The following is a 72089-nucleotide window of genomic DNA, read 5'->3' on the forward strand; positions in this document are numbered from 1 at the left end:
TTGCCACCAGAAATTGCATTGTTCCAACCAACATCTAGAGATTATTATAGACTTTAACCCGAAATCTATTTTTTGGTTTATTTCATTGTCCTTGGTCATGTACATGTATGTTACCTGAAATCGGTCATCGAGCAAATGCCCCTTGCAGTGACAGCATGAGCTAGGGAGGGGAAGAGGGCAGCTCCCCCTCTGTAGTAATCTTGTATAAAAATGTGAAAATTACCATCGAACAGTAATTTTTTTTTGCACGTTCAACCCCCCCCATGCACCCCCACCATCACCAACACTTTTTAAAACGGTTCCGGCGGGTCCTGTCTTGTCCCTATACCACACACACACACACACGCACTCACACACCCACATACACCCCACACACGTTTGTAACATGGCGTTGGCAAATGGAGCGTCATTTCGATTCACCAACTTGTTCTGACGTGTAATCGCAAAATGGGCGTCGCTTTCACATTTTGATGATTGGGGGGGGGGGGGCTAGATTTTATCGACAACCGTCAAGATGTTGCCGAACAAAATTAATGTCTAATCTCTTTATCTTTGTTCGACATGCAATAGTCGTCATAGTGCGATGGGGGGGGGGGGCAGGCGCGGATACAGTGCGAGCCTTCTATAACGACGACCCCGTACCCAACATCCGTCAACAAGTTCGGCAGACACACACAAAAAAAAACGTCGTTTGCTATCGACCTTGCTTAATAATTGTGGAATCATTAACTTAGTCACCTGGCGACCCCTGGCAAATAAAGGCCACTGTTCAGCAAATCATTTAGAATATGGCGAGCATACTAGGCCCACGCTTTTTGCCATTTCTTTTCTATGTTCTGGCATTTTCTATGTGGTTATTTCTCTCGTTTGCAGAAGATGCTTTGACCGTGTTTCATCAAAAACCTCTCATCTTTTCACCAATAAGGGCAGTTTTGAAAGGTGGGTCAAGTGATAATCTAGCTTCTTTGTTCAATCATTCTAGAATAATTGTGTTTTCAATCAGTATTAATATAGAAACCGCACAACAGCTGTTGTATTCGATATGTGTTGGTACTAGGCGTCGGATCGCCTCCCAAACGAAAAAAAGGGGGTGATTTAAAAATTTCCCTTTGCTTACGTATATTTTTTAAACAACTTGGAAAATAAATGTATTATGCAATTGTATTCCCTAAAAAAGAATTGGGAGCATTATTAAACCATTAAATGTCGCAGAAAAATTCGATTAAACATTCAACATTGTCATTTATCGATTTGGCGCGAAGATTTTTTTTTTTTTTTTTTGTAATTTCTGATTTTTCATTTTTTCTACTTTTGCCCGTTCCCTCATCCAGAACATGGATCGACGCCGCTAGGAATATGCTAAAGGCAGTGTATATGGTCCCTTAATTGCAACCCATAAAATTATAAAATACGCTTTCAAAATAATAATAAAAACTATTTTCCACGCAAATATTATACTCTCCATACTGATACTCCGATTATATTATTTTGTTGAACGGAAATAAATGAATCTAAATTGTGCACTATACATATAGGCCTTAGTAAATGTTGATTGTGATGACGATAGAAGAATATATACAGTGCGTATAAAAAAACGAGACAGATTTGATAAGTCTTTTTTTTCAAATTATGATCGCTATGTTTTGGTGTCAATAGGTGATTTGAAGTCTTATCCTTCAAATGCCATTAAAATTATTTTCATTCATGCTTGAGCGAACACGGAATGTTTTTGTGTAGGGTTAAAAAGGAGGCTTGCGCCTAAGTGGCATAAAATGAAAAATATAATGGTCGGACTTCTTGCTAATGAGCAGACTTCCTCTTAACCATTTCATTATCTTTGCCATAATTTTCGAATTATCCGGTCAAAATTCATTTACAAATCTACTTATTTGCTTGAATATTTCTGCTGTTGTTCCATTTTATTATGTTCTCTTTTAGCTTTGAATATTTCTTCATTAGGCAAGAATTTTTTTTTAAACCGAAGTTTCGGGAAGCGTGTTTTTTTTTTTTACAAATCCTTCCATTGTGTGCTACAAAGGTTATGGTGCCTTTGAACAGTGGCATACTGATGGGTGGGGGCTAGGGGTGCTTCCCCCCCCACCAAATAAAACAAATCATGACCAAGAAAAAAAGTGGAGAGAATAAAACAGAAAACATGAAATATGATATCCTTTACTGAATATTATGTCAAAATCACAAAATATTGGATATTTTAATTTAAAAAGTGGGAAATTGTTGCTTGCTCGCTTCACAACTTTTTGATACATTTTACCCGATCTGCCATATCTTACTCCTTCAAAATTGACTGAATACACCATTGCCATAGAAAGACATAGATCCTTTTCTGTTTGTCCTGTCAAGAGCATAATTATACTTGGTGAAGGAGTCAATAACCCCTTGAAAATAGGATTCATGTCTTTTACAGGTACCACAACATAATTTGTTTCACATAATAAAAGGATTTGAATAATTACAAATTCTCCGAATTAATAATGCAAATCTTCTTACTTGGGTTGACATAAAGTCTTATCTTACTTATGAAGGAAAATTCCGAGGTAAAAGAAGTTTAAATGAAAAGCAAAATAATTCAGGTAAATAAATAAATTTGTAAATGAAATTTGACATAATTCGAAAATTATGACAAAGATAATGAAAAGATTAAGAGAAAGTCTGCTGATTAGCCAAAGTTCTAATCATCAAATTTCTCATTTCTGTCATTTTGGCGCAAGCCTCTTTGAACCCCCGACTAAAAAAAACCCGTGTTCGCTAGAGCATGAACAAAATTTATTTTTTTAAACGACATTTAGAGCACCTATTAACATCAAAATATAGATATCATAATTTGAAACAATTTATTTATAGACTTTTCAAAACGGCTCGGTGTAAAAATGGCAGAGGTAGAAATAGCAGAAGTGAAAATGGCAAAGGTAAAAATGGCAAAGGTAAAAATGGCAGAGGTAAAAATGGCAGAGGTAAAAATGGCAGAGGTAAAAATGGCAGAGGTAAAAATGGCAGAGGTAAAAATGGCAGAGGTAAAAATGGCAGAGGTAAAAATGGCAGAGGTAAAAATGGCAGAGGTAAAAATGGCAGAGGTAAAAATGGCAGAGGTAAAAATGGCAGAGGTAAAAATGGCAAGATTTAAAAAGCTACTAAAATTTTAGGTTGACGAGGACGTCATTTGCGAGCAGTTTTCTCCATATATGGTGTACTAAAAATATCAATGAAATGTCATTAAAAAAGTAATAAAATGGTTTTTATTGTACCTTAAGTTTATTGACATACAAATAATTTCACATCTGCTCCTGAAAGATTTTTTTATTAGCAATCATGAACCACTGATTAAAAAAAAAATGAAAAGTAGACATTATGGTGCATAAAATATGGGGTGGTTACTAGTAAATATGACGTCACAAATCAAAAACTCAAACTTCTAATAACTTTCTTAATCTTTGATGGGTTTTCCGAAAACCTTCATCAATATACTTTTTCTGCTATTTTAACAGTAAACCATTTATCAGGGTGAATTTCCCCCTTTTTCTGTTATCCAAGTTATGCAAGTGGTTCAAAGAAATCCCGAACTCGTCTATTTCAGTGTGTTGATGGTAGCCCACATTGGTATTTACATTACAATAATTCATTTGGTATGTATGTGACGAAGTGTTGTTCTACTATACGAACTGGCCAAGATAAATCCTTTCATCACTCATTAATTGAAATCATTTTGGCATGAACATGTTTGAGTTTAATCAATATCAACAATAAAGTATAGATCTAAAAATGATTTTTTTTTTAAAATCCAAATAATATCTTATCAGATAATAATACTAACTTTGTGGATAGGAGTCCATTCAAGGTCAATAATTGTCACCGATATTAACTGGAAAGGCTCTATATTTTCCTTTTAGATCTAGCATGTCATGATCATTACCTCTGTCATTTTTGCCTCTGCCATTATTACCTCTGCCATTTTTACCTCTACCATTTTTACCTCTGCCATTTTTACCTTTGCCATTATTACCTCTGCCGTTTTTACCCGGCACCTTCAAAACTGTCCCGTTTTTTAATACGCACTGTATATATTCTTCTATCGTCATCACAATCGGCGCAGACGTTTATGTCCCTTACTTTTACTAAGGCCTATTCTTCATAATTTTGTTGTGTTTTCTTTTTCTTTTCTTTTTAAAGAAGGAAGAATAACAAATAACATAGTTTGATTTTTAAAATCCATAAAAGGGCATACTAGTTAAGTATTTCCAAATCTTGTAATTTTTTACGTTACAGCTCCCCTTAAACGCAAATGTAGTTGGTATCCTCACGATATATTATATATGTACACGCATAAGTTATCATTTTCATTTTCCTTTATAGATCTTTTAGCTGAAATGACCGTTTCCTTTAATTTCTATTTATATAAGTTTTTCATTATGTTACAGAGTTGTATACTTTTGCTTGTCTTTCTATCACATGCCTCATTATTTTCGTTATTATATACCTATCATTTTTATTCTTTTGCTTCCCTAAAGCCATGGTGAAGACTAGCAAATAGGTCGAAAACTTGGAAATAAAAGGAGCTGGACCAATTGCTTTGTCCCGCATCCGCTTTCCTTTTTTTCTATCTGTCTCGCCTAATACCGATAATAATGATAATGACAATAGTAATTGTAATAATAATAATAATGATACTACTAATAATAACGGTGTATTTACCCAGGGTAGCCACTTCAGTTCCGAAAACTTTGCTCCCCTGCTATCATTATTTCCCCGATGAGTCACGTTATTACGGTTACTGACGTTAAAGGACAAGTTTACCCCCCACCAAAAAAATGATTTCAATAAAAAGAGAAAAATCAAACAAGCATGACAGAAAATTTAATCAAAATCGGATGTAAAATAAGTAGGATATGACATTTTAAATTTTGGCTTATTTTCACAGAACAGTCTATATGCACACCCCGGTCATGATCATGATCATAAAATGCTTCATTTAAAAATCTTACACTATCTACATGATCTGAAACATACGAAGAAGTCTTACACGAAATAGCGACAAGACATTATGAGATGTCTATTTCATGAAGATGTCATCAGAAATGTGTTTCTTAAGAAAAAAATTGAATGTCAAGCCTAAAATTTTTATTTGAATAAAAAGAGAAAAATCTAATAATCATAACAGAAAATTCAACATAATCAATCGAATGTAAAATAAGAAGGTTATGACATTTGTAAGTTTGGCTTAATTTTACAAAACAGTTATCCCGGTCGGTATGCAAATGAGGGGACTGATGACATCATTCACTCACTATTTCTCTTGTATTTTATTATCTGAAATATTATTTTTTTTTTCATCATCGTCTTGTGAAACAATGGTTTATTTTTCCCCTGAACATGACTTGTGGATTTACCATCGTTTAACATTTTACGGTTCAGTCAAGTTGGTCCTAGTTGTCAAATCTGTAAAAATTGAAATTTTGTTTACTTCAAACAATAAAAAAAAGAGAGTGAGGGACATCATAGACTCTGTAATTTGCATGCAGTTAAATTTTGCATATAACTATTTTGTGAAAGTAAGCGAAACTTTAAAATGTTATAATTTTCACATTTTACATTCGATTTTGATGGAATTTTCAGCATTATGCTAGTCTGATTTTTCTCTATTGATTCAAATCAACATACTGGGGTGGACTTGGTCTTTAAATTTTGTCTGAAGAGACACATTTTTTATGACATTTTCATGAAATAGACAATTCATATATTGTCGCTATTTCGTGTAAGAACGTGATTGATATAATAACACTTCCTCATACATTTTAAATCATGTAGATAGTGTTGGATTTATTATGTGAAACATTTTATGATCATCATAACTGATCGCTGCTGATACTGCTAGATGTGTGCATTACAGAAGAGAAATTCATGGTAGATATTTTGACCCGACGTCTCTTTATGAGCCATGGCCGCGGTCCGATTCATAAAAATGTAACATTATATGAGCTAGATAAAAGTCAATTTATCTAGCACGTGGTTCGTTTATTAACCTGACAGTTCATTTCGATTTATGGATTTTTTTTTATAGCAGTTTAAGATGGTTAATGATTAACATTATATATTTATGCACTAGTATAATTATGTGTACAGTGAGAATTTGCCTTGGTCTCTTACGTGTGAGGTGCAGCATCATAATATCATATGGTGTATGTGTGAAAAGTCCCGTCGCAATATAAATTTGTTCAGCTCCTTATATTTCGGGTCAAGCTTTCGACCAGGACCGTCGCTAAAGGGGGAGGGTGCGACCGGGGGTGCGACCCCCCCCCCCACTAATTTGGATGTCGTCGGAACCAAAAAGGGGGAGGGCGAGAAGAAAAAAAAGGAAGAAAGAGGAAAGAAAAAGTGGACGAAAATAAAAAGCAAAAGAAAGGGGGAAAAGAAAGAAAAAAAAATGAAGGATAGAAGAAAGAAAGAAAGGGACAGAGAGGAAGAGGAAAACAAAAGGAAATAGAAAATCAGAACGAGGAGAGAATGGGGAAGACAAGGTTTTGATTAAGTAAACCTTTGTGTAATTAAAGATGTGGAGTCTGAGATGTTGGAAAAAATATAAATTGTCTGTTACCATGGTTACGTAAGCGCAGGGCTGTTGGACTGACGCTTGTCGGGAAAATGACAAACTGTCGATCCACACAGGGCTGTTAACAGCATGGAGCAGTTAGAATTCTAACTGCTCCATGCACATGTACCTTTTCTTGCTTGGTCTTTGAGTTCGATTTTCTTTGTCGGTAAAAAAATGTCAAATTGCATATTAATCATTACCGGTAAATTGTGATTTTTTTTCGCAATGCGGTCGTGGGGAGCTATCTGTAGAATACCGACAATGATTAGAAAGTCCTAGTTTAATTAAGGTCTAAAGTTACTTATACATGTAGCATTTGTTATTACCATGATACCCAAGAATACACATCTAATTATTATCGATTATTATCATTTCCCTATATGACACTGCTTATTAGTATTAATATTGATACAATTCTTTAAATTTAGGCCTTTTCCTGTTTTAACGTAATTTCATGTCGATGTACAAACCTCTTTCATTTTCTTTTAAAGACATAGACATTCCAGTTCAACCACTAAGGATTTAGGAGTTGTTTTTGATAGTGAAATGAAAATGACTGAACATGTGACATACTTGTGTCGTACTATCAACTGGCAAATATACAATTCAAGGAAGTGATGTAGGTGTGCTGGAGATGCAGCAACAAAGCACTTTCTTTTACAAGAATTTAATTTCAATCTATTATCATCAAGCCACGATTGAATGTCAGACAAACATTTTGAAATCCAAAAATACGCGCAGGCTGCATCTCAAGGCTTGGTAGGAACAAACATGGTGAACATCTGATTGCCATCGGCATAAGCATGATACTGTGCCGACTGATGATGTTCCCAATATTACCGATGTGGTATGTAAACAACTGAGGCCCGATAATTGACCCTTGCGGTATACCATATTCTAATGGTTCTTACTTGAAAGTTACCCTTATTTATGTGTACTCGACTAGACCTGTTGCTAAGATACGATTTGTACCAGGAAAGAGCATTATTAGGCTAAGGCTAAGATGCCCTTTAGCACATTTTGTAACAAATTTCTTTTACCAAAATGTGTAATTTACCAAGATGTGCCTTAACACCCCAGCTACTACGCGCGCTGCGTTTCAAGGAATGAATCCCTACCAGGTAGGCATTCACCTCGCCTGGGTTGAGTGCAGCACAATGGGGGGTAAATTTCATGCTGAAGGGAAAAAACGCCATGGCTTGTGATCGAACCGTCACGTCCGTCCCTCATTGCAAACCGAGAGTCATAACCACTAGACCACGACGCCCGCTCTGCACATAAATGGCCAAAAGTGTGCGTTAAAGGAGGCCCAGAAAACATGATTTGTGCACAATAACTTTCTTAAATTTTTCTCTTAAAAAATAAATCAGGGCACGGGCGTAAATCCTAGCCAAGGGCGGAAATCTCTCCCCAAAGGTAGGGGGACCAGTGGCTGGAAAATTTGACAAGCAAAAAAAGAAAAAAGAAAGATTATCAGCCAAAAAGTAAGGTTATCTCGTCCAACATACATGTTTTATTTCGATTTTGAATGATAAATTTCTTTCCATCATAAACATGATAAAAGACCAAAAATAGAAGAGGGGATATTTGATATTGTGTTCCCCTACTATTTTGGGTAGGGGGGACGCGTCCCCCTGTCCCCTTGGGATTTCCCTGTTGGGGGTGATCTGTTGTGTCGTCCCTCTCCCAACCTGAATGATGTCACGGATTTTACGCCAATGCGTCATGGTGGACATCTTCTTCAAGTAAAGTCAATTTTAATTCAATGCAATATACTATTTCTTATTTCAGATACTGTAGGCATTAACACTACCCCGGCTGTAAATATTTCGCCTCCAAACTTCTATGTCAGGTAGGTGATAGGCCTATATACTTAACATCAATATCAGACAAATTTCCGTGTAGGCCCTAGTTGAAAGAAATTGATTGGGGAGCATGGGGTAGATCAGTGATATATTTATGTTCAAAATAATATTCGGGTTTATTTGAAGACTAAAAATATATTATCTTGTATAACAACCTCGTCGACTAGTGTTTTAAGACTAGGCCCATAGATGAGAAGCCGAAAGAAGGGGGGGGGGGGGGGCTGGGGTACCCTATATAGCAACTAAGGATAATTAAGTCCAAATCTATCATAAATTATAATCAATATTTCTTTTTTGAATAGGTCTTGTGTTAGGAATTCACTGTTTCTTTTTCTGTTTTGTTTCGCATGATAGAGAAATTTAATGTTAATAACTTTGGTGGCACGAATTTAGCTATTCACTTTGATAGAAGTGAATAATCCCCCCCAAATTAGAATATCTTTTGCAGTTTTCATGTACACCGCGAGCTCCCTTAGTTTTTTCTGAACTTTATTTTCCACCCCCAAAACCTTTTTGCATTCATCAACTAGTTTGGGGTGCTAAGTTGTAGACATACCCTACACTCTTAAAATAGTTGGGCAAAAAAAATGCCCAACTTTTAACCAACCCTGGGCACCATACTGTCCTCAAAACTATTGGTTAAAATCAGTCAAACTGAGTAATGAAAACTAATAATTATAGGAATAAATTTTGCTCAATTGGATAATAATTACCCAGAATATATATATTTACCAACATACATTACCCAACACAGTGGACAGTATGTGGCCCAACATTTTAAGTGTGTAAGTGTGCACCCGCCTTTTCGAACGCAAAAATGAATGTACCCTTACAGGTCGCAAACAGGTACAACATTTTTACCTCTGTATCACTAACGGCAGGGGCCTGGGAACTATTTTTACTGGGAGTGCAGAGTTTTCACTGAAAAAATGGAGGCCATTTTGGTAGCGAGGAATTTGAAAAGCAAAAAAAAAAGGTTTTTAGTACAAATGGACGTCATTTTTGGTAACATTTTTATTCATCTTTCAGAAGACATGGGGTTTCTGTCTGTGGAGAATAATACACGCGTCACCCCCAAAGAAATTTTTATAGGTGCTTTAGACCCCCGCTTCCCAGGTTCATGACCAAGGGTGCAAAATTGCACCCCAAAATGAATTGTGCGACAAGTTTCGCATTTACTGTATTTAGGGTGCAAAGTTAATTTATTCTTAATATGTTTATACGGCAATCCTTATCAAGGATTCAGCATTTACAGTCATAATTCCCTTTCTTCCATATTGCAGAGACAGAGTTTCAAAGCGATTAAAGAAATGGCAAATCATCCAAATCTACAAGACGGACGTGAAACCGGAAGACTTTGATTTCCAAGTCAATGAAACTTTGTTGCTTCGGGATGGTAAAACAGAATCGATTCCTGCGCAACAGACATGCGCAGTAGTTGGAAACTCTGGAATTCTTTCCAATAGTTCCTGTGGGAAGATGATTGATAGTCATGATTTTGTCTTTAGGATGAACCTGTCTCCATTTGGTTTTAAATATGGCAAGGACGTGGGATACAAAGCTAATATCACGACGTTAAATTATTCACAACTGAAGTCTGCGGCTAAGTGTGCAAAGAAACATTTTCCTAACATATCTGTTGGATGTCAGGATATGTTGACAAATTTGAAATTGTATAACAATTCTGTGGTATGGTACCCGAAAGGAGGTTCTCGTCAAGGAAACATGAATGTTTTATCACGAGGAATGATCGATAACTTCACTTTTAACGCCAGATGGGCTTATAGTCCCGCCAGCTTGTTTGGTGTTGTGCCCAGGTAAGTGTTAAAAGGGCGAGGTGATGATAATCACACCATCGATGTAGAAACGAAATGGATAGAGCAATGATGCTCTGTGTTTGAGGCCACCGGAAACGCTAAAAAGTACTCCAAATATTAAACTCCTAATAACTTTCTTAATTTTTGATAGATTTGCTTCAAATCTTAACCAATAGTTTTAATTTTTCCCTAACGTCGTCAGATATCCTTTTTGTGTGTGCAATCATCGGTAGAAATATAAAGTCATGCTTTTAGCTAAACAATAGCCAACTGAAGTCGGGTTTAACTTAGACCATGGTCTCACTCTGTGCTGAAATTATGGGAAGCCAAAAATGTCAATTTTTTATTAAGTTGTATGTTTCATATGTTTTCTGGGCTCTTTCCTGATTCATCGATGGTGAAGAAAATCATCTATTTAAACTTCCTAGACAATTATGAATGCTTTTAGAGCCAAATGAGCTGAAATATGATATCTCTACTGTTAGTGACTTCTGTAACAATTGGCTATTCATACTTAAACCACAACTTTTTCATTTATTCAACAGGATTTGGAGAAAGCGAACTCCGTCTACGGGTCTTCTCATTATGTCAGCAGCATCATTATTTTGTGAAAGGATTACGATGTTTGGATTTTATCCCTTCTCCGTCGATGCACACAACAGAACGTTAACGTACCACTACTACGACTCGTTTCCGATGAATTACTCCACAAATGCCCACAAAATGCCAGTAGAATTCAAAATCTATCGACAGTTAGAGAATCAAAGTGCCGTTGAGCTGCAGCTGGGGGAGTGCAATTCGTAATCAGGAGAGCATACGTCTTTCATGGAACATATAATATAGTCAACGGTTTTCACTGGCTAATTTTCCCCGAACCAATCCAATTTGGTTATTTCCGCAGCTTATAACAACCGTCAGTATAACTTGCTGACAATTGTTTGCATGAAATGCTACACGGAAACAAAGCAGAATAGTTGATTCATGTTTTTCACAAGTTGCCATAAATCTTGCAAGGAAACTCCCTTAGACTTAAAAAAAAATTCCTTCATCACTTTTCTAGACAGCTTTATTCCAAACTCAAATTGTTGACGCCCTCTACGTTTTATTTGGTGCCTCTATCATGTACGTTCACTTTATGGAACTTGTTGGTTTCGGATGACTGAAATATATTTATGCAAAATTACAATTATTATTTACAGAAATAAATGAGACGTGCCGACACTTACTCGCTAACCTTACCTGTTTGAATGAATACAGTGCGTTCACTATGCTAAAAGTTACCAGTGTGAAAACAATTTCACAATTTTCACAATTTTATAACTTTGGTGGCACGAATTTAGCTATTCACTTTGATAGAAGTGAATAATCCCCCCAAAAAAATTAGAATATCTTTTGCAGTTTTCATGTACACCGCGAGCTCCCTTAGTTTTTTCTGAACTTTATTTTCCACCCCCAAAACCTTTTTGCATTCATCAACTAGTTTGGGGTGCTAAGTTGTAGACATACCCTACACTCTTAAAATAGTTGGGCAAAAAAAATGCCCAACTTTTAACCAACCCTGGGCACCATACTGTCCTCAAAACTATTGGTTAAAATCAGTCAAACTGAGTAATGAAAACTAATAATTATAGGAATAAATTTTGCTCAATTGGATAATAATTACCCAGAATATATATATTTACCAACATACATTACCCAACACAGTGGACAGTATGTGGCCCAACATTTTAAGTGTGTAAGTGTGCACCCGCCTTTTCGAACGCAAAAATGAATGTACCCTTACAGGTCGCAAACAGGTACAACATTTTTACCTCTGTATCACTAACGGCAGGGGCCTGGGAACTATTTTTACTGGGAGTGCAGAGTTTTCACTGAAAAAATGGAGGCCATTTTGGTAGCGAGGAATTTGAAAAGCAAAAAAAAAGGTTTTTAGTACAAATGGACGTCATTTTTGGTAACATTTTTATTCATCTTTCAGAAGACATGGGGTTTCTGTCTGTGGAGAATAATACACGCGTCACCCCCAAAGAAATTTTTATAGGTGCTTTAGACCCCCGCTTCCCAGGTTCATGACCAAGGGTGCAAAATTGCACCCCCAAAATGAATTGTGCGACAAGTTTCGCATTTACTGTATTTAGGGTGCAAAGTTAATTTATTCTTAATATGTTTATACGGCAATCCTTATCAAGGATTCAGCATTTACAGTCATAATTCCCTTTCTTCCATATTGCAGAGACAGAGTTTCAAAGCGATTAAAGAAATGGCAAATCATCCAAATCTACAAGACGGACGTGAAACCGGAAGACTTTGATTTCCAAGTCAATGAAACTTTGTTGCTTCGGGATGGTAAAACAGAATCGATTCCTGCGCAACAGACATGCGCAGTAGTTGGAAACTCTGGAATTCTTTCCAATAGTTCCTGTGGGAGGATGATTGATAGTCATGATTTTGTCTTTAGGATGAACCTGTCTCCATTTGGTTTTAAATATGGCAAGGACGTGGGATACAAAGCTAATATCACGACGTTAAATTATTCACAACTGAAGTCTGCGGCTAAGTGTGCAAAGAAACATTTTCCTAACATATCTGTTGGATGCCAGGATATGTTGACAAATTTGAAATTGTATAACAATTCTGTGGTATGGTACCCGAAAGGAGGTTCTCGTCAAGGAAACATGAATGTTTTATCACGAGGAATGATCGATAACTTCACTTTTAACGCCAGATGGGCTTATAGTCCCGCCAGCTTGTTTGGTGTCGTGCCCAGGTTAGTGTTAAAAGGGCGAGGTGATGATAATCACACCATCGATGTAGAAACGAAATGGATAGAGCAATAATGCTCTGTTTTTGAGGCCACCGGAAACGCTAAAAAGTACTCCAAATATTAAACTCCTAATAACTTTCGTAATTTTTGATAGATTTACTTCAAATCTTAACCAATAGTTTTAATTTTTCCCTAACGTCGTCAGATATCCTTTTTGTGTGTGTAATCATCGGTAGAAATATAAAGTCATGCTTTTAGCTAAACACAATAGCCATCTGAAGTCGGATTTAACTTAGAACATGGTCTCACTCTGTGCTGAAATTATGGGAAGCCAAAAATGTCAATTTTTTTATTATTAAAGTTGTATGTTTCTTATGTTTTCTGGGCTCTTTCCTGATTCATCGATGGAGATGAAGAAAATCATCTCTTTAAACTTCCTAGACAATTATAAATGCTTTTAGAGCCAAATGAGCTGAAATATGATATCTCTACTGTGACTTATGTAACAATTGGCTATCCATACTTAAACCACAACTTGTTCATTTATTCAACAGGATTTGGAGAAAGCGAACTCCGTCTACGGGTCTTCTCATTATGTCAGCAGCATCATTATTTTGTGAAAGGATTACGATGTTCGGATTTTATCCCTTCTCCGTCGATGCACACAACAGAACGTTAACCTACCACTACTACGACTCGTTTCCGATGAATTACTCCACAAATGCCCACAAAATGCCAGTAGAATTCAAAATCTATCGACAGTTACAGAATCAAAGTGCCGTTGAGCTGCAGCTGGGGGAGTGCAATTCGTAATCAGGAGAGCATACGTCTTTCATGGAACATAATATAGTCAACGGTTTTCACTGGCTAATTTTCTCTGAACCAATCCAATTTGGTTATTTCCGCAGCTTATAACAACCGTCAGTATAACTTGCTGACAATTGTTTGCATGAAATGCTACACGGAAACGAAGCAGAATAGTTGAATTCATATTTTTCACAAGTTGCCATAAATCTTGCAAGGAAACTCCCTTAGACTTAAAAAAAAATTCTTTCATCACTTTTCTAGACAACTTTATTCCAAACTGAAATTGTTGACGCCCTCTACGTTCTTTTTGGTGCCTCGATCATGTACATTCACTTTATGGAACTTGTTGGTTTCGGATGACTGAAATATATTTATGCAAAATTACAATTTGATTCTCAGAAATAAATGAGACGTGCCGACACTTACTCGCTAACCTTACCTGTTTGAACGAATACAGTGCGTTCACTATGCTAAAAGTTAACAGTGTGAAAACAACTTCACACTTTGGACATGTGGACAGTGTGAGTGCTCATCTCAGTGTATTCACAACACGCGATATTAATTTTGAGATTGTGATACGCTTGGACTGTTAGATCAAATTAAACAAGACGAAGATAACCATAACTATGGATTTTTAGTGTGAGCTAGTGTCCACACTCCACATATGTCCGAATCTGGTAAACACTGCAGTGTTAAAATGTGTAATAGTGTGAGGAAAATTCACACTGTGGTAACATCGACAAATGTGTTCACAGTGTGTTCCCTGCATGTGAAAATTTCATACTTTAGAAATATTCATATTTCATATGTGATACGCACGGACTGTTAAAATGTTCAAATATATTAACTATGAAGGTAATTCAAAACTGCGTTCACCTCGATAGGATGGGTATCCACGGTGTGTTTTTAGATTCACACCATTAAATTACTCAAAAATTTAAATGGATGGTCCAGGTTGGAAATATTTAGATCCCAATAAAAAGAGTAAGATTCACAAAGCAAAATGCTGAAAATTTGATCAAAATCGGATAACAAAATTAAAGTTATTGAATTTTAACCCTAAATCTCCCGGGGTATTTTTATTCTTGTCATTCCGGGGGGGGGGGGGGGCATTATGGCCCCCTTAAGATCTCAGCCGCGGATTGCACGATCACAACGAAAATTTGCATGATGGTAGGGAATGACGTAATCTACGCAGGTGCATTGGTAAATTTCACTGAATTCATATATTTTTATTTTGTATGAATTAATTATGCTAATTTATTCATGAAATCATACTTTTTGCTCTGATTCACTAAATAAAGCTCTTAGAATGCTATTTTTGGTGAAAATATTCTTTATAGCATTCCTAACTATTGTGAATGAAAGAAATTTGGTACCAAGAACGATTTCTTATGTATTTTATTGTTTTTTTTTACTTTTTGTTTTTTTTATTGTTTGTTCGATGGAAATCGTTCCAGACTTAATTCTGATCATAAAGAAGGCAAAATTAATTAAGTTTAATCAGTAAAAGTTGAAATTATGATACATTTATGAATTTTGGCTAAATACACAATTTGCATTGGATTTGTACATGAAATCACGTTTATGAGCAATTTTGGGTCTGACATGCACTTACATAATGTTGCGTAATGTCGTAACCACGTACCCCGGCTGCGCGTTTCCGTTTTACACCCTGGCGAAGGCATTTTCCGCAAAAATAGCTAAAAAGCGACTAGTGAAGAGTCTACGTGTGTTTACATTATCAGCTGGGCGCGCGATGCAAAAGTCCGCACCGAAGAAAACAACAGAATCATAGAGCTCTATGTTGAATGTTTGCCTTGATCATTTGCCTTTGCCGTAATTTGCACCAAGGACCCATTAACGTAGTGGTATAGTTCAGTGGTAATTTGCCCCTCACTATCATGGAAGAAGATGATATTCACCGTTGTATGACACTGCATTCTATGAGTAGGATGTAAACTAGACCTATTAAAGTTTATTTTTTTGATGAAAGAATAACAATCATTATAGCCTATAGGGTATACGTAAAACAATGTTTGTTGATCACCGCATTATTAATGTAAGATTTTTTCTTATCATCATCACTATTATTATTATGTATTTATTTTATTATTATGTATTATTATTAGTATTATAATTATTGTTATCATCATTATTAGTAGTAGTAGTAGCAGCAGCATCAGTAGTAGTTGCAACAGTACATAGTATAGTACTCAGTAGTTAATAGTATCGGTGGTAACTAGTATATTTTAATTCATCGTAACTTAAAATCATTTTGAAACAATTATAAGTTGAAACAACTGGACTTCTTTCTACATGCTGTAGATTCTCTTTCGTTTGGTACTATATAGTATTGTTGCATTTGTTGCTATTCTTGTCTTATCATTATTCTGCTTACTAAATTAATTTTGGCTATTGCCCAAATTCTAAGTTTCTCACATCCCTGAGTCACTATGCAAGACAAACTAGACATGTTCTGTGTACATATGAAGTTATGTGGCCGTGTAGCCACTGAGATTGATTGCGGTTGTGTGTGGGGAAACTTGCCAGTGTCGGACTCTCAATAACCAGCGACGTGTATAGACTCTTCACTAGTCGCTTTTTAGCTATTTTTGCGGAGAATGCCTTCGCCAGGGTGTAAAACGGAAACGCGCACCCGGGCGTCACAAATTTGGTCTCAAAATTTGCGCGAGACTTGAAAGTAAAAAGTCAGTGAGCGGCGAGGTAAAAAAAAAAGATCTGCGCAGCAGATATATCGCGAAAATTGTCGAAGGAGGGGCATTATGCCCCGCCCGCGGGAGAATTATGGGTTAAAGATTTGCATTATCCGGTGAAACAGTTCTAGGCATGTCTTTATGAATATTCATTAGGTGGGCTGATGATGCCATATCCCCACTTGCTCTTTGTATTTTATTATATGAAATTAGATTTATTCAGAAAATTTCTACCAAGAACTAAAACAATTGGATTGAAAACTGATTAGGTGCATTATTTATTCATTGCCGAAACTTATTTCATCATAATGGAGATACATCATTTACACGTTCATGTAATAATATAAGAAAAAAGCAAGCGGGGATGTCACATCATCAGCCCACCTAATGAATATTCATGACGATGTGCGTATAATTGTTTTCACAAAATATTGATAAACTTTAAAATTCAATAATTTAATTATTTGTTATCCGATTTTGATGAAATTTTCAGCATTTTGCTCTGTGAATTTTACTCTATTGAGTTAGATATAAAATATTTTCAGCCCGGACCATCCCTTTAAGTGTGGAGATATTTTCACACCGGTCACCTCAAGTGTGAATTTTCAAGTGTGTTCACGTAGTGGAGCATATATGAAAATGTGATTCACATTGTTTAAATACTCACATTTGATACTGTGGCGGTGATTTTCATCGTGTACCACAATGTGAACACAATAAACACAATCTGGAACACAGTGTGTAAAAAAATGTATTCTTTCGGGGAGCTATTATCATGATGTGATTTATCTTCATTGTTTTTTTTTTCTTTCTTTAAAGAGAGATGTTTAAAGAGAGAGGCTTCCGTAACAAAGCTTCTCCCAGATCATTTATTGTCCCACTCGCATCAGAAAAGGTATTGTTCTCCTTTTACTCCGAGGCCAGAGAGCTATCATTGCGAATGTTTGCGAACACTCCAGTCATTTGGTATGGATTGAGGCGACTTTCTCGTCAAAATACAGTACATTAATTAATGGCGGCACCCAAGGCGTCGAGATTTTTACCCGTTCTTTTCTGCGTATTGGCGTTATGCATGTGGTTGTTTCTCTCGGTAGCTGAATATGTATTGTCAGAATTTCATCAAAAACCTTCATTAATACCGCCAAGAAAGATCACTTTAAAAGGTAAGTTATGTATATCGTTGTTCCGATCCTGAAGGCCAATTTATTATTTTTTGTGTGTGGACATAATAAATATCTTAACTGTTTAAAATCTAAGCAACGCTGTTAAAGCCCGTCACTCTATAGGCCTAAACTGTTTAAATTTTAAATTGTCTCCTTTACATTCAGTTGAAATTGTTTGACGGGCATGCCTTTTGCAAATTGAAATATATTAGTGTGAGACAATTATTTTTTTCCGTCGACAACACCAACAAATTGTTCCAAAAGGGAAGATAGCTCTGGGGTATTCAGATTTAAGATACGCCTTCCATTATTCTATTATCATCTCTTTCACAGTTGTTTCGTTGTAATAAATGTTTAATAATCCACGAAAGAGTACCATCTTATAATCTTTCAATATTTCAGGTCCAATAAAAGATATTTGGTCTATGGAAGCGATATCAGACCCATTTAAAGAAAATCGAGCTTTGAAATTGCCACCTCCGAATTTCTATATCATGTAAGCTTGACTCATTTATTTCGATTTAAAGGGTTAATATTCCTCTTGGGTAACTATGGCAACTGACTAAACAACGCAAAAATTGTACATTTAACACAGGGCTTTGTGACTATTCGGCCATTAACATTTTTCTTTTGCTGTATATGGGACCAAGTAAATATCCATGCTCCCAATTGAACGAAAATTCGGTTTACCTTAGTTATATTGTAGTTGATGCTGATGTCTATATGGGCCTTTATTTTAGATGAACTAATTCAATATATGAAGAGCTCACTTGCAAAAGGGGTAAGGTACATTTTTCATCAAATTGATTTTTTTTTCTCAATGTATAGATTTTTAGTACCTTTATGAGATGATACCAAAGAAAATGTTGAAATTCTCATTAAAAAGTGATCTTTAAAAAATGGCAATGAAAAATCACTTTTTTTTCAAAAGGGGTTAAGTTCATTGCAGTTTGGTCACAGAATTTTTTTGGAAAAGAATTTATTTAAAAGAGATGAAGGACAGGTAGATTTCTTTTATACCCAATTTCCTTTCTCATGGTAGAATATCGTGAAAATTCAGTTTCACATAAGTATGTTGCAATATGGGAGAATAAAAAGAATGGTTTTCTTGGAGTGGACCTAACCCCCTTTGTAAACAAACTCTTCTGAAGTGCTCATTTGTCAAAAGGGGTTAGGTCTATATTGTTCATAAATGTTGTTTTCTGTCTCAAAACCTCTAAATTTTTAGTCGCTCTGATGAAAATAAAGAAAATTTGACATTCACATGAAAACGTGAATAAAATTGGCAAAGAAAAATCACTCCATTTTACTTAAAATAGATTTATTTCAGTTTGCTTGCAAAAGGGATCAGGTCCACAAAGATAATTAAAAAAACATATAGAAAAAAATGAAGACAGGTAGATTTCTTTTATACCCAATTTATTCTATGTTCAAATGATAGGGTAGTGCATCATGTCAATTTAGTTTCTCAAAAGAATATTGTAATAAGTGAGAATAAAAAACATGGTTTTTCTCGGAATGGTCCAAAGTGAACCTAACCCCTTTTGCAACTAAACTCTTCATAATGAAATGAAGGAAAGTCTTTGGATTCCAAAACCACAAGCACTCGAAGTGATTGTCCTTATCAATTTGTCAAAAAGAAATTTATTTTTTGACGTGAAGTATTTTCATCTGTCTTGCTCATCGCGGGCTATAATGTTTTGAAGCACAACGCCAATGTTGAAGTGTCCTCTACACATTTCGAAGTATTATAACAGTTGCTCCAAAGATTTTAACTTGGGCATATACGATTAAACTATCAAAGTAATTGATATTTCCTTCCTTCTGAACTGTACTGTACTATTGGCAACATAGAAGTTTGTCAATATCCCGGGGGGAATTTACGACTGGATACCACGCGCTACCCCAAAAAACACGTAAAAAGGATGTCTTTTTCACGATAGGGCACGTTACGTACGTAACGTGATAAGGGTGTCTAAAACACAAAATCAATGAAAAAGGGTATCTATTTCGCTAGGAAAATTACGTGTTTAGGGTCGAATTTGCGGGGATGATAAAACAAAATTGAAATGTTTTATAAAGGATGTCCTTTTTGCCCCAACATTTCGTGTTTAGAGTCCGATTTGCGCGAGGTGTAGAAGGTGCAGTCGTACTAAACCAAATAAGGTAAAGCCGACGACCGAAGGACCTGTAACAATAAAACATTCCTGTACTTGTTTAGGGGTTCAATTCAGGGAATATTTCCAAGAGTATCGTTTTGTTTCCAATTTAGGGTTTCACACGCCAATAAGGGGTGCATTTTCAGAATATGGAAATTACGTGTTTAGGGTGCTTTTCGAGACCCCATGGTCGCGCATGGTATCCACTCGTGAATGGAAGTGGCCCCCGGGGACAATATGCCTTTGATGAAGGTCAATAGAAATAGTTTAGGTCTTCTAGTTTAGGATATGTATTAATTGGACTGAAAAATAGATCAAAACGAATTTTATAAAGAGAAGAAAAAACTTGTTATTGCATTTTTGCCTATTATTATATGTATGAAGATGAATGCCAGGCCTGGTAAATGCCACATTATGACGTTTATTAAGATACTATTATTTTTTTCCTCCATATTGCAGAACTAAAGTTTCGAATAAACTGAAAAAATGGCAGGCGATTCAGATTTACAAGAGAAACGTTAAACCAGAAAACTTTGATTTCAAAGTTAATGAAACCTTGTTGCTTCGGGATAATAAAACGGACTCGATTCCTGCTCAACAGACATGCGCAGTGGTTGGAAGCTTCGGCATATTATCGGGCAGCAGCTGTCGAAAAGCATTAGATGACCATGACTTTGTATTCAGGATGAACTTAGCGCCGTTTGGGCACGACTATGGAAAAGATGTAGGTTACAAGGCCAATACTACGACACTGAACTTCTCGAGTTGCGCTAAAAGACTCTTCAAGAAAATGTCTTCCTAATGAATATACATGAATCATGATATTACCCATTTACTGGTGACCTAGTAAACCAATGAAATGTCAAAGCTGTTTCGTCCGGAGTTCGGAATACTATAGTAGTCGGGGGGGGGGGGGGCACTTACATCCACGATAGGATACCATGCGCGACCAAAAAAAAAACACGTAAAAGGGATATGTCTTTGTTGCGCAACCATTCACTCATCAAGGGCGACAAGAGAAGAACAGATGAGAGCGAAGGGACAGGCAGATAATGCGTTGTGTAGTGTTTATTAATCATAAACAGAACAGAAATAACGGAACCCCCTAGTAAAATAAGATTCCAGGAATATATGTCTCCCGGTCAGCTGCGCCCATGGTCACGCAGAAGGAAAAACCAGTTCCACTGGACCGGTAGAATTTTAGCTGGTAAATCTGGAAATTGGAGCATCGGTTTACTTGTCTACCTGGTCATACTGGTCCAGTTAAAATTTTAATGGTCAAGTTGAAAATTAAACTGGTCTTGAATGACTGGAATTTTACACTGGTCTTGCTTGTTTCTGGTGGTTGTTACTAGTCCCACTGGTCTTCATACTGGTATCCAATTTAAGCTGGTCTTTACTGGTATGTTCTTATGGTGCTAGGTAAAAATGGCAGAGGTAAAAATGGCAGAGGTAATAATGGCAGTGGTAAAAATGGCAGAGGTAATAATGGCAGAGGTAATAATGGCAGAGGTAAAAATGGCAGAGGTAATAATGGCAGAGGTAATAATGGCAGAGGTAAAAATGGCAAAGGTAAACATGGCAGAGGTAAACATGGCAGAGGTAATAATGGCAGAGGTAATAATGGCAGAGGTAATAATGGCAGCTAGAGGTTAATAATGGCAGCTAGAGGTTAAAACTGGCAGATGGAGGTAAAGGTGGCAGAGGCAAATATGGCAGAGGTAAAGATCATGACATGCTAAAAAAATCTTTCAGGAGCGGATATGAAATTATTTGTATGTTGACATACTTAAAGTACAATAAAAGACATTTTCATTTTTCTTTATTAAACCATATATGGGGAAAAAAACTGCTCGCAAATGACATCACCATTAAGATACAAAATTTTAGTAGCTTTTGAAATCTTTGATGGATTCCCTAAAACTCTCATCAATATCATGTTAATAATTTTCTGCATTTTTTTACAATAAACTTTATTATGTCAGAGTGAATTTCCCCTTTAATTAATTAATTACAATACTTGGGATTCAAAGTGAGCTTCAAATTTGAGTATTAGAAGAGCGAAAAAATAAGAAATACCAACTCAAGTGTTATCAATTCGGTGTGATTTAGATATGTAATCCTTTCCATTAGTCCAACATTATAATTCTTATTTTCTTCTCCAAACCTTTCTTATTGAATATACTGTACATGGAGGGGCTTTGGGAATTTTTGGCATGGGAGTTTAAGACTCGACATTTATACCTCTGTCATTTTTACCTCAGCCATTTTTACTTCTGCCATTCTTACCTCTGCCATTTTTACCTTTGCCTTTTTTACCTCTGCCATTTTTACCCTTGCCATTTTTACCTCTGCTAGTTTTACCTCTGCCATTTTTACCTTGGCCATTTTTACCTCTGCCATTTTTACCTCTGCCATTTTTACCTCTGCCATTTTTACCTTTGCCATTTTTACCTCTGCCATTTTTTACCTCTGCCATTTCTACCTCTGCCATTTTTACACCGAGCCGTTCTTCTGGTCTGACTGGTCCGCAAACTGGTCCTTATACTGGTCTTTCTGGATCAATTTAATACATGCACTTGGTTTGTTATATACCGTGGTCAGCGATATGTGACGTAAAAGATGGTTAGTAAATTAATCTTTTTGCTGTTATTTGAAATGTGATATATGAAATTACACATTTTCATTGTGATATTTCATTCTAAATCCTGATTTTTCTTTTAAAGACAGGAAATATGCAAATGAGGTAAACCACGCGATCAGCATCATCAGAAGCAGGCGCGCCGGAACACTTTCATTTTTTTTTTTGGGGGGGGGGCAAAATCCCGAAGGGGGCACAATATTTTTGACAGCGTGAGTTACCGAAGCGATCGAGCGGGAGAGGGTGTGGGACCCCCCACTTTAAGGACTTTGTGTAAAAATGAAGGATAAGCGTTGCGTTTCTAAGAGCATTCAAAAATAAGTTCTTTGAGAATTCAACAATCTTGGAGTTCATTTTGCTCCTTCTGTTTCCTCACTTCTGACCCAGACTGGTGTATCTTCATGATCAGGGTCGCAGTTCCAGCAAATTACGAGCCTTATTGCAAACGAAATTGTTTCAAACCAATGTAATATAGGCCTTTTAAAGGCTTTAAGATGACAAACATGACCGTACACAGCCGGGGCCGCCGATCGAGATGGCAAAATTCACAAATTCACCAAAAGTGTGCTCGAAATCCTTCAATTTTATAGAAAATGCAAAATCTCCCCCATCACCATGGGCGGAAATCCCAGGGGGACAGGGGGACGCGTCCCTCCTACCATTTTGGAAAGGGGGACCTAATATTCCCTCTACTATTTGTGCTCTTTTATTATGGAAAAAATACATAATTCAAAATCGAAATTATACACATTTCGAAATATATATAAACAGATAGCTTTTTGTTAAGAACTTGGTTAGGAAAAGAAAAGGCATACCGGGATGTTCTCGAACTCGAATCTAGCCATATATGCCAGCCAAAGAGTGATGACATCGATGGCCATTGTCAATTTCACAACTAATAGAAATGACGAAAAAAGAAAATCGCCTCTGGATACTTTTATAAGTAAATTTAGTGCATAAATGGTTAGACTAGAATGTTCTATACCCAGTAAAATCATACCTTTAAGCCAATTCACTTTCCCTTTATTCCAAATTTACTTGGAATATAAGAATATTTTCATTGTTCGCGTACTCAGTACAAAGAATAGTTTTCATGAATTATGATTGATCTTTCACAGTGAAGTTTAACTATGTTTAATCCCCTAAAATTTGTTTTTAAACACTCTATTAACGAGACTTTTATATTCCATTTTTACACAAAATTCCTGCCGTGAGAGGGTTCATCATAGGCAGATCAAGGGGGTGAAGCGGCGGAAGGTGAGGAGAAAAATAAGAAGAAAGATAGGTCCGGGAAGAAAGTTGAATGATGGAAGGGAGGGGAAGAATTGGAAAAAGAGACAACTTTCAGGTCATAGTATAAAAATAAAAAAAATCGCTCGCGCTTTGCATAAATCCACAGTCATCTTTTTCAGAACGTACTTGATTTTTGTTTTCAATTTTTAGATCGAAATATATAAAATGAAATCATTTATCTAAGAACATATCCATCTTTTTTCATAATTTGTAGGTTTAGATATAAAAAAAAACTAGCTTGGCATTCGGTTTTAGTCTGAAATGTATTCATTATAAGGTTAAACGTTATCACACTGTAATAAGATGGAAAAGGGGCTTATCAAAGGTATGTTTCACAGAGGAACTGTTCGTCAAAAGACGCAAGGCTTACTATGATAATGTAATGTAATTTTTCCCCCCGTCATGGGCAAATTTTTTTCATTTTTGACAATGGAAATGACAATTTTTAGGCAGAAAAGTGCCTTCATTGTTTACTTTTGTCCTTAAATAATTTATAATATTTCTTCTTTGAGGGGGGCACATGGGGGGGGGGGCAAAACGAGATTTTGCCCCCCCCCCGATGTGCCCCCCCCCCGCTTCCGGCGCCCTTGATCAGAAGTACTGGTATTACTGATCTTGACCAGTTCAATTTCAAATAATTATTACTTTAGACCACTGAGTTGACTATATCTGAGGAACGTATCTCGCTGTGATCTTAATCCTAATTAAAGGAGATAATCATTTTAATGATAATGTTCATACTGGATAATTATGATGATATTAAAAATGATAAGTACAATATCAATAACAACTAGAACTGCATTCGTTTCATTACGATGTGCATGCATTGACGCCTGTGAATTTAGAAAGATATTACCATAAGCAACCAATTAAAATATGAGAACAAAATGGATGAAAACAAGGAAGTTATGGCAATTTAAAATTTTGAAAATTTTCAATTGAGGGCGCTTTTTCTAAAAGTAATGGCCACTGATGCGTAACAAAACGAATTGGTTAGAAAACATGTTACCTTTACCAAGCCCTGAAAATGTCAGACCGAAATGATTGAAAAAAGAAAGTTATGGCCATTTGACTATTTTCGATTTTTCAGTAGAGGGCGCTATTTCTTAAAGGTAATGGTCACTGATGTGTACAAAATATATGGATTATGTGGAATGATACAATAAGCCAGCCCTGAAAATATAATACCGAAATGAATGATAACAAAGTTATTGTCATTTTACTATTTGTTAACTTTGCAATAAAGGGCGTTATTTGTAAATTTAACAGTCACTGATGCGTAAAAATTTGTTGATCTGTGATGATAATTATAAGAATGATGATAACAATGATAAATGATAACGAAAATGACTTTCTCTTAATTGCAAGATTAATTTTCCACAATTCCGGCGTCAAATAAAGTCATTATTTATTGGACCAGTAACACCAGTATGATTTTAAACAATTTAACTGGTATTACTACTTTGCTTCAACTGGAATGCAATTGTTTGAGCTGGTCTCCAGTTGACTTTTACTGGTCCAGTTAAAAATCAACTGGTCCAGTAAACATATACTGGAAACCAGTAAAAATCTACTGGAAACCATTTATTGGAACAGTAACACCAGTTTGATGAAAAACAATTTAACTGGTATTACTACTTTGCTTCAACTGGAATGCAATTGTTGGAACTGGTCTCAAGATGATTTTTTTACTGGTCCAGTAAAATTCTACTGGAAACCAGTAAAAATTCTTAATGGTCTTACTGGTTTTTCCTTCTGGGCAGCAGCCATCATGAATAATCAACAGCCTCTATATCATCGGCTGGTAAATAACAACTGCAAACATACACTCAAAATCTAATGTGCAGCTTCCAAAAGAGTGAACAAGCCGCGACGACTTCGTTATGTGTTGTGAGCGGGATAATGTCACTGCCCAGCTACAGGACCTTGCCTAATATATCTCCGCATTTAAATATTCCTGACGTCACCTTTCAATGCATCAAAATATGGTATGCTAGTGAATATAAAGTCAAATCGACATTAATGTGTAATATATATACAGGTGTATGTATATTTATGCATACATGTCCACCAATTGTGTAGTATTATACGTTTAAAACTTGATAAAGGGGAGGACTATTTTTCCTCGGTGGGATGATGCTAGACCCACGTGACCCAAAAGTGTTTAGGTTTCGCGGTCTGTGACCAGATTTTACCTACCACACCCGAATTGGTCGTATGATGGTAAAAAATAGACAAATCAAACAGGAAAATAAGAAATTAATTTGGTCACTACAGCTTTTTCCAGATAGGGCACGTTACGTACGTTATAAGGGTGTCAAAAAACACTGTTAATGAAAAGAGTGCATCTTTTTTTAGCTAGGAAAGCTACGTGTTTAGGGTCAAATTTGCGAGGGTATAAGCAAATTGAGACTAAAATGTTATTTTATAAAAAAAAAAGGTGAATGGTATACCATTGAAATACCATACACCATTGAAATACCATTGATATACCATTGGAATACCATTGATATACCATTGGAATACCATTCACACAGCACCCACCATAAACCAATGGTATACCATTCAAGCCCCAATGGTATACCATTCAAACTAATTTAAATAATAGGGACGTTACTTTTACCATATTCATGAGCAACATTTACCATTCATATACCATTGATCAAACACCATTCATATACCATTGATCTACCATGGCCACTATAGACAGGTTTAGCATTGACCACCATTCACCATTCAGCCACCATTCACTGGCCTATCATTTACCATTCAGCCACCTTTAACTGGACACCATTGATCTACCATTTACCTTTCACCATACACCATTCGCCTACCATTCACCATACACCGTACACCATTGACCTACCATTTACCGTACACCATTCACGTACCATTCACCGTGCACCATTCGCCTACCATTCACCTACCATTCATCATACACCATTCACTATACACCATACACCATTGAGCTACCATTTACAGTACACCATTGGCCTACCATACACCACACACCATTGACCTACCATTCACCCTACACCATTGGATTACCATACACCGTTGACCTACCATTTACCATACACCATTGGCCTGCCGTTTACTTTACATCATTGTACACCATTGTCATACAATACACTCTAAACCATTGTTCAACCATTCAATTAACACCATTGGCCATACACTGTAGACCACAAGTGTATTGTGAATGGTAGACCAATGGTTTACACTGAATGATGGACAGTAGACCAAAGGTGTACAATGTATAGTAGGCCAATAAAGTACAGTGAATGGTAGACCAATGGTGAACAGCATATATAGCTCGGGTTAATGGTAGGCTTGAAAATGGATTAAGTATGCACAAGAAAAAAAATGATGAAAACAGTTATTTCAAGAACGTCAATAAAATGTTTTTACCATAAGAAGTTTAAGTACAGCATAAATGGTACACAGTATTCACAAGTATAGTCTTTATAATTAAAGCACATAAGTTATGAATATATATGACTTTGCTACTCGTTGACATCTATACTCTGTCAATCTTGGTATCTAAAAATAAACATGTATCAAGACAGAGTTTGATTGAAAAACACAACAAATGAATAACATTTCCAAGAATAAACATGTTCTCTCTGATTGCTTTTTACATGGATTGAGTACTTGGCAAAACCACTGTTCTGCAAAAACCTGATACTTGTAATACAATAACCTTGACTTTAAATCTGTAATAATGTAATTGCTTTCACACAAGTACAAAAGAGTGGAACCCAGTACTGACAAGTATGGCATAAAAGCACCATTATTATGAATACATGTGACTGCACGACTCTACAAGAGGTCAATGATTGCACTCCACATAGATATTATGTTAATCTTCCTATAAACAAATTTACATGTAAGACAGAGTTTGGACAACAAACTAATGAACACCACATTTCGAAGATTAAACTCAAAATGTGTGATAGCAGAGTACCAAGCCTAGAGGAAATAAATATCCCCAACGGGGGGGATAGTGCCCCCCCCCCCAAAAAAAAAAATAGAACCCCAAATCGTTCTCTATTTTCTTTTCACCTAAAAGATATATCAAACGGTGTGTTTCTACATAGAATCGTTAAAAAGGGGTCCGACCACTTGACCGAAGGCCCGCGAGACCGACTTTTTTATTAAATTGTATTTTCCTTCATCAGGTGCCGAGTGGTTTAAGGCGCCTCGTTGCAGCGGCGTATGCCTGTTATCAGAGGGGGAGGGGGCAGAACCAAATTTTTCCCGGTAACTCCGTCTAGAATTAGTGACATACGTAGGATTTCAGTTTAGGGGCGGTAGTGAGCAAGGGAAGCCCGCTCCCTAGGGGGGTGCAGGGAGGGGTCTCCCGCGTGAAGCGTTAAAGCTTGATCCGACGTTCCTGTGAACCCTGTCTACTCCCGCTCATCTTAATACGTCCTTTGCCTGTTTTCGGGGGGGGGGGGGGGGCCAAAGTATTTCCTGGTATATAAGTCCAGAAGGATTTCATTTTAGGGGGCGGAAGTGAGCACGCGAAGTGGCAAAACACTTAAAACTGAGCGTGCGAAAGGCGCTCCCTATAAGTGGGTGTTTTCCCCCTCCCGCGCAAAGCACAGAAGCTCCGACGTTTCCTTCGAATTGTTCCTTATCTGCTCCCCCTCCTCTTATATTCTCTGCCTGTTATCGGGGGGAGCCAAATAATTCCCGTTAACTAAATTTAGAATCAGTGGCGTTGCAAGAATTTCATTTTAGGGGGCGGAGGTGAGTACGCGAATCGTGCAAAACACTTACTGCGCGCCCGAAACGGCTCTATGGGGGGGAGGGTGCAAATTGATATTAAAAAAGAATTTATTAATGAATAGTTGAATGAATGGATGAATAAATAAATGAACAATTATGTTTCTTAATTGATTACACCCTCGTAGCAAAAAACAAACGCCACCCCCCCCCCCCAAAAAAAAGGGGAAACATGAGCGAGAAAAAAGGCATAGGAGAACCTAAGACGAACAAAAGCAGACAAGGAATAGTTCAAGGGATCGTCACAGCTTCTCCCTCCATGCACCCCCTCCCCCCTCGGAACGTGTTTTGCGTGCTCAGTAAGTGTTTCAAACACTTCGCGTGCTGACTACCGCCCCCTTGAATTAAATCCTAGCTTCGCCACTAATTACAGACTTAGTTTAAACGGGAATTTTTTTGGCCTGCCCCCCCCCCCCCGGAACGCGCTTCTTGTGCTCAATACTGCCGCCTAAACGGAAATCCTCGTTATGCCACTAATTCTAGAAGGAATTTCTGGGAAATATTTGGCTCTGCCCCTCCCCTTCCCCTTCTGATAACAGGCACCTGTTGCGCCGCTGCAACGAGGCTCCTAAAACCACTCGACTGCGGCACCCGATGAAGGGGGGGAAGTCGGTGTCGCGAACCTTCGGCCTCGTTGGCCTTCTATTTTGCGGGCCTTTGGTCTCGTAGGCCCTCGATCTCGCGGGCCCTCAGTCTAGCGGGCTGACGCCAGGTTCAAAATACCACTTCCTATATCGACATATCATAAAACCACATTTTATACAATCTGGGACATTTTTACATTATGACATTATCATATTTCAATATGATTTAATTGTAAAAAAAAATAAAAAATAAGACTTTTTTCAAAACTTTTGTGGAAAGTATCAGGAAGCAGAATTCTGTCCAATAGTGACCAAAATATAGCCCACATTTTGTGAGCTTGGTCAATAAAATATATTGAAACCAGCATAAAACTTTAGCCCGGAAAACCAATCAAACGTTTGCTCAGTAAAAAAGGAATAATAAGAAATACAAGTCGGACGTCTTATCCAATAGTTACCGTAGTAACAATGCTACTCAACCAGTCAGAACCAAGGAAATAATATGTCAGATCTGGCAACCTGTCGGATACAAATGTGAATTAAACGGTCCCTTGATCTTCCCTATTTCTGGCTATTCCATCTTGAACACGTTTGTAAATATTAACTTCCTACACAACTTGACGAGATTATGAGTAAACAATCCTACTACTAGGCCTATGATATGGAGGAAAAAAAAATAAATTATTCCAAATGATATATTTGTTGAATGATATATTTGTAAGCCTGGAGATTGTTCCACATTTCGTACAGATTTTTTAAGCAAATGGTGGAAAGTGGACATTTTTTCCCGCTTGCGTAGGCAACTTGAACTTTTAAAAGAGTAAGCGCAAAATGATAAATATATGCGCAGAACTTGTTAATGGATGCAATTGAGCATTAACCATCGAGAGCACATGGACGTTAGATAAAAATATTGATTTGAAGATTTCTTTTTCTTCCTTACTTGCTTCATTTCCCAAAACACCCCTGCAAGTTTCACTGCCCCCCCCCCCCTCCACAAACATGTCAATCATGACTATCTGCTTTACACGTAGCAGAGAATCGCATGAAATGGCTTAGGATCGATATTTTTCTGCAGTTAATCCTTGTCATGCCAGTATGAATGTAAACCCACATTAGGTTACAAATTTTATTAATTAAAACGCTGGAGATGTCTAAAATTAGCTTTGGTTTCCATTGATTTGTTTCATCCTATGTCCTCAGATCCACCTTGCACACATTCAACCTAAAATTTTTGTTTAGTTATATGGTTAAAATGCCCACAGTCGTTTTAAACAAAATGCACTGAATCTTGTCATTTTGATTGAATGAAAATATAAGAAATGTAGAGCACGTTTAGTACATTTTCGTATTTTCTTTCAACACAAGGAGAAAAATATTATTGTTGTACCATTATTTCTACATGACTTTCTCAAAGTGTAATCGTTTATTATCACAAGCAGTGCATTTACCCGTCATTCGTGATGTTATCTTTATATCATCTTGCTCCATCTCCCGCCAGACAATATTCCAAAGTCCAAGTTATTTGCCCTTTGCATTCAGCTTATCAGTACTACTATTCCTGATATAGGTTTAACATAGCAACGTCGCCGCCGCTGTACCTGCGATGAGCTATACAGATTTTTGAGAACTATCCCCTAAGAAAATTTTGGGAAGGAGAATAGACATTATTTTTCGCCTACAGAAAATCTAAGGTGTGAACAATAATTTTACACCGAAGATGAAGGATTCCAGAAAACAAAAGTGCATAGCGCCGATTGACATTCGATGCGTGGAGAAAAGGCTTAGTGTTTGGGAAAAGCGTTTCACCTGAATTACAACACAGGGCCAAGAAACGACATTGGTTTACTCATTGCTGCAGATGGGAAACAGGGAAGTATATCACACTGATTTTTAATAAGCCGTGAATTAAGACATGTTGCGTGTTGAGGAAATTGATATCAAATATCAGAGGTGACATCATACAATGTCAAATAGCAGGTAGTTATGTAAAACGAGTGTAAATAAACAAAAAAAATTGTAAGGGTGTTAATTTTAACCACACACATCCAACATAGAAGAAAGCTCTACATCATGGTGCAAATGTGGAAAAGAGAGGCCTTTGTGGTCAAACAATATCATTTAGATATTCCACAGGGAATTTCTGAATTATCCAAATCTATCGACAGTCTTAGAACAAAAATGGTTAAAGAAGACACAGAGGACTACTCTCCATTACAAATGGCAGTAAGAAATGACCACCTAGATGACATAAAAAGCCTAGTCAGTCAAGGGGCGGACGTGAATCAGGTTAATGCTGAAGGCTGGACACCGTTAGTAATTGCTGCAAAGACCGGTAGTGTTGAGGTACTGACGTTTCTTATCGATAAAGGGGCTGATATAAGAAAGCATGTTAAAGACATGACTGCTTTACACATGACTGCTTTCTATTGTCATCTTGATGCTATAAAATATCTGATAAGACAAGGGGCTGAGGTCAATCGGAAAAGTGATATTGGCGCCACTGCAATACACATTGCTGCTGTAGTTGGTAATATTGAGGTCACCAGATATCTGATCAGTCAAGGGGCTGTGGTGGACGAAGGAGATAACAATGGTTGGACTGCATTACACATTGCTTCTTTCAAAGGTCATCTTGATGTCGTAAAATATCTGATCAGTCAAGGGGCTGAGGTGAATAAAGGAGATAACTATGGTGAGACTGCATTACACTACGCAGCTTTGAATGGTCATCTTGATGTCGTCAAACATCTGATCAGTCAAGGGGCAGAGGTGAATAAAGGAGAAAACAATGATGTGACTGCATTATACGTTGCTGCCCAGAATGGTCATCTTGATGTCGTCAAACATCTGATCAGTCAAGGGGCAGAGGTGAATAAAGGAGAAAACAATGATGTGACTGCATTATACGTTGCTGTCCAGAATGGTCATCTTGATGTCGTCAAACATCTGATCAGTCAAGGGGCTGAGGTGAATAAAGGAAATAACAATGATGTGACTGCCTTATACATTGCTGCCGAGATTGGTCATCTTGATGTCGTCAAATATCTGATCAGTCAAGGGGCTGAGGTGAATAAAGGAAATAACAATGATGTGACTGCATTACACTTTGCTGCCCAGAATGGTCATCTTGATGTCGTCAAACATCTGATCAGTCAAGGGGCAGAGGTGAATAAAGGAAAAACAATGATGTGACTGCATTATACGTTGCTGCCCAGAATGGTCATCTTGATGTCGTCAAACATCTGATCAGTCAAGGGGCTGAGGTGAATAAAGGAAATAACAATGATGTGACTGCATTATACGTTGCTGCCCAGAATGGTCATCTTGATGTCGTCAAATATCTGATCAGTCAAGGGGCTGAGGTGAATAAAGGAAATAACAATGATGTGACTGCATTATACATTGCTGCCCAGAATGGTCATCTTGATGTCGTCAAATATCTGATCAGTCAAGGGGCTGAGGTGAATAAAGGAAATAACAATGATGTGACTGCATTACACATTGCTGCCCAGAATGGTCATCTTGATGTCGTCAAACATCTGATCAGTCAAGGGGCAGAGGTGAATAAAGGAGAAAACAATGATGTGACTGCATTATACGTTGCTGCCCAGAATGGTCATCTTGATGTCGTCAAACATCTGATCAGTCAAGGGGCTGAGGTGAATAAAGGAAATAACAATGATGTGACTGCCTTATACATTGCTGCCGAGATTGGTCATCTTGATGTCGTCAAATATCTGATCAGTCAAGGGGCTGAGGTGAATAAAGGAAATAACAATGATGTGACTGCATTATACATTGCTGCCCAGAATGGTCATCTTGATGTCGTCAAATATCTGATCAGTCAAGGGGCTGAGGTGAATAAAGGAAATAACAATGATGTGACTGCATTACACATTGCTTCTTTCAAAGGTCATCTTGATGTCGTAAAATATCTGATCAGTCAAGGGGCTGAGGTGAATAAAGGAAATAACAATGATGTGACTGCATTATACATTGCTGCCGAGATTGTCATCTTGATGTCGTCAAATATCTGATCAGTCAAGGGGCTGAGGTGAATAAAGGAAATAACAATGATGTGACTGCATTATACATTGCTGCCCAGAATGGTCATCTTGATGTCGTCAAATATCTGATCAGTCAAGGGGCTGAGGTGAATAAAGGAAATAACAATGATGTGACTGCATTACACATTGCTTCTTTCATAGGTCATCTTGATGTCGTAAAATATCTGATCAGTCAAGGGGCTGAGGTGAATAAAGGAAATAACAATGATTTGACTGCATTGCACATTGCTTCTTTCAATGGTCATCTTGATGTGGTCAAATATCTGATCAGTCAAGGGGCCGAGGTAAATAAAGGAGATAAAAGTGAATTGACCTCACTAAGTATGGCTTCTCAGAATGGTTATGTTGATGTCACCAAATTTCTGATTAGTTATGGCGCCGAGGTAGATAAGACCAACAATAATGGTGCGACTGCATTACACATTGCTGCTCAGAATGGTCATCTTGATGTCTTCAAATATCTGATCATGCAAGGAGCTGATGTGAATAAGGGAAACGACAGTGGTGCGACTGCATTGCACACTGCTGCTGAGAGTGGTCATCTTGATGTCGTCAAATATCTGATCAGTCAAGGGGCTGAGGTGAATAAAGGAGATAGTAATGGTAGGACTGCATTACACATTGCTTCCCAGTATGGTCACATTGATGTCGTCAAATATCTGATCAGTCAAGGGGCTGAGGTGAATAAAGGAGAAAACAATGATGTGACTGCATTACACATTGCTGCCCAGAATGGTCATCTTGATGTCGTCAAATATCTGATCAGTCAAGGGGCTGAGGTGAATAAAGGATATAACAATGATGTGACTGCATTACACATTGCTTCTTTCAAAGGTCATCTTGATGTCGTCAAATATCTGATCAGTCAAGGGGCTGAGGTGAATAAAGGAGATAAAAGTGGAATGACATCACTAAGTATGGCTTCTCAGAATGGTTATGTTGATGTCATCAAATATCTGATTAGTTATGGCGCCGAGGTAGATAAGACCAGCAATAGTGGTGCGACTGCATTACACATTGTTGCTCAGAATGGTCATCTTGATGTCGTCAAATATCTGATCAGTCAAGGGGCTGAGGTGAATAAAGGAGATAAAAGTGGAATGACATCACTAAGTATGGCTTCTCAGAATGGTTATGTTGATGTCATCAAATATCTGATTAGTTATGGCGCCGAGGTAGATAAGACCAGCAATAGTGGTGCGACTGCATTACACATTGTTGCTCAGTATGGTCATCTTGATGTCGTCAAATATCTTATCAGTCAAGGCGCTGATGTGAATAAAGGATACGACAGTGGTGCGACTGCATTGCACACTGCTGCTCAGAATGGTCATCTTGATGTCGTCAAATATCTGATCAGTCAAGCGGCAGAGGTGAATAAAGGAGAAAACAATGATGTGACTGCATTATACATTGCTGCCCAGAATGGTCATCTTGATGTCGTCAAACATCTGATCAGTCAAGGGGCTGAGGTGAATAAAGGAAATAACAATGATGTGACTGCATTACACATTGCTTCTTTCAATGGTCATCTTGATGTCGTCAAATATCTGATCAGTCAAGGGGCTGAATTGAATAAAGGAACTGCATATGTACACTGCTGCTGAATGTCGTCAATGTCTGATGGTCAAATATCTGATCAGTCAAGGGACTGAGGTGAATAAAGGAGAAAACAATGATGTGACTGCATTGCACATTGCTGCCCAGAATGGTCATCTTGATGTCGTCAAATATCTGATCAGTCAAGGGGCTGAGGTTAATAAAGGAAATAACAATGATGTGACTGCATTACACATTGCTTCTTTCAATGGTCATCTTGATGTCGTCAAATATCTGATCAGTCAAGGGGCTGAGGTGAATAAAGGAGATAACTATGGTGAGACTGCATTACACTACGCAGCTTTGAATGGTCATCTTAATGTCACCAAATACCTGATCAGCCGAGGGGCTATGGAAAATAGAGCATCTCATGATGTTCGAACCTCACAAAAAGCTGCTGCTAAGGATGAGGATTCAGATGTTACAAAATACATCACTCATGAAGGAACTGAGGTAAATAAAAAAGAAATAGTAGTTTGAGAGCAATCTCATAAAGTGAATTAGTTAATTTAGATCTCGCATTGCCCCTTCCTCCTATAAACTGTTTGTTGCGACGTGTCATGGCTAAGAAATTTAACTGCTTTCGAGAGAAAATATTGTAGTGATATTTTTATCCGTCTGATCTTTATGGAATATATATATATATATATATATATATATATAAATATATATATATATATAAATATATATATATATATATATAGGCGTATATATATGTATATGTATAGGCGTATATATATAATATATATAGGCGTAAATAATTCAAGCATTGGTGCAAGACGTAGCTTCCAAGTATCTCTTTTATTGGGCTAGCTTTCGGCCAGAAGGGCCTTCATCAGGCCGGTAAATACCTTTTCCTTCCACACACTTAAGTTTCCCAAATGTTTCAATTATATTCCACCATTTCGTTTAAGCCATTACCCCCTCTGTTGTTAGTTTTTGTTTTCTTATTGTAATCCTTTTGTTCTGTACTCAACGTATGGTACGTATGGTTTTGTGCTACTTTGTTTCAATGCATTAGAGGCCTGATGAAGGCCCTTCTGGCCTAAAGCTAGCCAAATAAAAGAGATACTTGGAAGCTACGTCTTGCATTAATGCTTGAATTATTAACGCCTGTATATAGAACATGATGCGCTGCAATACTCGATGTGCAAAGGGCCCTCTTCCTTATATATATGTATATGTATATGTATATATATATATAATATATATATATATATATATATATATATATATATATAATATAATATTATATATATATATATATATGACTCATGAGAAAGAGACATATATCTCACCCCCACCAACCAATTAATGCGAGCGCGATGCGCCAACTAAAAATTTTAGTATACTGACATGAAAACAGGAAAAGGTACCTGTTCAGGGACTGTTTGTAGTAGCTCATGAGGGGGATAGATACATGTATCTCAATACACTGATAATGTGAGTGCCGAGAGCGAGCTGAAATTTCTTTATATTCTGACCTGAAAGCTTGATATTCTAAGCATTTTTTGGTACCAATGTATAGGATGGGTATCTAGAAGAACAATAGACGCGAGCGCGAAGCGCGAGCTGAAAATTTTGATATTTCGATCTGAAAAAATGACAATTTAATGGACGATTTTTAATAAAGAACAAGATATATATCCAACAAAAGAATATTGCAAATCGAAGCGGGAGTTCTTTTGAGGTTTAGAACTGAAAACGGAACACTCTATTCACCTATTCAATCATGAAAAGTACGGGGTTTTGCTACAGAAATGATGCGAGCGCGAGCTGAAAATTCTTACATTCCAATCTGAAAAGCAGACATTTTGAGCAAAAAATAAAGAACTTAGATGGTATCTCGATCTCGCTTGATGATTTTCGTGTAACATTGCAATCTTATTTTATTTTTAGTTAGACAGGCGGAATTATGGGGGGCAAAATGATATGTTTGCCCCATCCCCAATATTTTCATTAGTGGGACGATCGCCCCCCCCCCCCCCCCAGGATCGACGCCTCTGCTCACAACTGTCATAAAGTTGGGGAAAATTCTTAGCCATGTTGTATTCATGGAATACAGACTCCGCAGTTTTAAGAAAAGTTGCTTAGGCATTCATTCTATATCTGTCTTAGTCGCGCATAACTCTTAGCCAAATTGTAAGAAAAAAAACTATTAGCCAACTCTTTATGGAATACCCGTTTTGGTTAAGAATTTTGTCTTAGACAGGAAATACGACAAAATGCTTAGATTTTTAACTTGAGCATGCTTATCTCTTTTTTGGAATATGGGCCCTGGTACACTCGTAAACGTTCAGACGAAATTCAGATAGTGTCGTTAGCTGTCTTACTCAATAAAAAAATATTGTTCTTTCACATCACCCCTTCTCTCTCCTGGATCTCAATGCACGATCTACTGACGGTCAGACATGCATGGGTGTCGATCGGTGTTCATGGTTGTGGGATGACCATGTTCGTAAAAAGAATATTTTCCGATGGGGGTAAGACACGACTTAGCAAAGCGATCGAGCTTGTCATTGGGGCGCTTTTTTATTCTCTAAAGTGAAATTGAAGGATCTTGTGCACAATTATGGTTAATTTCAAAATGATTTAAAGTAGGAATTTAATTTATCACCCCCCCCCCGTAGCGTACCTGCACATTTCGTCAGGGGGGGGTGGGGGGCAAGCGACATGGATCAGTGGGGTGGGGGTTGTAGGCATGGATGTATACGCACAATTTTTTCAAGGGGGTTGATAATCGTTGCCCAAGTATCAACTTCACAGTTTTCAATCATCGAGCGAGCTAAGCGAGCGAACATTTCTTTCAATTATTATTTAGCCTTTTTACAGCATGATGTGAGATGTGCAGAAATTATACATTCGGTCATAAAATTACCAATACACGAGGATGTTTGGCACTTCGCGGTCCTCGTTGCCCAGCCTGTATGAGGGGGGGGGGGCTGCATTTTGCAGCCCCCCATACACATTTGGATGTGTAGGTCTGGAAGTGGCAGTAAAGGTGGGAAAGGTTACCCAGGGGTGCCCAATAAAACATTGGGGATCTTGCTACTACTGATATTGGCTATCGGGTGATTGCACTTCATTGTCGAAATTAATTATTTTTTGGTGTATCATTCCTGAAATGAAATGTATTGGATCGTGATCGATATATTTATAATCAAGAGGATACTTCTTTTATTCCTCTTTGAAGGTGTTTGCATTATATTCTCTATTCTGCTCATTTGGGGACGTTATAAAAGAGGTATTCGACATTGAAATCAGTTGTATTCTTGCATTGATATGCATTTGTCTTATTTCCATATACACAGTTAAACAAACAAATGTATCCATTCACTCATTAAAAAATAAATAACGTGAAAATATATGCGACGGTAATACATTTGGGGAAAATCACTCACTCACTGGCAGGAATGTCAGAAGGTTGAGGGAATTGAAATTGGAGAAAGATAGATAGGCGGACGAAGGGATTAGGTACTTAGGATAGAAATGGGACGGTAATAACCAGAGGAATGTGTAAGCAGGGGTAGAGCTAGGCCCTTTCCATTGGGGGGGGGGGAGTCCTTGATTACCAACAGATATCAGTACCGATTACCGACGATCAGTGCTCATCTATATCCAACACAGGGGCAGATCCAGGATTTTTAAGGGGGACATTTTGGTTTTTAAAAAAAATCGGATACTCCCACCCCCCCCCCCGAAAAGTCTACACTTTCGCTGTCACGTGCCTTACAATTTGCACTGAAATAATGTAAAATGATGATTGGGAGCGCTTCGCGCGAGCTGACTTTTTCTGAAAATTAAGACCTAAAACAACACATTTTGTGTACTTAGTTTTGAGTAGGTTGGGTAATAATATTGGATTTCCCGTCCAATTTCATCAGAGTTGCATTAAATTAATGAAAAGACATTAAAATTCGAAATATTTCGTCCACCCTCTGCACACATGGTTCATTTTCATTTATTCAGTTCTATTCAACTCCGTTCTATATCATTCCTTTGAATTTTGTAGAAATTCAATTTAGAGAGAAAATCGTTAAATTAACGGCCCAAAAGTGTCATTTAATTTTGCGACGACGAACTGATCGTTTAATTTCGCCTATAATACCATTTTCAATTTCATTTATCGGTAAACATATGTGCACTTTCTGCGTTCATTTTTTTTTATTATGTTATGCATTTTTTTTCAAACTTTAGCCTATCTTTCTATTTTTCTGATGTTTTCAGTTAGAATCATTTTATTTCATTATGTTTGATAAAGACGTTTTTCATTTAACACTTATCTGCTTATAGGATATGGTTGTAAAAACAACCATATCGAAAACATTTTAATTGTGCCTCTCAAGGGGGTACAAGCCTGCTATGCCAACCCCCCTGGACCTGTCAATGAGTGGCTGAATGACCTATGCCAATGGTAGGTGTTTTTCTTAATCATCTAGTTTTTTTTTTATTTTACATAATTGCAGGGGCGTAGATAGCGGGGGGATGGGGGGGTGCATCTCCCCAGAATTTTAGGTGGGGGGGATGGTGTGTACAATCACCCCCCCCAGGTTTCTGTGGGGGAAGAAGCAAAACTATACAGTAATAAAGCAATGAATGCTAGTTAAAATCAATAATAATTGCAGTAATAATCATAACGTATACAGCAATGACAAACATGATAAAAATTGGACTTTTATTCAGAGTCAATCATCTTATATGCATTTACAACTTGCAAGTTTTAAGTAATAACAACTGTCTTGCGTCGTCATATACATTTAAGGATCGTTATTCAGAGTTTCACCAAGTACATTTCCTTATAATAATTATGTATTTGCAAAGGAGATAAGTTCAAAATATTTCATTACAGATTTAAGAAAGTGTCGCTTAATCACTCCCTTTCAGAGCAATCGCTTTCATAACACATTAACACTGTTCAAACGAATTAATAAGAAATTACCTATACACATACACTGACCCTTTTCCCTGCTGGCCATGTCCTCAACCCCTACTTTGCAAAGGAAAGGTGAAAATTTTCAGTCTCTAAGGAGCGAATTAGTAAATGAATGATTTTGGAATGAAAGTGCAAATTTTGGATGGCTTCAGTGATATCCGAGGTTTTTTTCCCTCAATATTTTTGGCGCAATGTATTTTGGAATTACTTATACCAGTGATTTCTGTGCGTGCGCAGTCTTCTAGGTTTGAAGGTTATAAACTGTTACATTTCCTTACCTATGTTGTTATCATAATGAGAAATGAATCGAAATTATAACAAGTTACTATCTATACAGTTTACTTCCGACAACTCGGTGAGGTTTATTTCATTTCCATACTTAATTCAATCAAGCCTTTGTAATCATGGTAATTTTAAACAGAGTGTGCTTATCATTTTAGTGTCCGCATATCTGCACGTGGATAAGAAATATAATGTTGAGCTTTTTTTATTTTACCCCTATTACTATAATTGTAATTGATATTTTTTTAATTATTTGGCTGTTTATTTGTTTATTACTTTAGTTGTTGATTCATTCGTTTGATCATTAACAATATCGCTACTTTTAAAAGAGTATACTACTATACTAGTAAATAAGGAATACTAGTTATTCTAGATCATGTTTAGCAGGACTGTCATGACCAAGATGATAACTAGACATCCGACAAATGACATTTCTCTTATGATCATCTTTACTCATTGTCATTAATCAAACAAAAGATTACTGCCATGAAAAATGTGCAAGGAAGTTTGTTTATTACTGGATGCCCTGTTTATTGCTGAAAGCAAAGTGATTAAAAGACACACGAGATAATCCATGAGGCAGATCGTGTTATTTTGTTATCTTTAACTCGTCTGCTTTGGCCCATGATATTTTGTTTTTATCGAGTACGTTATCTCCTTCATTCTTTATATTTATATATTAATTATTATATATATATATATATATATATATAGATAAACATCGGGCTAAGTATGACCCAGCTAGGGATCTTCCCCCCCCCCAGGTCTAAGGACCTGTCTACGCCACTGCATAATTGTAATTTATATCGTTTTGGGGAAGGGATAAGAAACATTGTATTGACCACTTATGAAAGTGGAACAAAAACGGGTTGTTGTTCCGATGATGGTTTGTCAGATGGATAATACATTTCAGTAAAATAGTTAACATCCAATTAAGAAGTCAAACCCATTTCCATTATTATTAAAAAAGTAAAAAACAACATCAACGAAAAATACTGTCCATAAGTGATTGCACATTAATGATTTGGAATTCCCAAACGTTCACAAGGAGGGTATACCGGTGTGAATTCGAAAACACTTCTTAAGCTATTTTAATTTGATCGTTCTTCGTGAAATCGCGTGCCAGTAGAATGAAATTGAATAAAGTATTTGCCTATTTAAATGTTGCTCTCATAGGTTATTCAAATTAGTTGCAAATTGAATTATAACATCATTAAATCGGTTGAAATTCTGACGAAATCGGACGGGAAAACATATAATAATAATAATAATGGCGGTATATTTACCCAGGGTAGCCACTTCAGTTCAGAAAACTGTTCTCCCAGCGGGCCCTGCTTTTTTTTACTCCGGCTCTAGCTGGGCTGCCTTAGGCGCTCAAGCATTCAAGTAATTAATTCTGCCGGGTAGCATTTCACCCCACCTGGGTCGAGTGCAGCACAGTGTGGATACATTTATTACTGAAGGAAAACAACCCACGACCCTCTGTTTGAAAGGCAAGAGTCAGAACCACTAGACCACACATGGGTATCTACCTTAATATATTATGCGAGCGCGAAGCTCGAGCTAAAAAATGTTGATACTCCTAACTGGACACTAGAGGTTCTAAGCAGTTTTACAGGATGGATATGTAAACAGTCGTGCGGGCGCGAAGAGCGAGCTAATACTTTTGAAATTCCGACTTAAGAACTGGATATTCTAAGCACTTTTTGTAACCATGAACAAATTGGTTTCTTATTGAATAATTAATTAATGCGAGCGCGGAGCACTAGCTGAAAATTTCTGAAATTCAACCTGAAAACTTTACATTCTCAGCGGTTCATTTAATCATGAACAGGATGGAATTCATGTGATTTCGAAACTCGAGCTGAAATGTTATATATTTATTCCAAGAACTTGATATTCCAAGCAATTTCTGTAACCGTGAACAAATTGATGACTAATGATATATTTTTGATATTTTTTATGTTTTTATAATCCGACCTGAAAACCGGACATTCTAAGCACTTCATTGAACTATGAACAGGGTGGATATATCTAAACAGTTATATTTGAGCAAGAAACGCGAGCTGATATTTTTGATATTCCAGCCTAAGGACTAGATATTATAGGCACTTTTTGTAACCGTGAAGTGTTTGGTTCTAAATAATTAATTGACGCGAGCGCAAAGTGCGAGCTGAAAATATTTGATATTTCAACCTGAAAACTAGACATTTTATTTAGGTATCCAACTAAACAATTGATGCGACCGAGTAGCGCGAGCGAAATTTTTATTGTTATAATTATATTACTTAAAAGTTGTTCTCTACATTTTTCCTGTCCCTGGTCAGTCCAGTCCGTCCTCACTATCAGTACAGAGAGCTCTGAAAGTCGGAATTTACCGATAAAACTGTACAGTTTAAGGACGTTTCAAGTTAAAATGAAGTCCATGTCATTTTCATCAAATTTTGCAGAGAGTTACTTTGGTATGTATGCATTATGAAAATGCAAAAAATAATTATATAGGTAGATGTACTTTTTTTTCTACGGGACTTCAAAGTCGCCGTATTTGAATGATATGAAATATTGCGCAATCAAGAGAATCATGCCTCTATTAGACCTCACGAATTCGCCAAATGAGTTTAAATCATCTTTATTCTGTCGACATGCCATCAAACTTTCAGGATATGTAACTTAATGGATACCAAAGTAGGAGATTATGTTTTAATTGGCAAAACCATATCTATTTGGAGTCAACTGCGGCTTCATTTGACAGGAATGGAGCATAAACTTCCAAAATACAAATCTTTAAAAGACGTGAATCTACTTTTAATTTAAGATTTAAAAAAGTATAAGCTCCACTTTATTCAAAATCCATGTCATTTTCATCAGATTCGGCAAACTTGTAGAGGAATGCATTGCGAAGGTATGGAGAAATTTAAAATATGGAGTCCATGTGCTCGTTTCGAAACTATCAGTTTCCAAAATGTTGCGAGTTGGCCAGAACGCGCCAAAAACGTGCAAAAGTCTATATACCGACTGAAAAGTAAAAAGCAAATGGTTCCTTAGTTCTGCCCCTAAACATTCAAAGTCCATGTCATTTTCATCATACTATCTAGATTTGTAGATGAATGTATTCTAAAGACGTTAAAATATTAAAAATATGGGGTTAATGTTTTTTTTTTAAAATATCAATGTCTGAAGTATTGCGAGTTGACTTGAAACAGCCCAAAATACGCCGAAAAACATGCAACAGTCTAATAATACCGTCCAAAATTTCTAAAATTCGAATGGTTACGTAGTTCTGCTCCCAAGTAATCAAAATCCATGTCATTTTCCTCATACTCTCCATATCTGTAGAGGAATACATTCTGAAGACGTTAAAACATTAAAAGTATGGGGTCCATGTGCTCGTTTTCAAATTATTAGTGTCCAAAATATTGCGAGTTGGCTTGAAACAGCCCAAAATACAAAGAGAACACGCAAAAGTCTTATTATACCGTCTAAAATGCGAATGGTTCAGTTAGCTTGCTCCCAAACATTGAAAATTCATGTCATTTTCATCATACTTTGCGCATAGATACTTAAGCACCTGTATATTCCCAATATGGCAAAATTAACATGGGTCCATGTGCTTGATCTTTTGCTTTAGAGCTTTAAAATTTACCCAAATTGATGTTCTTAAGAAATGAGCATTCAAAAGAATTTGACATTTTCAGACCTCACAAGATCACAGCAATGAGTTTAAAGCTCTATTACTCAATAAAACCTCATGAAAATTTCATCAAATTTTTGCAATATAATTAATAATTGTATCCTTAAGATGGATAATGTACTTAGTTTGCCATTGATTATTTGCTCTTTTAAGTCTAACAGCACTCTCATTTCTTAGAAATTGGGCGAAAGATAGCAAAATCTCAAGCTCAAAAATGTGAAATTTCAATAACTTGAGAAATACAAGAAATGATGCACTTTATCAAAAATCCATGTCATTTTCACCAAACTTTGCAAAGTTGTAGAGGAAAGTCTGCATAAGAGGCGCAAATATTAAAATATATTGGTTCCTTTGCTCGTTTTCAAACTATCAGCACTTTTATTAGAGCAAATGTGCTTTTTAAAACACCCAAAATAGCACAAAAAGCTTTGTATGTATGTGACGAAAAATTCCAAACCACTTTACCATTCATTCAAACTCGAGGTCATATTCGTCATACTTTGCTGCACTACAGAGTAAAGTATTTTGAAATTGTAGAGGAATTTGAGAAAAAAATTTGTCCACATGGAATAATTCCAGTTTATTAGCTTCATGAAATAACACATCGGATCTGCAGTTAGTGAAGGAGAAAAAAATCAGCTCATATTTACAGCTGATTAATCGCCTGTTCATCCATTTGTCCACATGAAATAATTCCAGTTTATTAGCTTCATGAAATAACACATCGGATCTGCAGTTAGTGAAGGAGAAAAAAATCAGCTCATATTTACAGCTGATTAATCACCTGTTCATCCATTGTGACGTCGCACGCAGAGTGTAAAAAATGTGCAGGGGCCCGTTGCAGAAAGAGTTGCGTTTAAACGCAAGTCAAAAAATAAATCGAAAGTCAAAAATGCGCGCTGTTAATTGGTTAAAAACTTGGTTGAAAATCAAGTTGCGCGTGATTTTTAGAGTTGCGTTTGATTGCAACTCTTTCTGCAACGGGCCCCAGACCACAATGCGCACAAACATAACTGTGGAACGTCCTTAATTAGGTGGGTCTTCATCAGCTCGAGCTTGAAGAATAGCGCGCTAATGTGGGATCAGAGAAATAAGCCCGAAGTCAGTGGGCGTGTGTGATCCCGTCTTCACCAGCTCGAGCTCGAGTTTAAGCCCGAAACTGGAGCATGCGCGCTTCAAAGGAACAAGCGCGCAGTTTTAAAATTTTACCGCGCCAACATTCAGACCGTCTGCGTACGTACACAGTACGTGTGCGTACACGTACACGTGTGTTTTGTTGTTGTAAGAGCGGAAATTGATTGTTGCAGTGCATGGTGGATCGATAAACCCGAAATTTGAGCTCGAGCTGGTGAAGACGCGAAAAGAATAGCGCGCTATTTTGCAAATTAGCTCGCTATTCTGAAAATAAGTCCAAGATTTTGGTGGTTTATTTTTCGATCAGAATAGCGCGCTATTTCCGTCTTCATTGCAAAATTAGCTCGCTATTCTCTGATCGGGCTAATTCACTGGATCAGGAATAGCGCGCTATTCTTCAAGCTCGAGCTGGTGAAGACGCACCTATTGACATTTACCGACATGGTGAACTAAAAAACCTAATTAGTTGGAACAGCCCCGTGTGCCCGACAGTAATTTAATCGTTTTTTTCCGACAATATCTGAAAGGAATGGTTTCACTCAAAAGTAAATTCAGAGAGAACAAAATGGTCATCATGCATGCAGTACGAGAATCAATGTTACCATTGATGACTCACGCCATTCCCCCAGCCCCGTGATCGATGGGAGTCGCTATATACCATCATGATGATAATCATATCTCTGTTTTTATGATAGTGATTATAAAAATAATAGTATAAATATTATTATTGTGATCATACTTGTCATATGATTCCTTGTATAAAAATATGTTCGACCTTGAATTATTTAGGGATGGCAATACAGGCCATCCCAGGTATACATACCACATTCCCCCAACCGCGTAGCCAGGATTAATTTTAGAGGGGCGGTAAGCATGGTAAGAGCACGAGAAGCGATCCAACACTTATACCGTGTTTACACTTAATCGGCTTTTGATTCAGAACTGCGAGCCGATGCGGAATCGGCTTTTGGTTTGCGTTTACACGTTGTTACAGCTCGCGGTTCTGGGGAGCGTTTCATGAAAGGACTTGTCGGACGTTTTATCCGACAAGTACCATTTTCTCCGGCAGTTACCATAGGAACAGTATCTCTCAACCAATCAAAATCATGGAAAGTTGTCAGATGTGACAACTTGTCGGACGAAAATATTGATGAACCGCGAGCCGATTCAAAAGCCGATTAAGTGTAAACACGGTATTAGGGGGAGGGTGCAGGAAGGGGGTTCCCTCCAGTGCGGAGCGCGAAGTTTTTAATATCTCATCAAACATGTCAAATTCAACTAAAAAGAAGACGGATCTTGAGTCGTTTTTACCCTTATCAACTCGAATTCAATTGAGTTGCTGTGATTAAAGAATAACTTTTATTTTTTAGAAACAAATTGTGAGCACCCCCGCGAAGCGCGGAAGCTAAAATTTTAAAATAAAAATTATGACAGAAACGGTATAAAATGCCTATAGTTTGGCCACATCAGATTTGATGGCAAACATTTTAGCCACATTGAATTTCTTTAACTCGCAAAACAGAGTAGAAGACGGGTACATGCAGGGAGGAAATGTTTATTCCCGCAAAGCGATAAAGAATAAGTTTAACCGCACATACCTTTGAATAAAGCACATCACGAATTTACGGCCTTCCCCTTTGAGCAGGTACAAAAAGTGATTACTGAATAGCGGAAGAAATACAATTTTTAGACTCGGGGCATGCGGGGAGTGACGGTATTATTTAACCGCTCCGAATAGAAGAGTCCAAAACTTGTGTTAATGCAATAAAAGTATAAATACTTTTCATAGTATTTTACACTCATGTATACTTTATAATTTGTGGCAAGAATATACTACTCCCATACCCGGGAAGGGGAAAACGGAGTAGAAAAAGGTGTGGAAAACAAAGCGAAAGCAAAATTTTGTATGAAGAGAGAAAAAACCCTTCTCGTTTAGGTTTTTATCATTTTGACAAAAAAATATATAAACCTATACTATTCTCCCTTCGCCTTTTTTCTTGTTCTCCTTTTTCCCTTCTCATTTTTCTTAGGGGAGGGGCGGTTTTTTTTTGAGGGGGAGGGGGTAGGGCGACCACCACACCACCCCCTGACTACGGGGCCTGCATTCATCCAGGGATCGACACCCATGCAGACAAGTCTCCACAAAGTCATTGATCTCTCCTACATGAGACTTGTAAGAGAAAAAGGGTGAGTCACACTGACATTATTAATCATCGAAATCTTCATCATCTTTCTTATGCAAAATTGATGATTGAAAAAGAAATGTATTTGTTTAGGTTTGTTTGTAGTCGTATCTACTGGTCAACTCTATCTTTATTTTCATTTTTCGTCTTGTTTAGATTTCCGATGAGTCTTTCAAGCGGGAAATATCACGCAAGAAGAGTCCCTTTGACATTGGATCTGAGATATCCGTGGAAGATAGGTCAGGCAAACTACTAATGTACTATGCCAAGGATGAGGTGGTCGAGCAGACGATCTTATCGAGGTGATTTTGTTTTTCACGTTTCATGAGTAAGCATATCAGCCTAAATTGACCCAATATGCACACTAATCCATAATTTTTTTGAAAGAATTTAAAGTGAATGAAAAAAGTTTTTATGTTTAACACTCAGTAATACGTTTATTGCAATTCATAGTTTATTTTGGTAAATACTCAGAGTAACGATCTAACAACAAGAAGGAAATATTTGTCTTAACAGATTAAATAATTCGTGAATGCTGATATTATAAGATGATCAGTTCGTTGATTTGTCCTTTGTTTTTTGCATTTTCTCATTTTTTAATACACAATTTTCCAATACAGAGTAAATGTCAATGGATCGTAAGCAGTCAATGTTATGTCTCCATACAATGTAACATTATTTGGCTATTATCAAATTAACTTTTGATTAATTTTCAGAATGAAATCTCCCGAAGAGGCCCATTATTATCAAGGTAAGATGCAGGCAAAACATCACAACCGGTAGTGATTCTGTGCATGGTCATGGTGGTAGTACGTGTACGCCGAGGCCACGTGTCCGATTCACGACTTAAAAATGAGACCTTCTGCCTTGTCAGGCGCTCGATGTTCTATAATAGGGAAGGGTAAATTGTACAGGGCCCGCTGGGAGAACAGTTTGCAAGAGCTGAAGAAATTGGTATACCCTTTGTAAATAAGAATCATCATCATTATTGTTATTATTATTATTACTACTATTACTATTATTATCATTATCATTACTATTATTATTATCATCATTTTTATTGTTATTGTTGTTTCTATCATTATTATCATCACCATCAATAATATTATTAAGGTTTTCTTTATAGAGTGACAAAATAGTATGTGTTTGTGTATGTGTAAGGGTAGGGGTTGGGCATCCAAGGTATATATGCAACACCGTTTGGAGCACGTGTCAGTTTGAGGTCATCGTCATGTGTCATTCTCTGAAGGCTCATTATGCATGATTGTTGTATTCAACTTTTCTTCAACAAATTCACAGAAAGCGTGAATACAGAACGTTCCTACGAATCTAAAGTCTCTGCTGAAGCAGTTTCGGAGGGCTTCACAACACCCCAGGGTGATCCAAACCTTGCAGATAAGAGGGAGCAGAGTGAGCAGAATGAAACTCAAACCCAAACTACAGAAAGCGAGGAGGATCATACTGATGATGAAGAATATGACTTGATCAGTCTAGAAAAGTATTGTATTACTGTCAGAATTTCGAAGCATGAAATTTACAGCGCAAAGGACATCACCGTGGAAGTGATTGAAGACGTCCCACCTGAGCTAAAGCTGAAGGAGACAGAAGCCATCATTTCGGTTGGATTGAAGATGTCGCCTTCCGATGCAATCTTTGACAGTCCTGTGATAGTAACAATGTCCCATTGTGGTGCTTTCACAAAGCCAAGGGGTTCAGAAGTCTACATCTATCATCGCAAGAACGGTAATATCTTTCCATTTTTTGGTCGTTTTCCTACCACTCAGTTATCCCCAGAATGCAGTAATTGCACCAAATCTAATCAGTGTCCATGATATTAACCAAAACAACTCTGCATCATTTCAAAGATATGACATGTGGGAAGAAGTTGAATCCAAAAACATACGACTGCATGTTTCATTCATTTTCACTGTTTCCCCTAAACTTTATTCATGCATATTTTACACCTCGATGTCAGGTTGAACTCTGTTACGTCATACATTGTGACCAGAGTAATGATTACATTCGTTTCAATTCCTATTTTTTTATTATTAAGAATTCAGCATTTAAAAACAATTTACACAGAAAAATGCATCATAAACATATCTGCAGATGATTTTGTGGTCAGCTTACGTGAAGGTTAGTAGTCGAATACTTTGCTAATGTAGTTGTATTCAGATTGTAAGATCTTTGAATGACATAGAAACTATCAAAACAAAGAGGGTAAAAACCCAATCAAATAAAGACCTGGAGGTCTCCGTCAGAATTAACCACTAGTAATAATAATAATAATGCCACACATCATTTTATCTTTAATGAAATATGCTAGAATACCTGGAAAATTTATATAAACAGCTTTTTATGTTACATCAAACGCATGTAATCACAACTTCATCCACGTCAGATGACATGATAGATTCCTGGCGGTAAGAAGAGCCAAACAAGAAAAAAGAAAAAAAAATGTTTGAGTATTCTTTATTCCATATAACCTTGACCCAATTAACTAATGATTTTGTTATTCCCATAGGCTTTGTTAAGTGACCAACAGGTTCCAGTAGTCAATGGGTTAAAAATATAGAAATCTTCAAAATAGATAAAAATAAATGAAACTTTACTTTCATTATGATATCTATTAGATTGATAACTTTCCACTTCAGTTTAATCTTTCACTTCCCGCTTCGAAGTAGATATTCAAAGTAGGTCCTAGAAAACAAATTAGGACTTTTGTACACTTTTCAACAGCACGTAATCTTTAGCAAGTGTTTTATTCTTTGCTACATGGTTTGGTGAAAAAGAGAAATTGCACACTTCCATGTAAACAAAAAGTCTATTCTAGATTCTGCACAGTTTACTGCGATTCGTTCTACCGGCACGAGTAGCCCAAGATGTGTTCTGAGAGACCGCGATCTAGATATGTACCTCAACCACTTCTCAGAGTTTTGGATTGTTGCTATACTAAGACGGACATTTATTGGCAAACGTGTTATTTGTACACCAATCATTCCTGTCCCAGCACCTAGAAATCGCATGCCCATTTTGTGGGTCAATGTCAGGGACCAAAACGTTGCAGAAGGACAGGTTAGTCTTGATATTAAAATGCTTACAACAAAAAATTCTCAATTACATTATTCCCAGAACAGACACCTTCTAATTGTACGGATGAGATATTATGAACAATGGGGAAGGAGTGGTGAAATGCGTGTTAACTTGCACTTTTGACATAGCCAATTAAGGTATCTAAATTTATACATACATAATGTTAAACATGCAACAAAAATGCAAATTAAGATTAAGTAAAGGCGTTAATTCGTTTATGTTAAAAGTTAAGGTCCCCTCACACCTAACCGAATTTCCTGAAATATGCCTTGCGATGGCTGGCGAAAGTCATTTTTTACAAAATCGTTTTCAATGGTAACTAATGGTAAATCATATTTACCCTTCTTGTTATCGTTCATGTGTTTTTGGCGCATAGTCCCTCTTCGCGCTTTTGCCAAAGTGGACCGATCTCGAAAGAACCCGTAACGAAGCAACACGATGACAAAACGAACAAAATTGCCTGATCTATTCCCTCGTCTTCATTTCTCATCGCACGCCATATCAAACCATTGGCGACTGTTTATTCGTCCTATTGGGTTATATCAACCCTTCGCTCACCTTCGGCCGCAATTTTCTCAAAGATGTCAACCGAAAAATCGATATCCTTCGCATGTCATATTTATCATTCGCTTACCGTTCGTTGATAAAATTTGACAATAGTTACTGATCGCATGATCTGAAGGAAATTTTATTTGAATTTCGTTGAATCCGCGTGTATTTCGTTTAGATTTCCCTTTCGTCACCTTTCGTCCACCTACATTCGGTCAGGTGTGAGGGGGCTTTAAAGCTAACTCGCAACGGCAACAATTATTTTATGAGCAAGTCCTTACAGTCAGGATTAGTTGTCGTCACTTCGTCGTAGATCCAGATATAGTAAATTTGAAGAAAAAAACACCTTTTTATTAAATCATAATATCAAAGGTTACGAAAAATTGAAAATCGCCAAGAAACAAGTATATGTGGGAAAGTGTATGCATGGATTGATCAGCGGTCTCTTCAAGAAAAGCTATAATGATGAGAAAGCTGTTAGTCCATGGGATATATCCTGGATAGCAGAAAAAAGAAAAAAAAAGTCATTCGACAAGAGTACAAAAATCTAATTGTAGCACATTATGTCAGGCTGTTCCTTGTTTTCAGATTTCAGATATGGCGTTATCATTGTGAAATATAAGAATTCCCCTGCTAAATAATAGCGACTAACTACCCAACTATAGTATACTTGAACAATTTTTTTTACTTTCTTTGGTCACCTTAATATATTGGAATGCAGTGTGGTATATTTCTGAATAAAGCAATTATTGCAATGTTAACCAATGTTAAACATAATAATTATGTTGCCATTAGTATTAGTACACGAAAGGTATAGTATCTTTCCCTGCTCTTGTAATGAAATCAGACACTCTTAAAAAAGAATTGGTCCAAGCAAGCAATCTGTATTATGCGTCCGACCTAAAATTCTTGTAGATTTTAATCAATGGTACGTTTTGACTATTTTTTTCCGTCAGACACATGCATATTAACCAACAGATTGGTTCGTTGGGCGGTTACTTTTTAAGAGTGATTTCAAATGAAAAATAGTATCTCCTTGGCCATTACCAATCATGAGAGGTGCAAGTATCTTGCCCTGTCGGACTCTGTTTTAGATTACTTCCGAGCCCGTTTCTGCATGTAAAACAGTTCTGTTTATGTTATTCAAATATTTTGGCAATTAAAGCAAGTGATCCATCATAGTTTGCACAACTTTGTTCTACTTGCTTATAGTTTTCTTCATAAACCCCTCTTACTATTTTCGCCACTTTCTCCTGAAATTCAAGTAATAATACGTCTTTTCTGCCTTGGCATTTTTATTTTGCTTTTTAAAGATCCCAAAAGGCTATGAGAACCCGATTGGTGGGGAGCAGTTCTTAGTCAGGTGGAGGTCAGGGGAATTAAAAGTTACTTGTAAGGAAAGTACCTCGAAAGACAAGGCCAAGGTAAAGTAACTTTCATGGTTCTGGTGAAAACAATTACTAGTGTCATAGAATTTATCCCAAATGTGAAGTAAAGTACAACAAACAAGTCATTTACTGATCTTTGTAGTGATCCTTAATTGATTTGAACAGCGCGTATTTGTATGCCGGTCAATATTACATAATTATTATTTAGATGTAGTGTTTTAGAGGTGCATATATTTTTTGACGTCTTGCGAGGTTGTTTCGAGGAGACAAAATATTGAAATTGATTTCTAACGTGAATGCTTATGCAAACCGTCCAATATTGAAAATATTGAAAATATTGCCCCGCCCACAAGATTACCATTGGTTAATACTTGATTGTGCGCATGAAGCTATTGTAAGGATGCAGACCTTTGATGCAGACAACGCGACGCGCGCTACAGCTACTAGTACATGTAATTTATGTGAGAATTTTACGTACAATGCAATGCATGTTTGTGAATTTGTTGTTTACGTACCGGTACCGTACACTAGGCCTACTACTAAACTTTATGTGCAGGGTATCTAATAGGCCAAGAGCATTAGGCCAAAATAGGCGTGAAAAAATATTTCAGGTAACAAGCTAATTTTTCCAGGATAGGTCCATGAATATGTCTAGAATAACATACTAAAAGTCATCATATACCCTCTTTGAGGGTTTTCCGTAATCCAATATGGCGTCCAAAATGGCCGCCATTCACAGAAAATTGCCATAATTCACTCATTAATAACCCTAGAACCCGATTTTGGTGCACATTTCATGGTCTAACGGGTTAAAAGGAGCTATTGATACAGGTTAGAGTGAATATAAGCAGACCAGGGCTCCGTAACACAAAGATTAGCGATCAATTGCTAAATGAACTGACCATATCAATGTTACACACGCAGTAGGTTTAAAATACTGACCAGGGACCAATCAGTGTGAATCTTTCATACTTGCGATTCATCGCAATTCTTTGTGTTACGAAGCCCAGTATACCTAAAAATCCAAGGTGGCGTCTAAAATGGTCAAGAAAGCCTAAAATTCCACAATTCATCTATCACTTACACTGTGTGTTACTATCTGTAATGTTGTCCCTATTCAAGGGTTTTAAGGGTCAAGTAGTACATTTGGACAGGGTACAAGGACAGTCAGTGGTCAAATATGTCCAAAAATCTAAGATGGCTTCCAAAAATGGGGTCTGAAATGGTTGCTATGACATACAAATGGACATAGTACTTTTGATATCTGCCTGGATATATGATTGTGGTGTCTGAGCTCAGTATGGTTTGAAAGGTCAAATAATACTTTACAGGACAGGTTGAAAGGACATTAAGTGGTCCATTATATCAAAATATCCAAGATATCGTCAAAAAATGGAGTCAAATTCACTGCTTTTGCTGAAAAATTTACATTAAAATAGAAGACAGCTTGTAAATATGGAGTCTAAAATTGACATAGTTCATCTAATATCTGTCTGGGAGACAATGTGTTGGTGTCTAAACCATGGATTAAAGGGTCAAATAATTAGGACCAGCTAAAAGGACATTAAGTGTCCAGTATGTCATAAAATCAAAGATGGCTTCTAAAAATGGAGTCTAAAATGGCTGCTTTGACTTACAAATGGGCACAGTTCATTATTTTGATATCTGCCTGTGATATATGATATTTATGTCTAAACCATTGTCTAAAGGGTAAAATAATGTGTTATAAAAGTCCAAAGGACAGTGGTCCAGTATGTTCCCGGAATCGAAAACGGCTTCTAAAAAGGAGTCTAAATTGGCTGTGGTTACAATACAAATGGACACAGTTCATTTAATATCCGCCTGTTGTGGTTTAAAAGGTCAAATAATACATTAGAAGAGGTCAAAAGGGCATGCAGTGGTCCAGTATGTCAAAAAATCCAAAATGGCTTCTAAAAATTTGAATTGAATTTGAATTTGAATTTTTGAGTATGAATTGACTACTCTTACTTAAAAATTGACAAAATTCGTTAAAGATCCACCTGAAAGATATGATTGTGGTGTCTGAACTATGGTTCAAAGTAACGACAAGTAAAACGGACAGCCAGTGATCCAGTATGTCCAAAATCGAAGCAGGCTTTTAAAAATAGAGTCTAAAAAGGCTGTTGTTACAAACAAATTTACATAGTTCATTTACTGTCTGCCTGGGAAATAACAGTTTGGTATCTAAACCGTGGTTAAAAGGGTTAAATAAGTTTCAAGGGTCAAATAATATACACAACAAAAAAAGTCCCCTTAAACAAACATTAATAATTTCCGAACCAATGCGAGTTTTTAATATATTTTTACATGAGCGTGTAGGTAATGTTATAAGCTACCCTCTGAGTAAATGTTAATGATGTATTTTACGTCATGCTTCAGTGAGCACCGTCAGAAGGCAAAAATGTCACTTTTCAAAAGTCACAAGCCGAATATCATGACTTTAATTCCATTTTATTGGAACTAATTCCACATTCTTGTAGATTTTAATCAATGGTACGTTTTGACTATTTTTTTCCGTCAGACACATGCATATTAACCAACAGATTGGTTCGTTGGGCGGTTACTTTTTAAGAGTGATTTCAAATGAAAAATAGTATCTCCTAGGCCATTACCAATCATGAGAGGTGCAAGTATCTTGCCCTGTCGGACTCTGTTTTAGATTACTTCCGAGCCCGTTTCTGCATGTAAAACAGTTCTGTTTATGTCATTCAAATATTATATGTCATTCAAGGGTCAAATAATATACACAACAAAAAAAAGTAAGTCCCCTTAAACAAACATTAATAATTTCCGAACCAATGCGAGTTTTTAATATATTTTTACATGAGCGTGTAGGTAATGTTATAAGCTACCCTCTGAGTAAATGTTAATGACGTATTTTACGTCATGCTTCAGTGAGCACCGTCAGAAGGCAAAAATGTCACTTTTCAAAAGTCACAAGCCGAATATCATGACTTTAATTACATTTTATTGGAACTAATTCCACATTCTCATCATTTAAGATTTGTAAAATGTACATTCTAAAAGACGATACAACTTTTTCGGCTAAATTTCACGGTTGAATAAACGCAAGTCCAACTTTGCTATAATTTGATTTTTTGCACATTTCTATCAATAAAAATGATAGAATATGATGACAGTTATTGTTTCGAAGAATATCTTCAACAATACTCATGGTTTCACGGTTCAATGAACATTTATTGAAAACGAAAATAAGATTTTCAAATATCATAGGCAAGTATTGTTTCATTTTGGTAACTGAAAATGATCTTTTCTCAACTTTTTCATTATTATCATGACCAATTAACATGCTTCAATGATTCAAAGGCGTTTGATTAAAAAATCACGCTTGAATGAACATGTGGAATGTGATTAGCTCTTTTTACTTAATGGAAAAAAATACAATTTGTAACTATGGATATCACAAACCTCCTTGCATAGTCCATTTGATTTGATTTTTATGAAAATCCCGATGTTTAATGCATCAGTGAGCACACAATATTTAAAAAAAATATGCAAATGAGAAGAAAGTTCAAGGCCTTGGCCCATTGGCGGCGGAGCAGAGGATTATCTTTTGTGTGGGGGGGGGACGCAACAATAGCCGTTCCCCAAAACACAAAAGATAAGGCCTCTACTCCGCCGCCAATGCCTTGGCCCCACTCTGTGCCGTATCGAATGGTTATTTTAGTGTGCGCGCCTTTTGGATAGTGTTACTCTGAAGCCATGAGCGAAGTTTCATAAAATAGCTGTTGGCAGAAGTAACAAAAACAGTCCATAAAGCAAACACTCATTTCATATTTGTTAAAATTTTTGCTTCCTCTCTCATAGACTTGTGTACATTATGGGTACATATGTTTAAGAATAAGTAACCCCTTATTCAATATGGTGGAACTTTTTTTAAGGCTCTCTTTAGTAATGTCATTTGGCAGTAATGTTTATCAACCTATTGGCAGAATTCTGTGCAAAAATGAAATCGATTTGTTTATCTTTGGAAGAGTGAGAACGCATCTTAGTGGGAAAATGGGTATTTTCACTGTCACAGACTCATGTTGAAGGGTATTAAAGTGAATATTGGGGGCTAATTCGGTTTCAAATGTGACTTTAATTGTTGTTTTTATCATTCAACATTTCTATCTCCACACACTGTCCGAACTTTTAACATTTTCATGGTTGAGTGAGCACATTCGAAAACTTAGGAATAAATTCTCTTTATACTGCATAAATGTATTCTTTTCCTAACAATTTCTCATGATCAGTTGAATTTATGGACAAATCAGTGGTGAATGGGGGGAAATGGGGAAGGGACCTATAATCTGGGGAGACACCAACATTTTTAAATTTAACCTGATCTAACAAGTTGTAGAGGATACTACCATAAACCCCTATGATGATACGTCACAATACACGGGCCGCGGAACGGTTTTCAAGGGGGGTTCAGCCAAAAGGGGAGCTGACCATGCAAAAAATCACAATCGTATGGTCACTTTTACATTTTTGTACATGCTTTTGGAAACCCCCCCCCCCCCCGATTCCGCGGCCCCTGCAATTCATTGTGCTCACTTAACCATGAACATGCAATATCAAAATTGTGTGTGGAGTGGCTATATGATGGATAGTAACAGCATTAACACCATAAAATTCAACTCTTTCAAATTTTGTATTTGCACAATCTGGAAAATGACTCAAGATTGTGACCTTCAAAAATGGTAATTTTTAATTTATTCTTTAATAACTCATGCATGACTCAACCGATCAATCTCATTTTTCTCCAGGAGCTGCTTAATGAATGTAGAAAACTACCTCCGAAATATCATATCTCAAAATAATTCTGTTCAAAAGTTACAGCAATTTTATTTAGGGTAGACTTACTCTTTTGTTGTGTATACTTTAGGACTTCTCACAATGATATACAATTGTCAATTTCGCATGAAAATCCTAGAGGGCTTCTAAAATGGCGTGTAACTCCCATCACGTAAAAACGGTCATACTTCATATCAGGGCCCAGGCCAATTTGTGGAATCTTCAGCCTAGTCTAATGATCTGTGTTCATTGAATAGACATTTCAGCATAGCTGAATCAAGCACCTTTTCATGCCTGCTTGTGAATAGTTTTTTTAGCCCTTGTGAGTTATGAACCTGCCGGATTGCCTTCTGGGCAAGTTCCTTATACTGTGGGTGAACAGGGCATTAAGATCAAACACCAGTCCCCGTAGATAGATATTTCTAAGTCATGTAAGTGCTGTTCAAGTAATTGCATTGACGCCCAATGGCGACAATGCATTGTTCTTGTTCCATATTCCTATTCCGTAATCTTCTTCTTCTTCTTCTTCTTCCACCAAAATCCCATTTGTTTAACACATGGTTTTGTTAGCTCTACCCTGGCTCCGTCCTTCATCCAAATTCAACCAAATTTGGTAGACATGTTGTCCAGCATCCCTAGTTGTGCCTCTCGTCTTCCATTTTCCAAAATCACTCATGCATGACCATCCAGGCGCCATTTTGTCAATTTCAAGTCCATTTGCATACCATTCTTCATTCTTTCATATCTCAGTTATCCTGCATGCTAAAGACTTCTAACAAATTGCTATAGATAGTCCAAGAGTTGCTCCGTCATCTGCGACGCATAACTTGACCTTCAAAATGCCATCTTCATGCCTTAAATTCAAATCCGAAATAGCCTTCCTTCAAAAACTTCATATTTATTAAAATGTAAATTCAAAAAATCGTAAAATGGCCATAATTTTCTTGCTTTTATTCATTTCGAGCTCATATATTCAGGAGTTGATTACAGTACCATATCATACATACTACTCAGTTTTCACGCATCACTGATTTTTCGTCATTGAAATAGCGCCCTCTAAAGTTTCAAAAACACTTACATTTGAATGCTCCTCATTGCGTCATGCATGGCCAAACCCGTACCCTTTCTTGGATTTAGGGTCTTCAAGATATGCCCTTTCATGCCATTTAAAAAAATATATACCTTACAACTGACGAAATATCTCAAAAATGCTCCCGAAAATCAGCAAAATACCCAAAAATGCACTTTACTGCCAGCACAACTTCAACTTGCTCTTATTTCCTTATTATTGAAGCTTATTCTTTTTAACTTGGCAGATATGAGTATTGATATATACTTAAACAGTTCGTTAATGTTTTGTAACAGAAACTAACAAATTGCTGACGGTAGCTTAAAATTATTGTGCAAAACCTTCATTTTTAATGTCTTTCTTTATATGGCATTTACTTCCGGTCTATTGCTTCCACACAAATAAAAGTGGTATCAATGTCACCGCATTGGAATACTCTTTCCAGTGATACCAAATACGACATAGGTTACAACAGAAAATTTCAAGATAAGTCAATCTGAACACATGGTATACTGCTCACAATGCACACATTTTCAACAACCACGTATGGGCCGCCAATATGGTCTAAAAAATTTTACTCGAGAATGTAACTTCCTATGGACAGCAAAATGTGCTAATATCCAATTTGATTAACATGTAATATTTGTTAGTCCTCCCCTGCCACCGTTCCTCATCAAAATTCATTCTAATTTGGTAGACATGTTATCCATAATTAGTGACAATAACTTTAGAAATAGCGCCCTCTATTGCAAAGTCTTAAAATAGTTGAATTGCCATGACTTCCTTTGAATTTATTTTTGTCTCATATTTTCAGGGTTTGCCAATTGTATCATTTCACATAATCTAACTGTGTTTTACGCATCAGTGACCATTCCTTTAAGAAATAGCGCCCTCTAATATTTTGAGAATGTATATCATCTACAGTTTTCTTTCTATCTCTTCACAGAGATACGATCTTACGTATACGTAAGCTCCCGAAGGGAGCTAGAGAGGCAACTCTTTTCGCGCGTTTTTGATTTTCCATAGGTTTTGTACATAACAAACATGGCTGCCATTTGTCCAATTTGAAGGTTGATTTTGGAAGGTCAATGTTTAATTCATGAGTAATGACGTCAAAATACGCACAATGCACTTGTATGATTGGATAAAACGCTAATGTTTTATTCATGTCCTCATGCATTAAACATTTTTTTCCGTCCCACAATTCCCTACGATATCTGTGCGAAGTGTCGTTCTTTTTGATTCTGCGAAATTAAACTTCTTGAAATACAATAGCAAGTCTAATTATCTGTTTTTAGAATTGGTGTTCGAAATCATGATTTCTGAGTGAACTTCAATGGAGCAGAAAATCTTGGAGGAAACATTGATATCAATCTAATGACATTCCATAGGAATAAAAGTAAGTTAAGTTCAATTCCTTACTTTGATCTTAGTTGAAATTGTAATGTGTTTGCTGGGGTTCGGCGTCGCATGCATGGCTTTATGTGCAGTTTACAACGCAAACCACAATTTCCATATTTCCATTTCTTTTTCCTGTCCTGATCCCAAATAAGTCTGAAATCTGACTGACATATTTTGTCAGAAAATAATATAGTTTTTCGTAGAACTAAGTTGGTTAATTGAGATGCTTCATGTCCGCCCTTATTAAATCTGTATTTCAGTTCTTATTGTCAAATATCAGGGTTAGATGTGGACTTGTTTAACGGCAAAGCTGCATCAAAATTAAGCCAAATATATAGCCAGAGCGGGATGCGGACTTTGATATCGCCGGTGCCAGCCGGCTGCGAAATTGCCGATGTAGGCTAGGTCATTAGGTTTTGGAAATAAAGTGTCAAAGTCAAACAAGCTCGAGTTGAAATTTGAAGTTATAGGCCATGGGCCGAGTACTGATTTTTCGACACCGCTATTTCAATATAATTATCTGCATTTAAAATGAAATGAAATTAAATCTAAATGAACTGAATGATGAATCTGTTTGGAATGATATTGGTAGATTTTGCCATGCCCATGGTCACTCGTGGAATGATTTGAGACAGATGTTAACGTTTTTCTTTTTTTTAAATAAAAGTAAGCCCCTAGGATAGGTCTATCGTAGATATAGATTTAAAAAAAAAATCTAGATCTGTCTGGTTTGACTTTTTTTCTACAAAGATTTTTTAAGTTAAATTTAATTTCATTTTAGTTCCTGGCTGGACCGTTGGACTAAAATATGATTAGCCTAGCAAAGGAGTTTAATGATTCTTTTTTTTCGGGGGGGGGGGTAACATTTCTATGTCAGGGTTCAAACTGCTCAATTGTTTTTTTGGAAGGGTTGAGAAAATTCATAGTGCCCTATTTTGAATTGTTTAAGTATAAGGCTAAGCAGAGAGAGCGGCTGATCCGATTGATTTATCTTTATTGTCCTCACTTGATGTTATTTGTGGTGAAAGGCAAAGGGTCATTTAAACCTGGCAGCAAGTGAGCTAACCCTTTTTTAAAATAAAAATCAAACTTAAACTTAAAGAGGAACTCACTTAACGTAGAGATTCAAATCAGACATGTTTATTGACGAGTGCAAAAAATTTAATGATTGACTCGCACTGATGAATGAGCGAGAGCCATATTATCACACAAATGATAATTATCTTACATCTGTCAAAGCTGGCTTGGTGTGTATATATATTGAAGATTGACAAAAGACCTCACTAGAGTAGGCCACGTATGCTTGAACCATTTAGTTTTTGGTCAAGACCTGCTTTTTTCTAGTTGGGAATTGTGAAAGCTGGAAACTATGAAAAATTGTTTTTAGAGAGGAATTTTGTTTATCACTTTTGAAATTTTTAACTGTAAAGTATTGTATGTATATTGAATTGCAGATCCAATGGGATCCAGTTCTTAGCAGTCCCATCCTATTCAGAAGTACAAAGTCAAATACCATTTGCACATCACCAAGAGGTACAATCTGATGAGTAACAGGATATCTGATCTAAAAGCTTGCCAGGTATGCTTGTTTTCATAAAAATATAAAAAACCTATTTTTCTGAATCATGTTATATCCCATAAAGTAAAGCTCCATGATGAGACAATATTCTTTGGATTCAGATTCACCAGTATTTCCATTACCATCATTGCATACTTATTGTCCATGTATCTTAGCTATATTAATCATACATAAATTCACTTTAAAACTCAGTTACTCTGAAGACAGAAATAAAAAAGGACAAAATATTGAGATTAATCTTTCGATATATATTTGAATGGGTTTTCACACTTAATAAAAAAAGTTATATGAATAATGATCTATAATAGTGATCTATGATTTTTATCTGGCAACATAAGTTACTACATGTGCATTTTTAAAATAATATTGCATGGAAGAGTAAGGGCTCATAAAAAGTTTAAAACTTCTAAATAAACTGGACTAGATGAGTAAGAATAATTCATATCAGCAGCTCATTTTGTTCCCTTTTCTTTTTGTTTACTATGCAGGTTTCACAGGCTGTTTGAGTATCACCAGGGCAGATCAAGAAGAAATATGAAGGCCAGGTTCATAACAAGCAGTTGCTTTATTGTAATTACAGATTTAAAAATTTAATGAATTTAAATAAATGTGTCGATGCATATTGAATGTTGCTTAAACTACACATCTGTTGAACAAAAAAAAGATTATTTGGAGTATAGATATTTAGGTCCATAGGTTTCACACAAGATTAAAATATTTTTCGAAAGGGCACACTTATCCCCCCCCCCCCTTTATTAATGTTCTAATCATCTACATGTAGTACTTATAGTAGTGAAAGCACTTTGAATAATATTAGTAGTTTGAAAGGGATAGGTTGTATTCTGGTAATCTAAACAATGCAGAATGGGCCTTTACTGAGGTCTGGGCTATGTAACATACATGCCTACAGACATATAAAAGGTGATAAGAAATAATGGATTTTCATTGAAAAAATGTGCATAATAAAAACAAGGTGACAGAACAGAGGGCGAAGAAATCACTCTCAGTCCTGGACCCAATTCATTAAGACCAACCACTAATCTAGCTTTGCCATTCTGGTAATTACCATGGAAACATTAAAGCAACAGATCAACATTGGGGTTCCCATGCTAGTTGCTAGTTACATTTGGGGCCAATTTACCATAATTGAAGTCCTTATGAAACAAGAACCTGTATGTATTGCTGGACATTAAGCTGTTGAATTCATTTTCTGGGGAAGTGAAAAGTTGCACTATTTTTTTTTAATCTTTTTGTTTTTGTAACACTGTATTGTCAATGTCCCGTATAATGAACTAGATTAGCTCTGCAAATAAAAGAATTTGTTGGAAATAGAACACAGCTCTAGCAGCACTTCACAACAATAGACAATAAGCAACTTTGTTACCGATTTACCAATGTGCAGATTTGGGAAGGCACTCTTTAGAGAAATGTGCTCCCCTTTTTTTATGAAGTGTCACCGATTAGATTAGCATGCTATTTCTTGTCAGCAAATGCTGAAAAAATAATTTGATATTTTAGTAACTGACTTTGAGAAAGAGGTATAGTGATAATCTTTTTATTAATGGCATCCTTGATGCCCCCCTTATATTGACTATGTAAGGCTTATCAATAACTATGTAAGTGAATATACATACTTATTTTTTTCATATTTTTTTCTCTAGATTTTATCAAAAAAATACATCCCCTCTTGTAATATCCTTGCAATTTCTGTTGCACTCATTATAGGCATTTTGCTGATGTAATTTGATGCTTTGGTGAGAAAATTTTTTTTTATCATGTATTCAAAAATTTATTAACTAATAAACATTTTAATTTGAAATATTACTTTCTAATCTTGATATTCGTGATTAACTTAATCCACCAGTTTATATTGCGTGAAAGATATGTGGTGATGATGTTATTGCTACCAAACTGTGTTGTGATGAAATGGCACTGAAGATTACTTCTATATGACTGGAATATGATGGTGCTACTGATTGATTGATTCTGTATGTCGGGTATCCATGGGTATAATACTAGTACAACAGGTATTTAGTATCAAAATAACATGCGTGGCAAGATAGCCCATAAAAGCCATTGCAACATGGCATACTGTGACATTCAGGTGCAGCCGAATTAAAGACATGAATGAGTTTGATTTAAAAGTGGGATAGAAATAAAAATGAAATGAGAATGATTGTTTGCTCGCATGATTATGTGGAATGTGTGTGTGTGGAAGAGAGGGGGGGGGGGGTGGAATCGATAAAGAAATATAGGGGGTGGGCAGGTACAAAATTTTTATTTTATTTGGAAGTGACCTTTAAGATAGCCTTGATGAGAGCAAATACATGGGGGGGGGGGGTACTGGGCTCTCTTTTGCTCCCATCCCAAACTCAGACTTTAAAAAAAAAATCTTCATAAGATTTGCACCAGATTGTTCATTTCAATTTCAAAATAAAGACAAAATGACCTGATTGCTCTCTTGCTCAGATTTTTCTAATCATTTTAAGTATTTACACCACCCCCAAAAATAATAAACAAATATTTGTGGCTATTCATGATGTGTAATGAAAATAATGGACAGTGATGAACACCTGATGAATAGAGCAAGCAGATCCCTAAGTTCAATCCTACTAATGAATCTCTTATAAGCTTCCAAAATGTCTTCCAGGGAAATATCTAGCAAATAAATAAGTGAATTAATTGAAGTAGTAATAAGCGCGAAAGAATTAAAAATATAAGATGAATAAATAACTGAATACCTTGAGGGGGGGGGGGGGGGTGAACGGGGGAATGATCAATGACATGAATTTACCAAAGACGCGCAGCTCTATGAATACCGGTACATTTCATATTCAATCACCTCGCGTATTATGCTAATTTGTGACAATTTGCTTATTTGCATATTTTTACGCTGTGCGCGCAGGCCAATTTATGACCACGCCTCTGTTTCGCTGGTGTGCCATGAAGTTGCGGTGTCCATAGCCTTGTACGCGAAAAATGGGAGCAGTGTGCACTTTTGACCTTCCAAAATTTCCCCATGTCTGACCGGATGCAGAAGCGGAGTTTCCACCCCCTGCTATCGCTTTCTGTTTCTCGCCCTCTATTAAATCAGAGGCGTCAATGCATGCACATCGTTCTGAAACGATTGCAGTTCTAGTTTCAGTATTAGTATTAAACGCTTCAAATTTGATCATATTTTTGGTAAAGCGCTGTAAGTACCTGGCATGTATGTACACTGTAAAAAATATTGGGCAAAATTTTAACCAGCACGAGGGTAATTATGTATCCAACCAATTTGGGGCAGTATTTTACCCAATGCGGGAAGCATATTGTCCAGTAAGGTTAAAAAATAAGCAGAAATTACTTTATAATGAGCAAATTTTCATCACACTGGATAAATAATAATGCCCAAAAGAAATGCCCAATGTTGGTTGGATACATAATTACCATCATGGAGCATTTTTACCCATATTTTTAAGAGTGTATGTATATCCACCTGTGGGAAATCAATTGGCAATTATTGGACAAGTTAACATGGGGGTTCAGCTTTTCATTATTTGCGAAAATCCAAGGGGATAAAATTTTTGCGAATTGTCTGCTGTTACATACTCCTGAAACCATTAGGTGTAATGAGACTATAGAGCTGAGACTAGCTCTGGTCAAGAGGTTAAGCTCTGGCCTGTCACCTCTGACCATGCATATACTACATGGATGTGATATGAATCTTATATAAGCGACATACCACGTTGGCTGGGCAGTTAGAATAAAGTCACCGACTGCAACACTATATACTGGGCTCTGTGTCATCTGTATTCCTGTACCTTTCAGAACATTACGATAGGCATAGGATCAGTTTTCCCCAATGCATTTAAACATTATCAAGGCAAGTTTTCCTCACAGGTCGATATTGTATGAATTAACACTATTTTTAAATGATGCATGTCATTTAGATGCCATTTTGGAAGCCATCTGGGTTTTTAGGCAAAATGGACAACTGCATCATTGTTAACACCACAATCATATCTCTCACAGGTGGATTTTTAACAAATATGTCATTTTTATCAGTCACAGAAGTCAATTTAATTTTTTTTGGAAGCCATCTTGAATTTTAGGACATATGGACCACTGACTGCCTTTGTAGCCTGTGCTAAGGTATTAATTAACCCTTTTAGACTCCAAATTTACAAGCCGTCTTCCATTTGTCAATTTTTCAGCAAAAGCAGTCAATTTAGACTCCATTTATGGCAGCCATCTTGGATTTAGGACATACTGGACCACTGGCTATCCTTGTAACTTGTGCCCATATATCATTTGGCTCTATATAAACCATATTTTACACACTAAAATCTGACAGGCAGATATTAAATGAACTGTGTCCATTTGTAATGTAGCCACAGCCAATTTAGACTGCAATTTTAGAAGCCGTCTTCGATTCCGGGAACATACTAGACCACTGTCCTTTGGACTTTTATAACACATTATTTTACCCTTTAGACAATGGTTTAGACATATAAAACATATCACAGGCAGATATCATAATAATGAACTGTGCCCATTTGTAAGTAAAAGCAGCCATATTAGACTCCATTTTTGGAAGCCATCTTCGATTTTATGACATACTGGACACTTAATTTCCTTTTAGCCCGTCCTAATGTAGTATTTGACCCTTTATCCATGGTTTAGACACCAAAATATTATCTCCCAAACAGATATTAGATAAACTATGTCAATTTTCGACTCCATATTTACAAGCTGTCTTCGAGTTTTATGTTAATTTTTCAGTAACAACAATCAATTTAGACTCCATTTTTGGAAACCATCTTGGATTTTTGTACATACTGGACCACTATCCTTTTAACCTGTTCATATGTATTATTTGACCCTTTAAACCGTGGTTTAGATACGATAATCATATATCCCAGGCAGATGTAAAATGTACTATGTCCATTGTAAGTGATAGCAGTTATTTTTGGAAGCAATTTCGGATTTTTGGACATACTTGACTTGTAACTTGACCCGATGCACTACTTGATCCTTCGACTCATCCAATATTGTTCTTCAGCTCGTACAATATTTCAACGCATCCCACTCATGTCAATCCAATATTCCCTAAATGTTTTTTTTTTTCATCCCAATCTTAGTTAAATATCTATCAAATTTTAAAAAGGCACTCATTAGTACCAAATAGCTTAATGACTCTAAGGAATTGTTATACTGATTTCCTTCAAACCGTGTATAATTGTCTGTAGATTATCCAGGAAAGGGATTTTCGTCACCTCACTGAGCACAAAGTAATGTTCGAGGTGGATACACAAAACATTACTGAGAAGGAATTCAACCTGCACATCACCCTAGAACAGAGCACAACGAAGACGCTCCTAGTTCCGATTTCGTTAAATGGTATATAATCATGATAATATACAATTAATGCACATTTATGAGGGTGTTATGACGATGCAGCACACTCGAGGGTATTTACAATTATGCGAAAGCAAGAGGCGCTTGCGCCGAGCGCTTTTGCATAATATTGTGAATGCCCGAGAGTTGCTCGCAACGTCTCTAACATCACGAATCTTAAAATGTGTATTGTTTTATAAAACGGGTCGGCAAAATGAATTTTTCATGGAAATCTTGTTCAAATCCCTCCAACTTGTGTACGATCGCACAGACGAAGAGATCACAAGACTGTCAATTGTGACATCACACGCGTATCTACTATGCGCGCCTAAGTAAGCGCATCAAAATCCTAGCCAGCCTCTTTTACTGATGGCGTATCAGTTTTTACGTGCTATTGGAACTAAAGCTGCACAAAAATTGCACAGTGCTGCACAAAAAATGCACGACTGGAAGGTTGCGCATAATTAAAGCATGAACACGTGACTTGAATACGCACTCACCATTGGCTACATCGTTGAACCCGTTTTATAGTAGCGAATAGGCATGTGTGCGATGGTACAAGATTTCGCATGAAGATGATCTATTCAACGAAGGGTAGCTGAGTGTCCCTCTTTCTCCGAACGCGAAATCTTTTGTAGGAAATTTTGTGCAAATATCAATGACATATTCCTATTGCTTCATAGAATGACTATATACAATTCAATTTACCCAATAGCTAATAGTCTTAGCGGATTCAATTTATAATTCAGCTCTAAAATTACAAAATAACGAAATCTGTTAAAAGGTATCGAGTTTTGTGCAACAAAGACATGTCTCTTCATGAATATCCTCGGTTTTCCCCGTTTTTAACAAAGAAACAGAAAATCATACCTTCATTCTTTTTGATAAAAGAAGACCGATAAGGCTTGTCAAATGCGATGTCCATCGATGAATTGCAGTCCCGGGGGGGGGGGGCACTTACATTGACGAGTGGATACCATGCGCGACCAAAAAAAAACACGTAAAAAGGATGTCTCTTTCACGATAGGGCACGTTACGTACGTAACGTGATAAGGGTGTCAAAAACACAAAAATAATGGAAAAAAGGTATCTATTTCACTAGGAAAATTACGTGTTTAGGGTCGAATTTGCGGGGATGATAAAACAAAATTAAAATGTATTATAAAGGATGTCCTTTTTGCCCAAACAGTTGTCGAAGGTGGGGTCGTACTAAAACCAAATAAGGTAAAACCGACGATCGACCGAAGGACCCGTAACAATAAAACATGCCTGTACTTGTTTAGGGGTTCATTTCAAGGAATATTTGCCAAGAACGGTTTTGTTTCCAATACTTGTTAAGGGTAGGGTTTCACACGCCAATACTTGTTAAGGGGTGCATTTTCAGAATATGGAAATTACGTGTTTAGGGTGCTTTTCGAGACCTCATGGTCGCGCATGGTATCCACTCGTGAATGGAAGTGCCCCCGCCGTCATGAATTGCAGTATGAATAGGGGCGTATCAATATGGGGTTAACTCACGATGTAGAAAATATTGAAATTAACCGAAAATGCAAGATCAATATTCAACCAAATACATGAATACCACCTTGCGAATAAAAAATGGTTAAATTTGTTTAAAATGTCCCATTCTTTTTATTAAAGCAAATTCCAATATCGTTAATATGTCTATGATAAAAATTATGTCATTCTTCTCTTAATTAGAAATGGTCACGGTGATATCAGAGAGAGGAGCTTGTTCACTATCAACGATGGCGACATCATCCCCATCGACTGCCATTCATCCTGCAAAAACAACCGACTCTGCTTCTTCTTCTGAAACAATGTAAATATCCAACGGTAATAAAGATATATTAATGCGTATTTAGTATTGCAAGATAACAGGCAATATAAGCAAAGCTTAACGAAAGAGAGAAAGGTATTGCTTCGTTGGAGGGGACGCTCGAATTAAAAGTGAGGTAACATAGGCAATTTTAACTGAGACTCTAATATCTATTATATCAAAGAACGAAACCAAACATAAGGTAAACAATCTCAGTTTTAAAATAAGGAAAGCTAAAATCTAAAGATATAGTTCACTCCACAATAGTAAATACACCTTTATTGTATTTCATTTCTAGCTAATGTAATGTGGTATCTCATATAACAGTGTTGGCTTGGAGGATATGAAATGAAAATGTCCTTGACATGAGTATTGGTGCAAGAGGTGCTGAACTCAAGATTTTCGTTGGGAATGCTGTGTGTATTATTCTCCATAGGCAGCACCCCCAGGTATTTTGGAAGTTGTGTAAAAAAATTACCAAAAATTACCTTTGTAGAGACCCGCTGTTTTGCTTTTCGATTTTTCGGTCATAAATTACCTCCATTCTATAAAAATCTGCATCAGCACCTCCAGTAAGAAAAAAATCTTTTCATTGCCCTGTTCAAGGGCTAGGTAAGATTGCCAAATGGATTCCCGAATATATTTTCACATTATTGATCCGTTTGTTGGTCTATAACACCCGCCCTTTTAAAACGCATTTATAGAAGTCAAATTGAAATTAATTTATTTATTTGTTGGACCTTGGCAGAGGAATGAATCCATTTAGATGATTAAATGAAGTATGTTAAAGGTCAATTCCACCCCAGAAAATGTTGATTTGAATAAAAAAAAAAGAGAAAATCAAACTAGCAAAATGATGAATATTTCATCAAAATCGGATGTAAAATAAAAAAGTTATGACACTTTAAACTTTTGCTTATTTTTCACAAAACAGTAATATGCAAAATTCAAATGAGAATTTCGATGATATCACTATCTATTTCTTTTGTTCTATATTGTTTTAATTATACAATATTTCATTTTTTATGGATTTGACAACTTTACTGAATCATATAGTATTAAACAATGCTCATTCCACATGTTCAGGGAGGAATTAATCGTTGTTTCACTTGTTAATGAGGAGGAAAATAGAATATTCCCTATTTCATATAATAAGAATACAATAGAAATAGTGAATGGATGACGTTATCAGTCATTTGCATACCCACCAGGATGTGCATATAACTTTTTGTGAAATTAAGCAAAACATTTTGTTAACGCTTGTTGGATTTTTCTCTTTTTATTAATTTGTTGGAGTGGAATTGTCCTTTAAGAGTTTTATTCCAAAAGAAGCTGAATCCACTTTTGATTTTTTCTGTAAATCAGTTTTTTTTAATTCACTACTTTCCCTTATCTACTATTTTATTTTGATACATGTGTGACATTGCTATCATGCATCTTGATTAATTACCTCACGTTTTGAAGGGGAAAAACTAGCAGTTAATAAAACAATTAAGAATTCCTTTTTTATTCTTTATGGATTTAAGCTCCTTTTAAATGTCAATTTTGCAGATTCAAACATGCTTGATAATGGAAATTGAACAGTAAATGCACGAATATTGGTGGGAGAGATATTATATTTTTCTCATGTTTATCCACTGAGAATAGAATCCTTACTTTTCTAGGGACAGTTATTGCCTAGGTTAAGCTCCGAAAGGAGCCATATCCAAAGGTGTTTGTAATAATCATGATGGTAAAACTCTGTTATTTAACTCAAAAACATGCACTGATTACGTCAGGTTGTATCGACAACACGTAGGCCTGTATCAAAACATCTGAATGCATAACTTTATTTATTAAAATAAACAGTCTTAAGTTACCATTTAGTGATTTTAAGTACTTTGGATTCGATTCAGCTCCTTGGAATAAAACTCAAATTTGCATTAACATTGTGCCAACCTTTCCAAAGTATTTTCAAATGCAATATGGTGCATTTGATGCCCACTTTTCAGATTCCAATCTATAATTAAAAGATCAAGTATGGTCAAAAATAGATGAAGTCTATTTTGGAATCAAGCTCTTCAGTTCACGGACATGTCTTTCATAATTATCTTAAACAGGGAAGTGACTGATTCATTGCTGAATGAATTGGCGAGTCACATTCCAAGCTCCGAGTACATCAGTTTAAGCGATAAGCTTGGAATCGAGTACAACAACGCCGAGAGCATACTTGTAAAGAATCTCAATGACATCGAGAAAGCAGCGAGGGAATGCCTTAGAAAATGGAAAGATAGAAAACCTCGTAATGTCGGTGACCTACATGAAGTTCTGAAAGCAGCTAACATTGGTGGTCTAATCAAGTATTGTAATTAAAGCAGAAGCTAACACTGTTGGGGTAACTCCACTTTGGCCTACTACGCACACACCCGTGTCCATAAAGTGCGTCGAAAAGTGGTATAACCTCCATTTTAAGCTTCCAGACATATAAGGGGATATCCAAACCACCACACTTTTCGCAAGGGTGGTGGCCCCTCTTTTTCAAGGCAATAAGCAAAGTGTGCAGGTTGGACCCCAATATATATGGTATAGGCCTGTGTATAATTATAATATAAGGCAATATATCAACGAATAATGTTTTGTATTCCATAGTGTAAAGTAAAATGAAAAGAAAGAAAATATTGGACAGTTCAGTAGTTCTCGAAATATTTCTATCGTGATTATTCCAGAAATTGTTCGTGTAAATGAATTGAAACTGAACCAGATGATACAGAAATATAATTGTACATATTAGATAGCCAAGACAGATAGCCAAGCGCAATGTGTAAAAAAAAATCTTTGGAACGCCTTAAAGATTAATATTTTCCCTCGTGATCATATTTTCCCTCAGCGCTGCGCGCTTCAGGAAAATATAACCCCTCGGGAAAATATAAATCCGGCGGTCCAAAGAATGTTTATATTACACACCCCATTAGTCAATATCTGTATAATATTGACACATGATATATGACTATTATATAAAACTTGAGAAAGTTGGTCATTGATGACCTTGATATCATAAATTTGAATTTATATAAATTAAATTACGGTGAAATAATAAACTGTGTATACCCAGAGTCGTAGGCCATTTAGATGTAGCTCATATGTATATATTCATATATTCTTATTTCGCTATGTTACTGCGTTTGTACAACACGGCGCTTTTTCCTCCATTGTTTTTTTTTTGCATTTTGATATATTTTCACCTGTCATCCGTTTGGTTTGGTCAGCAGAATGTAATTTTGTTTTCGAATAATTTACATATTGATTTGAAATGTAATGTCAAACCGAATAGAATGATATGTCACGGTTTCGTTTATTCTGGGACGCACTGTATATATACATATTGAACGCATGATATATGTGATGTAACTATTTGAATGTTGAGGTAGTTGGTTGTTTATTCATGACATTGATAGTATAATTTCGATTTTTTTTTGTAGATATCAGTTAAATAATAGAACTACATTTACCGACACATGTGTTTATACGTAGCTCATTAGTATTTAAAAAAATCATGTTTTTTCGCTATGTTACTGCGTTTGTATTAGTTGTTCCAATGTTCAAGAAGTTAACATCATGACGTCTTTACCTCCAATGTTTATTGCATAGTGATAATTTTGACCTGCTATCCCTTCAGTATGTAGTATCTGTAGAGTACACTTGTATATTATGTTTGCTACATTGTCCTAAAATTGAATTAGGTCACAATTAAACACATGAAATTACCACTCGGCCTATGATGCGAGTGAGGTATAAAAAAATTAGAAAATACATATTTTAAGTAGCTCTCTTAGGACCTAATATATTATTTGTCGCCAAAAAGAACGAATACTCAGAACATGTGAAATTTATTCCTTTCCTATAGTCGACATTCAT

At 36.5% G+C, this 72089-nt stretch overlaps 4 protein-coding genes across 4 annotated transcripts; all 4 read left to right on the forward strand.

Moving 5' to 3' along the window:
* Nucleotides 1-775: 775 nt before the first annotated feature.
* On the forward strand, nucleotides 776-11251 carry LOC121406080 (alpha-2,8-sialyltransferase 8B-like). The gene is made up of 4 exons (XM_041597090.1): nucleotides 776-939; nucleotides 8396-8456; nucleotides 9753-10286; nucleotides 10832-11251. The coding sequence occupies exons 1-4, from the start codon at nucleotides 789-791 to the stop codon at nucleotides 11088-11090; spliced, it is 1005 nt and encodes a 334-aa protein (XP_041453024.1). The 5' UTR covers nucleotides 776-788; the 3' UTR covers nucleotides 11091-11251.
* Nucleotides 11252-12053: 802 nt separating this feature from the next.
* Nucleotides 12054-14894, forward strand: LOC121406297 (alpha-2,8-sialyltransferase 8B-like). The gene is made up of 3 exons (XM_041597311.1): nucleotides 12054-12071; nucleotides 12476-13053; nucleotides 13605-14894. The coding sequence occupies exons 1-3, from the start codon at nucleotides 12054-12056 to the stop codon at nucleotides 13861-13863; spliced, it is 855 nt and encodes a 284-aa protein (XP_041453245.1). The 3' UTR covers nucleotides 13864-14894.
* Nucleotides 14895-30709: 15815 nt separating this feature from the next.
* Nucleotides 30710-35937, forward strand: LOC121406298 (ankyrin repeat domain-containing protein 50-like). Its single transcript, XM_041597312.1, has 5 exons — nucleotides 30710-32131; nucleotides 32680-33164; nucleotides 33659-34054; nucleotides 34502-34648; nucleotides 35896-35937. Exons 1-5 carry the CDS (start codon nucleotides 31279-31281, stop codon nucleotides 35935-35937), a joined length of 1923 nt encoding a protein of 640 aa, XP_041453246.1. The 5' UTR covers nucleotides 30710-31278.
* Nucleotides 35938-47024: 11087 nt separating this feature from the next.
* LOC121406092 lies at nucleotides 47025-52407 on the forward strand. Its single transcript, XM_041597111.1, has 4 exons — nucleotides 47025-47399; nucleotides 47814-47848; nucleotides 48397-48840; nucleotides 49931-52407. The coding sequence occupies exons 1-4, from the start codon at nucleotides 47353-47355 to the stop codon at nucleotides 50311-50313; spliced, it is 909 nt and encodes a 302-aa protein (XP_041453045.1). The 5' UTR covers nucleotides 47025-47352; the 3' UTR covers nucleotides 50314-52407.
* The last annotated feature ends 19682 nt before the right edge of the window (nucleotides 52408-72089 follow it).

Source organism: Lytechinus variegatus, chromosome 19, assembly GCF_018143015.1.
Source record: "Lytechinus variegatus isolate NC3 chromosome 19, Lvar_3.0, whole genome shotgun sequence".
NCBI lineage: Eukaryota > Metazoa > Echinodermata > Echinoidea > Temnopleuroida > Toxopneustidae > Lytechinus > Lytechinus variegatus.

Coding starts and splice junctions, on each gene's coding strand:
- LOC121406092 (XM_041597111.1), top strand. CDS start 47,353: ATGTACTATGCCAAGGATGAGGTGGTCGAGCAGACGATCTTATCGAG. Junction 47,400..47,813: donor GAGCAGACGATCTTATCGAG/GTGATTTTGTTT, acceptor ATTAATTTTCAG/AATGAAATCTCCCGAAGAGG. Junction 47,849..48,396: donor AGAGGCCCATTATTATCAAG/GTAAGATGCAGG, acceptor ACAAATTCACAG/AAAGCGTGAATACAGAACGT.
- LOC121406298 (XM_041597312.1), top strand. CDS start 31,279: ATGGTGCAAATGTGGAAAAGAGAGGCCTTTGTGGTCAAACAATATCAT. Junction 32,132..32,679: donor ATACGTTGCTGTCCAGAATG/GTCATCTTGATG, acceptor AGGTGAATAAAG/GAAATAACAATGATGTGACT. Junction 34,649..35,895: donor TGATCAGTCAAGCGGCAGAG/GTGAATAAAGGA, acceptor TCAATGCATTAG/AGGCCTGATGAAGGCCCTTC.
- LOC121406297 (XM_041597311.1), top strand. Junction 13,054..13,604: donor TTGTTTGGTGTCGTGCCCAG/GTTAGTGTTAAA, acceptor TTTATTCAACAG/GATTTGGAGAAAGCGAACTC.
- LOC121406080 (XM_041597090.1), top strand. CDS start 789: ATGGCGAGCATACTAGGCCCACGCTTTTTGCCATTTCTTTTCTATGTT. Junction 940..8,395: donor AATAAGGGCAGTTTTGAAAG/GTGGGTCAAGTG, acceptor TTCTTATTTCAG/ATACTGTAGGCATTAACACT. Junction 10,287..10,831: donor TTGTTTGGTGTTGTGCCCAG/GTAAGTGTTAAA, acceptor TTTATTCAACAG/GATTTGGAGAAAGCGAACTC.